Source organism: Epinephelus fuscoguttatus, linkage group LG4, assembly GCF_011397635.1.
Source record: "Epinephelus fuscoguttatus linkage group LG4, E.fuscoguttatus.final_Chr_v1".
Lineage (NCBI taxonomy): Eukaryota > Metazoa > Chordata > Actinopteri > Perciformes > Serranidae > Epinephelus > Epinephelus fuscoguttatus.
The window spans coordinates 24,859,830-24,931,918 of record NC_064755.1 but is presented as its reverse complement, the minus strand read 5'-3'; the positions used below and the strand labels follow the sequence as shown (position 1 = coordinate 24,931,918).

Below are 72,089 nucleotides of genomic sequence, written 5' to 3'. Positions count from 1 at the left end.
CGCCACACTCTAGTGTTATGTGTCCCCTTTTGGGGCCTATCTGAATTTCTGTCTTTGAGAGATATTATTTTGTAATATAACTGAATTTTCTATCCATACATATAAATTTTAAATATATTAAAATGATAAGGCATCTTTGAGTAAACTGCGAGTATCATTTAAGTAGGCTATGTCGTGGTCGGCCGAAAGTCCTCTTTTTTGGAAATCAAAATATGGTCACCCTAGCCAACAGTTAAAGAATAAGCTGAAACTTGCATGATGATGAAAATCTCCTGCAGATTCATCACTACAAACGACCTCTTTTACATTGCCATCAGGCCTGATGTGTCATGATCCAGGGTTTTTTAGTTTGTAGTCTTATCTCGAGGATTTTGTTTGTTGGGTTTTCTGCTTGTATTATTTCTTGTTTCATGTTTAAGCTGTTTCCTGTTTTATTTTGTAGATTCACTCCCTGTGTTATGTCTGCTTTTTTTCATCTTTGCGCATTAGTCTTTGTCAGCCCTGCCTTGATTAGTTTCATTCACCTGTTCTTAATCTCCCAGTTAGTGTCTTTCCCTCATTTTCATTCTGCACACCTGCCCTGCGTTCATCTCATTATCACTATCAGCTTCCCACCTGTTCTTCTGTCTCATCACTTTATTCCACTCACCTGAGCTCCACCACAAGACTAGTTTGTATTTAAGTCCTTGTTTTCAGTTCAGTCTTTGTTGGATCCTTGATTTGGTTGTGTGATGTGCAGTTTCTTGGAATAAAGAGTGTTTTTTTGTTTTGTTTTGTTTTTTGTTAGCTCCTGTGGTCTACTGTCTCCTGTGTTGGGTCCATCTTCTCCGCACCACATGACATGATGAAGGTGACAATGAAACAAAAGTGCATAAGATCCAGATAGTCAATTAAAAAACAAAGAAATGTCTCAGGCATAAACAGACAGACTTTCCCTCAACTGCTCAACAAAGCTGACAAATCAATGGACAACACTCCAATTAAAAACAAATCAATATATAAAACACAGTGCTTTGAGTTAAAATCATCTTGCAGCTCTCACCATGTACTCATCTGTGTTATCTACTAGAGTGTGTAATTCAGTATGTCATGTTGATATCATCAGCAAACAAAATGGGAAAAGAAAATTTACAAACTCAAAATCATTAATGTAAATCAGAAATCATAAGGGTCCCAGAGCTACAAGTGTTCATTCACTACCACCAGACTCATGATTACATGGGAAATAAGATGATTATTTTTAAACAAACATCACATAAAAACATATTGACTGTACATAAGTGTCCCTTTAGGACACACACAATGAGTCTGGTCTCAGCTGTAGAAAGAAAATGATCCAGAGACATGTGACTGCTGCTAATGTAAGGTTTTCTTTATCTTAAACTTCTTAACTCAGGATACAATAATTCTCATGATAAGCTGTTAAACCTCCTGAGTGTTAGTGTTCAAATCTGTTTGCCTTCAGCCTTGTGACACTTCAATTTGTACAGCAAACATGGGATTATCTGGCGACAGCACTTTGGGGTGTTTTCAGAGGATATCTGTACATGTCTGCTTCACATCATTATGAAGCTATAAAATAGGGTTGTTAAGGTCACAAAAGCTTGAACGTGAGTCAACAAAGTGCTCCAGGTTGCACATGTTAATGACATCACAGTGGCTCGGCTCTGTGTTTTCTCGCTTTGGGAGCAAGTTGTTCCTGTTTGCAAATATTATTTTGACAGACAAACGGAGGCTAAAGTAGAAAAAAAGCACGCAAACAATATCACAGTGACTAGTCGAAGTCTGACTGAAATGTCCTCCCCGGGGTGATCTATTCTGTCCTGCCATTGTTTCCATCTCACCCCACTTGTAACTCAAAACTTTGAGTATGTGCATTCCCATGCTCAGCTAGCCCACAGTGCTTCGCCTTTGCTCACCCCTTTGTTTGTGTGCCATCAGACTCGTCTTTCTGGTTTTAGCAGCTTTGCATTTTTACTCCCTATGATTGCATTCATGTGCCATTCCCATGAAGCAGGTTGGGCTGGTGTTTAAAATGGCGCAGACAAAAATGTAGCTGTGCTTTTGAGGATGCCACCTCTGCTGTGTGGAGTAACTTCTCTGTCAACCTGTTTTTAATATCACCTTCCAGGAAAGATCATTTGGATTAAAGCGGAGTGAACAGCAGCTTCATAAGGCAAAGTTGCATCTGGAAATAAACACACGTATCCCCCGGCTTTATTTACCCAGGGCGGAAACTGGACCATGTTGCTTTTACCGTGCTATGTTTAAAACCCTCTCCCCAGCAGCGCAGACGATATTAGTCTATTTTAAAACCACACACTGCCCTCTCTATTGATATTGGTGTAAAAATAGACGGCGGAGCAGCAGCATGAAATGGTTTAAAATGTGGAACAGACAGCAGCACGCTATATTTAGACAGGACACAATCAGGGAAAAAAAAGTGCCGCGTGACATTTTAGTAACTCCCCGTTGAAGCTGCAAATGCCATTTCAGTGTCCTTGCATTCATGCAGTATTTATGTGCCCCGAAGATCTCTGCTGATGTCTGAGGAGAAGATTGACTTTGAGGTGTTACTTCACTTCTGGTCACTTCCAAGTACGCAAATGGATTATGGCACTAAAGATTGGTAGGCAAATCTGCACTGTTGGAGTCTGACCTCTCAATTACTCTTCCTCTTGTCAGTGTCGTGAGCGATAAGGGATGAAAACTCTGATCTCTTATTGAGAAAAGAACAGTGGGGTATAAAGTCTGGGAAGTGCCACAATATGAATCCAGTTAAAAGTAAGAATCAAACATTTAACACAGATGGCTCCTTCATACAAGGTTTCATATCAGCAGCACAAGCAGTACTGTGTTGTTTTGCTTGGCACATGATGAAACTGAACACTACGTAAGTCCTCCTGTAAATCATCCGAGGGAGACTTGACACTGCAGGAGCCATGTCGGGAATTTTCCAACAAATATTTCCTCGCAGTATCTGTGAGTTTTAAGTAAGCGCTGTCCTCTGCAGAGGCTGCTCCCTCCAGGTGAAATTCCAGCTCAGCTGCGCTGCACGGCTGAGCGATGCAGCGCCTGAGGACACACTGGCTGGGCATCGGCCTCAATGAGACAGCTTTGGTGTCTGGATGAAGGAAGACGCTGTCGCTGTCTGAACATGCAGTGGAATTTATAGGGAGCTTCATATAGAGGTTTCAGTCTGAGGCTGTTAGAACTGAGAAAACTGTACAACACTTCTTGGATGAAAAAAAGTGAGGAGTGACTGCAGTCGTTTCAGTCAGAGTTGTGTCTTCAGGTTACATAACAGTGACAGAACTGGTGGTGGAGAATTAGACTGGCTGAAGTTAAAGGCCCAGTGTGTAGGATTTATGGCATGTAGCAGTGATTTGTCCATTCTGGGCTACTGTAGAACAACATAATGAACTCCATGGAAGAGGTCCTGCTCTGTATGTAGCTGTAAAGGGCTTATTCTAAGGTAACGAAAACACAATTCTTATTTTCAAGTCATAATAAACTAACAAAAACACATATAATATATCAACTCTACTTATAGATGCCCCCACATCCTACACACCTTTAATAAATAATCAAACAAAAGATTTGCACCTTGTGTTACAAGCTCCCAGCAATTTTAGGTTGTGCAACATTTCAAACTGTCAGATCTTCATCATATCACCATCACAAAGCAGGACAAACATTATATCATTCATCACTCTCTATCTATCTACTCTCAAGTTATATCCATACATCCATCTAAACACTCCCACAGGGGGGACAGATCATGCCTCTATGAAACAGAACCAGAATAATCAAGGTCAGTATATAATATAATAAATATCAATTACGTGTCTTTGTTTGTTGTTTCTTTTTAGGAATACAGGCAAGTTCAGCTCAGCTTTCGGAAAGAATTTGCATTAATGCCTACATATTAAAGAAGTTACCATATAGTCTTTACGTAACACATGTAATTTAGGTAGAAATAGACAACATAAGGCAACCATGAAAAGATCAGCACCACTGTCATATGATGACCATTATCATTACTGCAATTCCTTATGATCAGCTAACACTAACAAGTCTCTAAAGACCCTCCAGCTGATCCAGAATGCTGCGGCACGTGCACTGACGGGAACTAAGCAAACAGATTATATTATCCTGTTTTAGCTGCTCTGCACTGGCTCCCTGTACAATCCAGAATTCAATTTAAAATCCTTTTCCTAAATGGTCAGGCTCCATCATATCTTACAGAGCTCGGGGTATCTTATTATCCCACCAGATCACTGTGCTCTGCAAATGCAGGGTTATACCATAACCTACTCTGACGTGCATCTACCCAGAAATATAACTACACGTCGCAGCGATACAGACCTGGCTGTTTCTGTAAGCTGAAATCATTTCCCTCAGTGAAGCTTGTGTGTGATTTACCCTGGCTTCATATGAGCAAAGGAAATCTCCACTAGTTGCTAGGCTAATTTATGCAATGTAAAATGCCACAGGCTTGTGCTAATAACGTTAGCATGTCATATTTGTTTGGAAAACATGTTTAGTATAAGACAGTTGTTTTGTCAGTGAATCTTGTGAGCTGTAATGGAGCTGAATTTTGTAATGTCACCTTCGTTATGTTGCTGTTGTCCCTGGTTTCATATGAGTAGAGGAAAAGTCAGCTAACTGCTAAGCTAGTTTATACAATGTAAAGTGCCATAGGCTTGTGCTAAAAACATTAGCATGTTGTATTTGTGGGGAAAATGTGTCCAGCAGAAGACAAATTCTTTGTCTGTGAATGCTGCGAGTTATAGTGAAGCTGCATGATTTGCGTACTTGTGTTTGAAATATTATTAAGCCATATTTAATGCATGTGTCTTATCTCTTATCAGAACAGCTTTGGATTTTTTGGACTGTTAGTCAGGTAAAACATACCCTTTGTAGACTCCACCTTGAGCTCTGGAATATAACACAGGGCATGCTTCACTATTGAAGCCCTACACCTATGTGATCAATAACAGTCTTAGCTATAACTGGGTAAATAAATGTTGATCAAAAACCAGATCTTTTTGATGCAGACACAGCATCAACACTCACAGTGACCGTGTTTTTACAGTAACTCACACGATCCCATTCCCAATTAAAGCTGTTGAAAAGTTCACAACATAAGCAGGAAGTCGCTCTGCACTGCTCCCGCTGCCCAGTATCCTCCCGGAACCGTTTCCATGGCAACCGCTGTGGTGTAAGAGAAAGGCTGAAGATTTTTCGGGATGGATGCCGAGATCTAATGACAGACGAGGAGAGGACTGTGAAACAATAATTTGACTTTTCTTTGAAAAAGCGTGTTTGCTATGGAAGCCTCCTCAGTGAGTGAAAGACAGAGAGCTGCAGATGTTTCTGTTGCAGGTCATGTTTGAAGTTTGAGGTTTCAGTGTTAGAGACAGAGACAGAAACTACTCCTGACAGCTGCAGGTAACAGACAGACAGGGAGAGACTGTCCTGAGCCTTTTGACTGGAGGTGAACCCCTGTGTGGGACCAAACATGCAGTGAACCATGAGAAGTCAGAGACACTGTTGGTTTGTGAATGTGATGGTTTATGGCTCCTTTCTTACACTGAAGCTGTGCAGGAAAAATACTGGTCATAAAGGAAACAACTACACATTTCCAGTCAAAGTCTCCACAGTCCAAAGACTGTTCTTGCTGCAAACCTTAATATGTTCAAGTCACTGCTATGGAAAATCTGGGGTCTCAGGTTCCTTCCAACAGAGCTGATTAAATATGTATAAAAATAAAATCACACAAGTAAAAACAAAATGAGAAATTGTGTTCCAAAACATTTTCATGGAAACATTTCTAAACTTTTCCATGACTTTTCCAGGGGCGGGGGAGCCCCTCTGTGCAGATTTTGCATGTTCGCCCAGTGTCAGTGTGGGTTTTCTCCGGGTACTCCGGCTTCCTCCCACAGTCCAAAGACATGCAGGTTAATCGGTGACTCTAAATTGTCCGTAAGTGTGAATGTGAGTGTGAATGGTTGTCTGTCTCTATGTGTCAGCCCTGTGATAGTCTGGCGACCTGTCCTGGGTATACCCCGCCTCTCGCCCAATGTCAGCAGCCAACAGGATAAGCAGTTACGGACAAACGAATGAATAAATGATGAGAAGTATATTTATATATGAAATGTGCTTTTTACTCAAACAGGTGTATGAAGCAGGTTTGGTTATGACACTACAGTATCCTACTAAAGATTCTGCTGGGAGCAAGTAAAAAGGCCATTACAAAATACTGCCCCACTAGCCTCTATTAATACTGTTACACACTTACATCTTCTGGAACAGATGGCATACTTCATATTCCTTCAAAAAGAATTGGGAAAAAAAAACAGTGGAGAAAATGGTGTGTTTATTTAACCTATGACATTATCATTATCATATCATTAGTGTGTGTACCATTTATGACACTAGGAATTTAAACTAGGAAAATGTGTCATGTCTTTTATTTTGTTCCTATACTTACTGAATGTTAAAAAAAAAGTTCATAAATAAAAAGTATATAAAAAAGAAACTACAGTATATGTCCATATATTTCAGGATTCATTTAAGTATATTAATAGCAGTGTTCTGACTACAGATTGTCTATTTTATATTTTAGATAAAGGAAATATCTGTTATTGGAAGATTTGTCCTTTTTTCATTTCTAAGGAGGACCATAACAGAAATAAGCTTTCAGCCTGATTGTGTTTTTATCCTCAATAATTTAATGTCAGGCATGGATGGTAGCAGTCATGTATTTGACTTCATTATTGTCAAAAAAAATCTTCTTCCCTACCTACCTACTGAAGATTTAAACAAATGAAAATATATTGTACTATAAGCTCCACTGTTTTAAGAATCACAATTTAAATTTGTTTTGCTTGAATGATTTTACAAAACAAACCTCAGTGAATACTCAGTTATGTTTCTGAGGATAAATCTAGTTTCTTTCAGCGATCACAGATGCACAAACACCATACTGCTGTCAAAGTGATACTGTGAATGTTTTCTGCGTCAGATCTGAGTATGGACACAAGTGGAGGATTAATCCATTCATAATGTCTGCAGTGTAAATTTTATATACTTAATTAACTTAATATTAAAATACTGATCACACAACTTGGACTACAGCAGACAGTACACTTCACCTCATGTGCCCTATGCTGGGCTCTCCAGCAGTTGTTTACACTGTGTGTATGGGAAAAACGATGACAGCTATATATTTTCAGCAAAGCTGAACTTTTCTTTGTGAAATAACAGGTAGTGCAGACGTGTTTTCTTCAAAAGTTTAAACAGGAAAAGTTGCCTCATAGCTGTATTGTTTGTGCTCCCAGTTATTCCTCAGATTTCTCCCATTTCCCAGTGTCTCCCAGCAGACGGGCTGGCCTTCTTTTCCACAGTCCACCCTTTTCCAAATCCTATAAATAGCAGCTGTTTCAGAAGGCAGAACAATAGTCTGCAGGCTTTTCCATTCATACATTCCTGGCACCAGTCCGAGTCGTCTCCGCCCACTGCCTGTTACTACCTGACTCATGTCCCTGCACGTCTACTGTATGTAAACAGTGCTGCACACACACACACACACACACACACACACACACACACACACACACACACACACAAACTGGCAATTTTATAATCACAGACACACACATTTCTGCACTGTGTTTTTTCATCCAACTGTTCTTGTTAAACTCGGAGACTGATTCGAACAGAATGTAATAAGCGAACTGTATACATGTCTCTGTAACTAATGGGTGGTACACACAGTAGCTACACACATGCTGCAAACACTGAGCATAATTTTCATCTTTATATTGTTCTGTAACAGCTTTTAGATTTATTTTCAGCACAGCCTGATTTGAATGAACTGAATCTGCGGGGTTACAAGACAATTTTTCAAAATCATTGTTGCACTGTGTCGTTATTTTGTTGTGGAAACTGATACAGTAGAGAAACAGGATCAGGAAAAAATTATTTGTAAAGAGACAGGGGTGTAAAATATCCCAGACTGTGATCAACATGGGGATGCTGCAGATGTACTGGTATGCCTCTCAACCACTAGGGCCAACTCTAGAAAACATTTCAGTTTTCAGTTTTTTCTTGTGAAATACTGGCCTCTTAATGATCTATGATTATAAATCAAAGATCAATCAAATACATCAAGCTATAACATATGATGGAGAGTCTCAAGTTGAAACTGATTCATTCATGCAGTTGGGGAGGAGGCTTATGAACGCAAAAGCCTAGCATCTGATGCAGAACAACATGGCTGGCGTACCCAGGTGCTCCCTACAGAGGTTGGGTGTAGATACTTTGTAGCCACATCATCAACCAGGCTTCTGAGGAGTATGGGGGTTCAAGGACAGGCCTTCTGACAAGCCATCAAGTCATTATCAGAGGCTGCTAAGCAAAGCAGCAATTGGCTTTGGATGAAGAGGAAGTACCCTAACTGGTCTGCAAGATGCCCACAATGAGGGGTAAAAGCAGAGGGGGGCACACCTGGGACACAAGATGTCGCCGTTGAGCCCTCTGGAGGTGTCACGCCCACCTGATGACCCCAGTAAAGTGATTACCCTTCTCCCACTCAAGATACAAGACACCAGGCAAGTGCTGATTACCCTTAGGGATTGTAACAACAAGTCCAATCAGCTCAACTGATTTTAAAGCTCATACACACCTGTAGTCCACCCACACAGGTTTTTTTTTTTTACATGCCTGATTGGACCTCAATCTTCTCGGGACTTCCCTCATTTTATTTTTTGCTCTCGACCAGCAGCTTTTGAGCTTGCAATGCCGGTTGGTCGGTTGGTCTATAAAAATTTCCCCACCCTTGGTTGGCCATTGTTTTCACTCTATTAAGGCTGAAACTTGGCATGGAGGTCAAGTGCGTGTCAGTTGGCTAACGCGGATGTGGCAATGGGTGCAGCCTAAATGTGCATACGTGTCAAATACACTGAACAAAAAATTTAAGTTTAAGCTTAAGAGCTAAGATTTTTTTCATGCCCTCAGTTTATATTTGTCTCTCACGTTTTGGTCACAAATTTGTTAAAATCTGTGTTAGTGAGCACTTCTCCTTTTCCAAGATAATCCATCCACCTGACAGGTGTGGCATATTAAGATGCTGATTAAACAGTATAAAAGCCACATTGAAATATGCACTTCGATCACACAACACAATGCCACATTTGTCCCAAGTTATGAGGGAGTGTTCCGTTGGCATGCAAACTGCAGGTATGTCCACCAGACCTGTTGCCCATGAACTTCATGTTCATTTCACTACCATAAGCCATCTCCAATTTAGTTTCTGACAATTAGGCAGTACATCCAACCAACCTAAACACCACAAACCATATGTAACCGCACCAGCTCAGGACCTCCACACCCAGTATCTTCACCTGCAAGACCATCTGAGACCAGACACCTGAACAGTTGTTTGCACAACTCAAGAATCTCTGCACAAATGGTCAAAAACCCTGTCAGGTAAGCTCATCTGCTTGCTCGTCGTCATCACCTGGGTTTTAACCTGACAGCAGTTCATCATCGTAACCAACTTGTGCAGATTGGACAGTTGGATCTATTACTAATTTCACAGAAATAACATTATAGATGGCTATGGCAGTGATATGAACATTCAGTTCACGGGCAACAGCTCTTTGCACAAACTTGAATAAGCTTTTATATAAACATTGGTCATGAGCCAAAGGATAGCTGCATGCAAGTGGTTGCAGCTATTGCAAATTCATGCTTGTTGTATTTGTTAAACCCCAGCCACGCCAGAAAGTGGCAAAGTTCATCTGTGAGTTCTCACGGCAAAAAGCAGTGCTAGAAAAAATAGTTGGGTACATGCTAAAACTCGTCTGAAAGAATAACGTTCAGGATAGCTGTCTGAGGTCATTGGAAAAAAAATGCATTTTTTCTTACAGTTTTAAACACTGGTGTGACTGTCTGTATCAGATTATTGTTGTGAGTTTATGGAGTCGGCCCAGTTTCAAAATGACGAGAGATCTAGCCTGTGTAGGTGTGAAGGGCCTTCAGCACTCAAAGCATGCCTGTCCTTCAGGGGTCAGTGTCCTGAGCAGAAGCAGCTGTGCAGGTTACGGGGTCTTTGAATCATTAATCTTTGTCAGTTTAAAACAATTTGAAACTAACACGTGGTCCAAACCGCACTCCTTTAGATTTACATTTCTCATAACACTGTTCATTTAGCTTCCAATATTTACATACTTGTCTCAGCTTTGGCACATCAGCACTCGGTGGGATTTTAACACTAACTCAGAGATTCAGGCTCCTGGCTCTAAAACTGTCAGCTTGACAGTCAACGTTTCCCTTTTCCCAGCGGGCTGAATGTAGGCAGCAACATGCAGAAGCGTAGGAAGAATTTCTGTGTGGGAGTGTGCCTGGTCGAGGGAGAGGGAGCGTCTACGATTGATGACCATTTTGCATTGGACAGCTGCCAAAAAAGCCCAGTCTGAGAAGGAGGGGGCCGCCCTGAATCACAGTCGACTGTTAAATCACGCAGCGATCATTTATAGTTTTTATTGTGGGTTCATCTGTTGCTCTAAGGAAGTGAGACAGAGTTGGTTTCAGGTCCTCTGGGTTTACTATAACACTGAAACTGTGGGTCAAATGGACAATGTTAATATTTTGAACTTTTTGCAGGATCATCTTGATATCGATATGACATGTTTTACCACAGTGATCACTGTCACAGGGTTAAATCCACGTTTAATCTGTTGACACAGATGGGACTCACATGGATTTTTTTGTTTTACTAGAGCAAAATACTACAACTTTTTTCTCTTGTTCTCATGTGTTTAAGATTTCAAAAGGTATCTTTCCATTCTTTCCATTTTTTGTTTATGCATATGAACTAAAATGGTATCTTAATATGATTTAAGTTGTAGTGAATAACATTGATCATCTTGTTAAAATGCAATGTTCTGCTGGGAAACCTTGGGTCCTGGCATTCACCCGGTTGCCACTTGACAAGCATCACCCACCCAAACACTGCTGCAGTCCAACATCCCCTCATGGCAACGATGCTCCCCAACGGCAATGACCTTTCCAGGAGGACAATCTGCCATGCCACACCGCACACACTGCTCAGGAATGGCCCGAGGAACGTGACAGAGAGTTCAAGGTGTCGACCCGGCCTCCAAATTCCCCAGATCCCAATCCGATAGAGCATCTGTGTGACATGTCAGTGCCCCAGAGGTCCTGTGTCCATGCCTCAACAGGTCAGAGCCAAGTCCAGTCCATGGTGGGGGCTCTGACCTGTCGAGGCATGGACACAGGACCTCTGGGGGTGTCTTGTTGTGTCTTGCACCAGGACGCTGGTGGCGGATCCTTTGTGTCCTGTAGGTTGTGAGGTGGGGTATCAGCGCATCCCTCGGTAGCTTGATTGGATTGGGATCTGGGGAACTTAGAGGCCAGGCCGATGCCTTGAGCTTTTTATCACGTTTCTTGAGCCACACCTGAGCAGTTTTTGTGGTGTGGCATGGTCCTGCTGGAGGGGCACTGCCATCAGGGAGTGCTGTTGCCATGGGGGGTACTTGTTCTGCTATTGTGTGTGGGTGGGTGGCAAGTGGCATCCAAATGATACAGATTCAGATTCAGATTCAGAATACTTTATTAATATCTGGGGGGGAATTGTTTTTGTTCCAATGCTCCATGCAAAGCAGAAATAGAAATACAGCATGAATGGAAACAAGAGATAAAGATGAAGATATAAATAAGATACTAAAATAGACAATGAAATAAATAAAATAAAATATTAAAGTAGACATTAAAATAAAATAAAATATTAAAGTAGACAATAAAATAAAATAAATAATAAAATAGTAAAGTAGACAATCTGAAATATATATAATATACAATGAAATGGTTGTAGCGTTATAAATGAAATAAGAATGAGTAGTTATATTGTGTGTTTTGTTTTATAAATAGCCAAATGAGTCCGATCATCAGAGGGAAGAGTTGTACAGTTTAATGGCCACAGGTAAGAATGACTTCCTGTGGCGCTCAGTGGTGCATTTAGGAGCAATCAGTCTCTGGCTGGAGGTGCTCCTCTGTTCGACCAGAGCATTGTGGAGAGGGTGAGAGCCATGCTGAAGTATCGCCTGCACCTTCGACAGCATCCTCCTCTCTGACACTGCTGTCAAAGGGTCCAGCTCCACCCCCACAACGTCACTGGCCTTTCTGATCAGCTTGTTGAGTCTGCTGGCATTGGCTACTCTCAGTCTGCTGCCCCAGCACACCACAGCAAATGAATGCCAGGACCCACAGTTTCACAGTCACCTGTGAGTGGTTTTAATGTTGCAGCTGATCCGTGTACATTCTCAGTAATATTGTATTTAGTAACTACTAACTTTAGCATTTAGTATCTCATTTAACAGGTCAAACAAGACATGAAAGAAATGCTATTATGGGCTATTATTTAGGGTACTTAGGGCTGCAGGTAATGATTATTTTCATTATTAATTAATCTGCCATTAATTTTCTTGATTCATTGATTAGAAATATTAAGTCCAAGGTGACTTTTTTTGTCTGAGCAACAGTCCAAAATTAAAAAAAAAAAAGTGGTTTATAGAATATAAAATAAACAAAATAGCAAACCCTTACATTGGAGAAGCCACAGCTGGGGAAATATTTGGCATTTTTGCTTGTAAAATGAGTAATTACTTCTGGTCTAATAACAATAACCCTATAAACCATCTTGCATGTCACTGTGGTGTTTTGACCAGTCTTGAAATGTTCAGTTTGCATTCACATTTCACAGTTCAATTACCAGCTCATCCCCATAACCTTTACACGTCCTCATGCTGCTGCTGCCGTTTCCAAAACTGAGCAAACAGCTGTGCAGAAAACCTCCCAGCATTTACACAAGATCTGTTTATCACCCTGTGCAGTTCCACCCCATCATCACCACATTATGTGGTTATATTACATCATAACCGCCGCAGTACCTCATCCCAGACATGCTGACAACATGATAATCCAATAATAAAGGTTGGAAACATCCTGCGCAAACATCCCAGGCTCTGTTACAACTTCACCAAAGGGCTGGTAAAGAGCAAGAGCTGCAATGATAAGTCGATTCACTGATAATCTGAGCAACAGATTTGATCTGCAGCTATTTTGACAATTGATTAATTGTTTAAAGGGACATTTTTATGTGAATGTCCAAATGTAAACAACTAAAGCAAAATTCCTCAGCGCATGCTGTATTGAGCAAGAAAGCCGAGTTCTCCTGTTCGCGGAGCAAGTGACTACATTAACCAGGATGCATTGTGCACGAGCTTCTGACACATATCTCCTGCACAGTCAAGGCAGCCGCAGCCTCTACCTGCTGCACTTCCTCGGCTCAAATAAATACGGCTGAATATCCAAGTCAGCCAAACACTGTAAAATGTATCCTCATCTAAAACATCTTCTGCACTCATATTTTGGGACGGCATTTTTTGCTGTTGGAGATGTAGCTAGTTTGCAATACAAGCGAAGTGAACAAGGAAGTTCTGTTACTGAGCGTTAGTGGAGCTTGGCCCCAGACTAGAAATCCAGCCTGTAGTTCCTCCTGCATCCAACTACATCACTGTCACATCAAATGACGACACTGGATGGAGGAAGAAAAACAGAGTTTGCAGCTCAGCTTTCTCAGTCAATGTGTGCACATGAATTTACTGCTTCCAGGCTGGACATCAACATATATATATATATCCCTTTAGGGTATACACAAATTGCTTTGCCCATGGTCCACCTTTACAAAACGACACAGGGCAGGTTAATAAAAAAACATTAATGATATTTGGTATTTTTCGTTATTTACAGATATGCAATGATGATTGCTGGGTAAGAAGTATGTTGATGTTATCCAATGTCAAGTCACTGTTCATGTGATGAGATGATAGCCTGCACTAGGATCCATCATAATAGTGTGCACTGGGGCTCATCATAACTACCTTACATCATTGAGTGTCTGACAGAATTATGAAAAAAGTAACCCTGCAGAGAAATGAAACATTTTTCTTGACCTTTTGCTGATCCGGTCTGGTTTAGTCTTGCTCAAGGAGAAGTCTTGTATTACAGTAAAACCTCACCCACATTGGCAAAAATCTGCTAAATATTCAGCCATGATACTGAAAATCTTTTAGATAACACTAAGATACACTTTCTGTACTCCAACACAACAAACTCTTCCTGGCACTCCTCTCTCCAACTATAACCAACTTTTTTACTGTTTCCTGATCAAATGACCTCCTAAAAGATTTTGGAATGGGATTTCTACATGAGCGAGATTTGATCACAATGACACACAGACCAGCGGAAGGTTACAAAAAATGTTTCATTTCTCTGTAGGGTCCTTTCCATAATGTTGTCAGGCACCTCTAATAACAATGAGATCATGTCAGTGGCAAAAAAACCCAAGACGTTTTAATGGACGTAAATTGACGCTGCACCTAAGGATTACATTGCAGCCTGCTTTGCTCTGTCAATACTGGACCAATGTCAAAAACTGCTGTCTTCAGTAGCTACTTTGACACAAACCCATGGAAAAATAGGGCCCAGGTTGAACAAAAAAGCCTAAGTAATGGAGATACTCAGGGGTAATTTGATGTTCTTTAAAATACAATTCACAGCTAGACTTTATGGCTGGAGAATATCTAACAGATAATCCTAAATATTCATGTTGGCCATATTTCCCTGATGACGTAGCTCAGGGCTGTCCAACTCTTTTTAAGGGGGCCAAATTAGATACAAATACATACAATACAGATGGGTCAAATTCAACTGTTTTTCAAAGCCACTGTCTTTTAATGAAAAAATATTCAACTTTTTATTGCTGTCGACTGGACGATTCTTTGTTGTGGCCATGTAAACAAGTAAACAAATGGCTACTTAGCAGGATGTGTCTGCTGCTAGGTAACTGTTTGCTTGTTTACCGTCTGTTTATGACAACCCTACTTGGTGCATTTCTGCAAACTCTATGATACTCCTGCATTTGTGAGGTCAGTGGAAAAAAATATGAGGTGAACTTGTTTGATTATCTAGTATTGTGTGACGGGTGACATATAGTATATTTGGAGAGTTTAAAATCAAAGTCGCTGTTGTTTAAAATCAGTCCTATAGCCGATAAATTGATAATCAGAATAGCTGCCAAATCATTTTCTGTTGACTGAATTATTGGTTTATCCACGAACCTCAGCTAGTTTCAGTTCCAAAATAATCCTCAGCTGCAGTCCTGAGGCTCAACAAACATGCAAATCAGCACCACAGACATAATCCCTGCAGGTTTATTGTGAGGAAATTATACATCAGAAAATGGAACTGAGTCAGTTTAAAAACCACACACACTCACACACGGGGCCCCACAGGACTACTGTAGTGATTTCTCAAGTCAGAGGCAAGTTAAGCAGACTTGTGATGCTGCTACACAGCGCCTCTAGGGCCGTACATGTGCTGACAGAGGAGGAGAGTAGTAGAGAGGGAGGTGGGAGCGCAGAGACAGAGAGCAGTCATTGTGCGTGAAGGACCATGACAGTCCGGAGCGGCAGGAGTTAGAGGAGAAGAAGAAGAAGCAGGAGCAGACTGTAAACAGGACTCTCACCTGCAGCTGAAAGCCACAAAACCTCGCGACGGAAACATGCTATGTGACAGAGATTTGCGCGCGCATGGTTCACTTGTGCCTTTGCAAACACCTTCAGGGAGTTCACATGTTCCTGTGCGTCGACGACGAGGCAATGTTTAGGCGCAGACTACCGGCAGAGCCCCGCGGAGAGTTTGGACGTGTGTTTCGCAGCTTGTCACATGTATGAAGACAAATTACTCAGCACAGAGAAACAGCGACAAGGAGCACCGCGAATGTAGTCTTCAGAGAGGGGGGAAGCGAAACACTGTACCTGCCAGTGTCTCCCTGCGGTCATCCTCCTCCTCCTGCGCGCGTGTGTGTGTTTCGGTTTCTCGCAGTGCTGTGTGGGTAAAGTAAGGAGAGGATGCAGGTGAAGAAGCACCGGGACTCGGACCGGAGCGGCGGGAACATGCTGGAAGGAGATGGCCTCCGCAAAAACTCCTCATGCTTCTCAAATATCAAGATATTCTTGATATCGGAATGCGCCCTCATGTTGGCTCAGGGCACCGTCGGAGCATACCTGGTGAGTGCAACACAAGCCGAGCTCACACAGTTATGAGAGCCTGCTACTGTGGGTCACACTCACACTTGTGTTGTCTTTGCATTTTGGGGTTTATATGCTGCTCTTCATGCTTTAGACTGAATAACATGTAACAGAGCAATGACAGGATGTGGAAACCTCTCTGTCCTGCACGGTAAAGTCCAGCCTGCAGGACAGATTTCATGCTGCTCAACTGTTTGTTATTGTTGATGGAAACATAAAGCTGCATGTGTTTAATTTATCTTTAATGTATCACAAATCAAACTAAGCCCCTTTTCTTTATATCCAAACATGGATCAGTAACTACAGGGTGACCTGACAGCTCTGCTCAGCGTCAATAATGTTGTCTTATCATATTTAGGGAGTCTGTAATTGGCTAATTTTACCCAAAATGTCATTCAAGGTCAAGGATTCCCCCCTCCCATCCCTCTTCCTTCCTGTTCCTTTTTTTTTTTTTTTTAAAGTTTACTCACTCTTTCAGTTTTACTATTAATCATAACAACGGTGGTATAACTAATACGGTTTTAAATACGTCCTCTCTTCTTATAAAACCTCCAAATGTGTATTCTTGTGATGCGGTTGCAAAGGAAACATCAAAACACAGGCAGATCTGAACTCGTGCAGGCACTCTAATATAGATTTTGTGGGACAAAAGCTCCCTGAAGTGCTCCAAAATATTCCTCAAAGCGTCCCAGAGGAGCTCGGCAGCCTCAGGCAACCACTGTGAACATTTAGTTTTGACATCAGCTATGTTTATTCTCCCAGAATCGCACTGTTTCCTCGGCTCGCCGGCAATTAATAGACTAAACCCCGAATGCCTTGGCCATATTTGGAGTGGAACATCTTATCTTCTCTGTTAGTGGATCTGCTGGGCATCAAGCATCCCACAGCTCAGAGCAGCGACAGCAAGCGCGGTGGTGCAACTCAGAGTCAGTTAGGAGGATTTCCTAAAGAGGACTTCCTCTTTCGTTGTTCGTTTGTGATAAAAACGGGCATCACACGTGTTCTGCTTTCGGTGGCACATTGGTTTTAGACACCTGTCCAAACAGTTGGGACAATAAACCAGGTGAGGCTCGGAGTCATTAACTCACAAAAACACACAAGGCTCTCTGGCCTACTTTAGCCGATCAACACAATAGAGCTAATTTACATGGAGCTTTATTTACAAGCTGTAGGCAGGACATTAGGTAACTGGTTCCGTGACAATCTGGTGAATTGGTGTCGACCTGCATGAGCTCCTGTGGTATGTCTGATTGGATGATGGGACTTAAGAGCGCTCGCTGGCAGTGAAGGGACAAAACTCAACTATCATGGCCCCCTTTGCTTTCTGTGAGCTGCTTACTGTACAAGACACTTAGCAGCATGCTGGGTGTCCTGATTTAGCAGCACGACTGCAAGTGAGCACAGTCAACGTGCACAGGCTAATACCACAGACCTACAGATCTGAGTGTAGCTGTTTCTCAGTTGTCAGAAATTCACTTTTGTGTAAGTGACAGTCACTTAACAGCCTCTTGTGATTAAAAGTTTAGATCTGAGGTAAATTAATTAATGAGCAATTCCTTTCATTAGTGGGTGACTTGAACTGATGGACGTCAGAGCTGCTAATGGCAACTTTCATTCATGATTAATCTGGAGATTCTTTTGACTAATCGATTCGTCATTTTGTCTCTAAAAAAAGGGTGGGAAATTCCAATAGTACTTTCCAGAGCCAAGGTGATGTCTTCAAAAGGGCTGCAACTAACAAGTATTTCCATTATCGACTAAGGTGCCTACCTATGCCGATTACGGATCACTGATTAATCTTTTAGTCTTTTTTTTTTTTTTTTTTTTTAATTGCGATAAGTGCCCAAGTGACATCTTTAATTTAATTTTTCTGTCCAAACAACAGTCCAAAACCTAAAGACTCTTTTTTTACTATCATAAATGACAAAAAGCAGCGAATTCTCACATATAAGAAGCTTGCAACAGCATGTTTAACACTTTTGCTTGAATAATCACTTAAACTATCAATTGAACTTATCAGTGTAGTTGGCGGTTAGTTTTTTCCAATTATATAATCGATTAATTGGGTAATCGCTGCAGCTATAGTCTTAAAATGTCTTTTTTTGTCTGACCAAAAGTCCATAACCCAAAGTTATTCACTTTACTACATATATGACAAAGAGAGGCAGAAATATTGAGACAGTTTAGCATTTTTTCTTTAGTTTTACTTGACGAATTACTAAAATTATTGATCGACTATCACTCAATCAAGTGGTTGTTTTAGCTCTAATGGACACAGATTCGTCATCGTATTCACGGCAGGTCTAACACGAGAGCTCAGTACTATGATTGATGGGAACTTATCATGTAGTTATAAAGTTTTATAATTAAATAGTTGTATTTAGAGCTTAAAAGATTAGTCGAGGGAAAACTAATCTGCAGCTATTTTGATAATTGATTATTTGTTTTAGTAATTTTTCAAGCCAAAAGAGCCAAACGTTCCCTGGTTGTACCGTGGGCGTTTTTCACTAATTTCAGACATGTCAAATCATGCATCAGTAATAAAAATAGTCATTGGTTGGAGCTCTAGTTGTGCAGAGTTAGAGGTTTACTGATCCCAGAACCATCATTCAATTGATTCAATCAGGTTCTACACATTTACACAGTACCAAAGCTACAGTGACAGATGTATTGTTCCCACTTCTCCACAGTAGTGTCATCAGGTTTTAATTGCAGTTGATACTATTAAGCTCTTGGAAACTCCCATTTCCCACTTCCCACTTCTGTGTATGCAACACCTGAGGCTCTAAGCTCAGTTATAGTAACACCTCCCTGATAAGAAACAACTCTGACACTTCGGGGCTCGAGCTGCAAAGTGCAGCTAATACCTGAACCTGCACTGTGTTCATCTCAGCTGAGCAGACGTGTCAGACTGCGGTCACACTGAATCAGCTGAGCGCTGGAAGACGGTAGAAGCCCTCTGATTGTTTAACGGAACATTACTCTCATTTTAAAACCATATTACGTATCAGTGTTAACAGCTGTGTTCCTATAAAGCACATTTATTTGTGCATATATCACTCATTCATTCATTCATCTTCTAACCGCTTCATCCTCTTGAGGGTCGCGGGGGGGCTGGAGCCTATCCCAGCTACATCGGGCGAGAGGCAGGGTACACCCTGGACAGGTCGCCAGACTATCGCAGGGCTGACACATAGAGACAGACAACCATTCACGCTCACATTCACACCTACGGACAATTTAGAGTCACCAATTAACCTAGTCCCCAATCTGCATATATATCACTTATTTAACCATTTTATTTATTCATTGATCAGATTTATGCAGAGATGTCAAAAAAATTCAAGTTAATGTATGGACATAAATCAAAACATTCATCACCCAGGTAATTTATTAGCGCGCGGTCAGCCTTGGGGCCTTTTTCATTAAAGAGCACACAGGTGTAGCCATTAACAGAGTACCTGACGTCAGGTGCCCTTTAGAAGTAAGTTAAAGTTTAAAAATGCAAAGTGCTTTTAAAATGCAGACAGATTCTTGACTGTATGTGAGGCTTGTTTCCTGCACACACATGCATGAACTGAACAAAAGGTAAAAGTGTAAACTTTGCTCATTTGCTCAAAAAAAAAGGATGAAAGATAGCTTAAAAAGTATAAAGTACACTCTATAGATTGGGGCTGCACAATATGAGGACAATATGTGATAATGGTAAATATCATGATAATGATATTAGTGGCGATAAATTAAACAGATATTAAAGTGTACTCAGTTCTTTCATATATTCATATTTACTCGGTTCTTAAGGAGCTGCAATATTAATTCATGGACAAACTAAAACCTACTCTGTACTTTTTCTACCACTTGTAAACTTTACTGTTGAGTTCTTTAATCGCCAGCACCTATCTGCTCTAAGCATTCAGGAGCTACACTATTCTTACAACCCGAGGCGTCCTTCTCAAACCAGCTGGACATTTTTCTCTAAGAGGCAATTAACGTTCTTTTGCGTTTCAACTGGTATGTTGTTTACAGACTGACTGTCATGTCATCAGTGAAGTAAACAAACCTGCGTTCTACTTGTGCGAAGACAGACAGAGCAAGCACAGAGCAAAGTCTTAGAAAATAGAGCACACATAGTGAAGCTGCACTTTTAGAGCATGTAACTTTTTACTGGCCCTGGTCATTTGACCGTCCTCATCGTTGGACCCTGCTAATGGCGAGGGCTTTGACTGATAAGCCACAGAGTTGACAGAATGCCACTTACCAAACAAAAGTAGGGTTGTAAACTTCAGGTTGGTTGGTCGATTAGTTGGTCGTTATGCTATTAACCGACCAAATTCTCATTGGTCAGACAGTTGTTGATAAGGCCATGTGTCCACCACAGCCTTTCTTTTCCCAGTTGACGTTGTTCAGCACCTCTGTGACGGTTGGTCTTCAAGGTATTTGTCCCGCTCCTTTTCCACTGTTATTGGATTGCTAGTGATTGCGACGAGCGCAGCGTTTTACTCAAAGTTAAACGTTTTCCAACTTTCATTTTTAATCAGGAAAACGTATAAATAATTACAGAAAACAGTCAGTGTCAGATTTTATCACTATGGATTGATTTTACTAGGTCTCAAAAACAAAAATACCCATCACATTTCAAAGCTGGATTATAAAACTTCTGAAAGCAATAACATTACACCGAAGGCCCTGCTGGAGCAGAAGGATGGTAAACGTTAGCTTCTGGGCTAAAAATAGTACTTCTCTCTTGTATGTAGTGTGTGATATCTAATGTTTGTAACCTTATGTTGTATATGACATCATTAACCCTAGGGTTACCTTCAACCATGTCCAGTATGTTTAGTAACGAGACAGACTCACACGCACGGATAAAATTACAATGGAGATCACATTTATATTTCACTCGAGGCATTCCACTTTCCCGAACACAAGAGTTTACTTGCCCTGGAAAGGTGCTAATGTTGAGCTCTGTGACAGGAAAAAGAAAAACGTTTGGTGGACACAGCGTTACCAGGTAGAGTGCACTCTGGTGATTTAGTTAATCTAAAGATAACGTGCTGATCTTTTCCCCCATTGACCAATCGATTGGTTGAAGAGAAGGTCTAATATCGGTCGACCAAGATTTTCTTTGGTTCAGCACAGCCTTACAAAATAGTGCCTACAGAGAGAATGTAGTTTAATATGTCACTGTTACTATATTGAAAGTGCGATATCAGTCCTTGGCAATGTAAGTTGCAGCAGTATAACATCAAACTGTATACTGACAGTTATCATACCATGTACATTTTCTTATCTACAGTATTGGAAAAAAAAACATTTGGAGAGATGATCTCACCTGTGCACACGCAACTCCTTTCCTCCTTCACTGCCTGTCAGACTCATACTGTTGCAACCTTAGTGATGTGTTCATTGCACAAGTTGACACTGCAATGATGATAAAAAAAAGTTATGCAGCCCCACCACAGATGTAGCTTATTTTAGACACCAATAAAAGCGACTCTTTAGAATAGCTCATTCAGAGCAGTTAAAGTACCTTTAGTTAACCTTCAGTCAACCTCAGTAGGTCACACCTCATAAAACGGAATGTAAATGATTCTAAATAGCCGAGGCTTCTCTTATAAACAGCTGCTGTGCCTTCACAAATAGCACCATTTCAGCACTTTCACGTCACTGCTAAACCTGAATGTGTTGAAGCGAATGTCAGCATTTAGCTGCTTTTTGCTGCTTGCTGATAATACAGACTCTGTCAGTGCATCCCGAAGGAAAAAAAGTCTGTGGAAGTCAGGATTCCTCGTGCTCAGTCAAGACTCGTTCTTCTGTGAGGTCATGGGCTGTCGCACAACGTGATGAGGTTTGTTTTGTTGCCATGCAACAGATTAAACATTTCCACAGTTTGAGTAATCTGGAGAAAATGTGGCTGTAACCACTGACCAGTACGCAATCCACTCGATTTTTCCTATATAATTTATTCCGGCTGTAATCCTCCTGGAAGGCTGCCTGTTTAACTCAGAGTGGAGGTGCATAAACATGTTGAACCTGGAGATGAGGGCTTCACTCATCCAGAGTGTTTGAGCTGAGAGCAGGAGCTTTCAGTCACTCCGCTCGCTCAGGCCTTCTGTAACAGGATGGGATGTGACTGGATGATGGCTTTGCTCTTTCTGCTTAACTTTGTTGCAGCGTCACTGTCTGTGTAGAGCCAACGCTACAGTGTCAACAGGTTGTTGGGGCCTGGCATCCTTTCTAAGAGCTGGATGAGACAATGTTGTGATCACATAACAGCCGGGCGGAGCCAGCCAGGCGTAAAGGCAGCCTGTCCGGTATGTTTGCGTTCTGTGAGAAAGAGTCACCCGAGGGCCAGAGATGTCATGACTCAGTCTGAAGTTTTCTATCCACTCAACATCACCGAAAGGACTCCGGCACGAACCGCTCCCAACAATCATCCTCCCGGTGCTTTGATGTGTAGTGAAGGAGTCACTGCAGCTGTGTTCACAGCAGCTGCAAGAGCGACCTGCTGTCACTTCTGCTTCGTAAAAGTCACACAGGATGACTTTTTTCATCTCTAATGATGAAGCACACAGGCTGTATGGTGTGACATCTCCTCATCTACTGGCCTGTTAAATCAAGTCTCAAAGGGGACTGAGTGTAGAGGACGGTGATAAAAGCAAAGTGTGTGATCTGGGTGATAAATGTTTGGATAGCAAATGATCATATTTTACTAAAAGGTGTCAGTAGGTTTATTCAGCACAGATTTTAGTATCATAGGATAAAGTCAAGAACTGAAAACTCTACAGCATCTACTTCCTGTTCATTACTGATTGAGTGCCAGATTTGGTGCATAGATGGCAATGTGTCTGGTTGTTTAGGAGACGTATTGGAAACAAAAAGAAAACACAGAGTGTTTAAACTGTCTCTGACATCAATCATGAATGATACATGCTGAATGCATCAGAATGAGGGACCAAAAAAATTCCCACAAATATATTTTTGCTCTATATATTATATTTTACACTTTAAAGACAATCTATTACTTATTTTTGCCAATTTTCAACCAGCTTTGTATCATAACTGTGGGTAGTATGTGTAAATGAACTGTGATAAACTTCCCTCCATCTAACCATTGACAAGATCTGCCACCAGATCCAAGAACTAAAGATTGGACTTCCGCATTTTCAAATACCCACCACCTAGATCACAAAGAGTAGAAAACAGATCAAGAGAGACCCGCCAATCTCTTTCTGTCTCAAACAGGCCCCCAGGAAGTGCACCGGGCTTTGAAGCCAATTTTCATAGTGGCCAAACAGTGTAATTACATGTCACGTGATGTCCTGTGGCCAAAAAATACTTTCTCCCGTGGACATACATGGCGAAAGAGACGTCTGTAAATCAGTTGATAAATTCCATTGAGCATCACAACCCTGGTGAAATGACTCGTTTTACTATCGGGATTAGATCCTTTCGATCCGATAAGATTTGGAAAGTTTGGAAGAGTCGCACGATTAAATCATGTTATCCCCATTCAAGTTAGCGTGCTTGGCTACTTCTGATAGAAGTCTCTAGTGTGCCTGCTTTATGGGCCGGTGTCAGGAAGCGGTATAGGTCATCCAGGTAATTTTACATGTGGTGTCATGTGCCACTGAGCACTTTAGTGCAAATGAACTGGGCCTCGTCTTCAAAGCTCTTTTTACATTGATGGTCTCAAACTCAGATCAAACTGTAAAACCAGGCAATGCTGATCCAATATGTCATTGCGTCGCCTTTTTCTCACTTAAAATGTCTTCGGAAACATCTTTTAGTTTACTGCGAGTGTATTACGAGATCGTTTGTTACCAGCTGGCCACCATATTGTTTCTGAAGAAAACTGGCATTATGATACTACCAGTGGGAGCGTTTATTGCTACGTTGCAGCGCAGGGTAATCTGGTAGTTGTAGGGTTTCCACCTCTTTAGCAATAGCAAATCTAGCAGCCTTTTTTCTGTGGTCATGTAGCACCAATTTTAAAAGCATTCGTGTCAGCATAGTTTTACGAAATGACCATCTTTCCTGCAGTGAAATACATCTGCAATATGTAGCGTGATTCTCAATGTCTGAACTGTGTCTAAACGAAAGATAGAAGTCAAAAAGACAAAGAGAGTACTCACTGTTCACCTCCACATTCAGTCCTAAAGCACTAACCCTCCTGGAACTTTAAAGGTCATTCCCTTGTTCCACCATATTTTGGTCCAATCCAAATCAACTCTGTACATTAAATTGGCATAATGGAGCATTTCATGGAAACATTTTCCGACAGCAAAACCACAAGTTGATTCATCGTGCAGTGAAGTTTATTTCAGAAAGGGATGTTTGTGTTGGCAGGATCCTTTTTTCTTTTTCTTTTTTGTTTTTTAGAGCTCAGTCAAAACTCTTTAACCAGAGCCCGTTGGGGAAATGGAAAATTGTGATGCCCTTTCAAGGACAGTTTGGGACAGATCTGAAAATAGCTTCATAACTGTTTAAATGTGACGCTGTGGTTGACATGGCACAGAGAGGCTGTTCCCACATGAGCATACACAGCCATTCTCTGCTTTACAACACAATATCATGAAGTCTTTGACTTTGAAATACCATGAGAAACTTCACGTCCTCACTGACACAATGAAAATAAATATTGTCTTACATTACTGAAACTACTGTTAGCAAACAGAACTGGGCTTTACAACTGTTTTGCTGCGTTTGCTTCAGCTGGAAGTTGCTGGTAGGCTCCAGCTCTTGTGTGGATGACAGCTGGTGAAAGAGAGAGGGAAGCTTGTGATGAGCTGCTCTCGGTGAAGCTAATGTTGCTGTGCCCGGCTAATCAGAAACAGAGGCCTGTTTCCAGGGAGGAGCCACAGTGTGGAACATCTGAACAGCTTGTTATTCAGGATATTCCAGTGGAAGGGTGCAGTTTATAAGTGATGATGAAAAAATGAATGATTTCTACAAGATTACAGGCCCCATTTACATATGATCTGTATCTGGATGATGACATCTGATCCACAGGCCTTTGCATTTACACCTGGCTGAGATCTGATCAAATGTGAACTGGCCAGTTTGATCACAATGTATTCTGTGTGCATTTAGACCATGAGTTTTATTTCGTGCAGATGGTACATCCAGATACAGATTGCATGTTAATGCCAGGCGCAAGTGGAGTCATAGGCTACGTTCACATTACAAGCAACAGATCTGATTTTTTCAGAGTAGTGTGGATAAGACAAATCGATTGATTTGGTGGAATTTGGTGGTCAAAGGTCAAGGTCACTGTGACCTCACATAACATGTTTTTGGCCATAACTCAAAGATTAATCCGCTAATTGTGAAGAAATTTCACAAAAATGTCTAATAGGATAAAATGAAGATGTGATGACATTTTATATCCGAAAGGTCAAAGGTCAACTTCAGTGTGACATCATAATGTTCTGCAAAAACAGTTGTCTGGCTACTACACAAGGCGTTTCTCAATACCAAGTACGCCAGGTTCGGACTTGCACACTTGGGAGTTTGGACTTGGCAAGTTTGAAGGACAGCTGCCATTGCCCGCTGATCTGTAAGAAATGCATTCTGGGATACCTGACTATCAAAAGTCCACCTCCCGATGCATCCCCGATGAAATGGGCATAGCAAGTTCACATCCTGGCATTTGGACTGTACTTGGCTGGATGCGGACTTTGAATTGGAACAGTACTTGGGCTGCGACTGATGACGTTTCACAAGTCCACAAGAGCACAGTACAGGCAAGAACGCAGATTTAGAAACACCTTCAGTGTCATCACTCAGCAGCAGAAGGGGAAACATTGGATGAGATGCTGAACTATTGACTCTAAACTTGGGTGCCTACTTTGAAACTGTGCTGATTGTATAGATCTTATGTGCTGCCAGGAGGAGGATGTGTGTGAAGCATCAGTGTTTTCACAGACATGGATGTAAACTGTAACTGCAACTTGACTGGTGTGTAGAAGCATACAACCACGAGGGGGTAAATTTAGTTTTGCAGTGCGACCTCAGTCTGAACAGTCATATCAGAAGTCATGCAGTCATGCAACTTTAACGTCCTGACAGATGGGTCAAGTAAGACTAAGTGTCTTGTGGAGAAGTGCTGACCAATGTAGTTTAAAGTAGTGCTTGACATACTGGAATTTTTGATGTGTCTGTTTCAGTGAATCCATTCACGTCACATTCCCAACAGTCCTGTCTCTGACTCCACATCCACAGACACCTCTTTGTAGAATTAGCAGCCATGGCTCCACAAAAAAAACAAACACCATAATTAAAAATGTAGCCAACCACAATATCTGCATTGACCGCTGCAAGGAAACTACTGCTGCGCTAGTGTGAGCTTTGCACTGGGGACAGCTGTTGGAGTCCGCATGGCCGCATACACACAGTGGCAGAGCTAGTTGTTTGCATCACATTGGTAACGTTACCTAAGAGAACCGATTTTACAACAGATTCGAGCTGTTGTAGTGTCGGTGTGACTTTGTTGGGATGGTTTAACAGCTCGGTGTCTGATGTTAACTGCAGCTGCTGTGTTAGCTTGAAAGAAGAGCAGCTCTGGAGTTGGTCCCTGCGTCAAACCTGTTTAACAGCAGCAACAGAGCTTGCTGATCCAGCGAGCCAGTCAGCTACCACCACAAAAAGGATCTAATTCTGTGGGAAACACTGAACTGTAAACGCTGACATCAGTGGCTTCAATGTTTTCTTCCATACGACAGCGTGCTGTGTGTGATGTGTTTTTTTGTTTGTTTGTTTGTTTGTTTGTTTGTTTTGTATGCATGCTGGTCAGATCAGGACTGTGACCAGTTGACACTGGAATCTGACATTGGCCACATGTTAAAAATAATGCAAACAGACAAATAAAAAAGAGTTACTTTTAGAGTTAAAATGCTTATAATACACTGATTAATCATACAATGAATTTTCTCTTTCACTTGCTGACATTAAACTCCCAAATCCTTGGTTTTGTATTTGTGCTACATTTTTGCTCCACTCAGCATCATTCCCATCACCCTGGTTTGATTTTGTGTCTTGCTGTTTTCAGGTGAGTGTGCTGACCACCCTGGAGCGGCGGTTCAACCTGCAAAGTGCTGACGTAGGAGTGATAGCCAGCAGCTTTGAGATAGGCAACCTGGCTCTGATCCTGTTTGTCAGCTACTTTGGGGCCAAAGCACATCGGCCTCGACTTATCGGTTGTGGGGGCATCGTCATGGCGCTCGGCGCCCTTCTCTCAGCTCTGCCTGAGTTTCTAACTAATCAGTATGAGATTGGGGAAATGTGGAGGACTGATGCGGGTCGGGATGTTTGCTCCAATACCAGCAGCAAGGAAGCTGAGCAGGCTGAAAACGCAGTGTGCAACAACAGGGCCAACACCAACATGATGTACCTGCTGCTGATCGGAGCCCAGGTCCTGCTGGGGATTGGAGCCACACCAGTGCAGCCCCTGGGGGTGTCCTACATCGATGATCACGTGAAGAAGAAAGACTCATCTCTCTATATAGGTGAGCCGCATCAGAAAACTGTGTTAAAATGGAGATTGTATCTAATCTGCTGGGAAAAAAAGGGGTAAAAAATCTAAGGCAGATTGCCAGAGGTGCTGAAGGGAGAATTTTTGGCTGAATTAAATCACTGTTCAAGATAAGCAGTGTTCAAGGAAACAGATGATTATCACACTGGAAATTAAAAATCTATTTGCTGCAGCACACTGATTTCCCAAGGCAACTAAAGCCGGTACAGCGGAAAGACAGCCACGAACGTGTTTGTTCATCAGGTGCAATGTTTGCACTCTTTGAGTCAACACAGTATACGAGTGCGCTTTTGCTACACACCATATCCCTTTGTTGGAAGCACAGGCCTGCTCACGTGAGTGCCAGGTGAGCAGATCTTGGAGCTTTTTAATCTCCATTACAGCCGTTTCAGTGGCAAAGAGGCCAGATGCGGGTTAAATGTCTTTGCTTCGCTCAATCCTCTCTCAAAGGTAAGATGCTGCTGATGTGGCTCTTTGAGGTTTAAAGGTGCATTCAAAGTGCTTTCTGTGCAAAGTTCTGAATACACAATGGCTGTTTAGGGATATGTATTTGCTGTGATATGTATATTTTGCTATTTCAGTATGCAGAAGGTTGCTTTAATGCTTGGCTCATTAAGATATGGAGGATTTTCACTTCTGTAGCTTTTTTCTGCGGAGCCATGTCAGAGATTTACAGGAAGAACCACCCAATGAAATATGTTAGAGTGCTTATAAATTCTGCATATTATTGGAAACGGACTTATACGCTTTCTTGCCAAGAGTTAGATGAGAGGATTGATACCACCCTTATGTCTGTTCAGTAAATAAATAGCTGAAGTCACTGTTGGGTCATTGTTACCAACTCTTTTCCAATGACAGATGCTAGCACTAACTCCAGAAGTCGCTAAAAGTTGCCAGATGAAGCCATACACTCATTTGCATATTGGTAACTCCAGTGTCCATTAATTCAAGTTTTGCTTAGACTCAATAGAAAAATCTTCAACAAAATATTAGAATAGCATAAGATCAGTGGTGCTTATACTATAGTTAGCCACTGCCTTGTACAGCTGAACTCCCATGGCGAGCACCGCTACAGCTACTCTGAGCAGCTTGTGTGGCGATGAATTGATGGTCTGTATAAGTTGTTAAATTTGTTGCAGGTAGTTGTTTAAAAATAAAGTCGCTAAGGGGTTTGAATTGAGCAAGAAATCTGGCAAGTTGGCAACACTCGGTTAGCTTAGCTTAGCTTAGCAAAGACTGAAACAAAGTGAACAGTTAGCCTGATCTGTCCAAAGCTGCTAAAATCTGCTAACCAGCATCTCTACTGCTGGCTAATTAACACATTTGATCGTGTGTGTTTAATCTGTATAAAAAAAAACAAAGCATAATAATAACAAATAACAACTTTTACAAAGGTTATGTACTGGAATATTTCTTGGCTGGGAGCAGTCTTCATGCTAAGTTAAGCTAATTTGCTGCTGGCTCTACATATCTACCACACAGACGCTTGAAGATATCAATCTTCTCATCAAGCATTTTGCAAGAAAGCAGATAAGTGTTTAAAATGTCAAAGTGTTCCTGTAAAGTTAAAGAGTAACATTCACAACCTAACAAGAGCAGAGGTCTTGTTTTAACACTGGGGAGGACACATGAAATTAAGGGTTTGTGAGTCCTCTGCAAGAAAATTTAAGCATCAAACCCTTAATTTTCATTGTGGTCAATTTTTTATGCTTTTCTGGCTTTCATCAATTTATAATAGGGCTGCACAATATGCAAAATGGTCACTTTGTGATTATTTGTACAGATATTGCAATTGAGATGAATCGTGATTTTAATGATGATAATAATAATAATGATTTTAATTTTAATTTCATTTTCACCTAAATGAATACAAAAATGATGGATGATGTGATTTTTGATGGGCTCTGTACCAAACAAGCATGTTTCCTTACATCTGGAATATGATTTGTAGGCCGGAGCATCTCTGTAGCACCATCAAGCCTCATTTATAAGTATATGTTGTGACACATTTTACCTTTATAAAAAATTGCACCTCCTGGGATTTGGATATTGCACTTTGCCATACTGTGATTACAATAAATTTTGATTAATTATTCAGCCAAGTTCTCTGCTACTGCCATGCACATGTTCTAAATATTAAGGGGGGACTTGTCCCCTGCATCCCCCCCCCCCCCCCCCCCCCTCCCAAAATCTACACCTCTGCGTTCTTGCACAGTAAACCTTTTCGCTTTAGTTTTGCTGGTCAGCAGAGAAGTTAGTTGCGACACCACAGCCACAAATCCACGTAATAATAGTATGTTTCTTTGTTTTGACGGGGACCTGCCTGTTTGTTGTCCAGACTGCCACATCAGCCTTTGATGGAGTAGATGAGATGTGTCTGCATAGTGTGTGCTGTTTGTTATCAGCGTGGAGCAGAGACAATGAGAGCCTGAATAGAGGATGAGTTCAGGCTGGCACTCGCCCCGTTTTCTGATACAGCTGTGTGGCTGCCTTTTGTCACTCAAATACAGATGTGACCTGCGAACAAAGGCAGCAGTGTGCTCCCTGTAATCTCGAGCCCAAAGCTGATTTTCTTAATTGCCGGTCATTGTGTTTATTTGTCCCTGAACATGAGCTGTTTTTACAAAAAGCACCTTTCAGCTTTGTTTGAAACAATAAAGAGCCTGAAAGAAGTGCCACAAACGGCTTTGACATTTTGGCACCACGGCGGCGGCTTGTTCGCAGTCTACGGTGGGAAGTGGACTGCGAGTGATTGAAGTTTGGCAGGCGCATGGGAGGCGAGATTTGGTTCTGTCCTCCTCTGATAAGCTGCAAGGAGAGTTGGAGGAAAAACAAGCGGTGAGCAGCTAGGAACAATGTGGTATTGAGTCGCGCTCAGCTGATCGTCCTAATCCTTCTGCTGCAGGCATGTCATGTGCCCCCAGTTGCATGAATGGAGTAGATTGTCTGAAATTCTGTGACATTTCCTTTCACATACTCATAATGTATTTGGATTATTCATCAGTTTACGTCAACAAGTTCACATTGTTACAGCAGCGATAGAACGTTTTGTTACGAAACGCCAAATATTTGCTTATTTCCTGCAGTTCTGCAGTCTTTGGTTTCAGTCTCACATTTCATTTTTACTTCACTATGAGCACAACTGCTGAGCCCCACAGTGTCATGCAATTATCTAACATAAGATATCTAAATGTAACTTAATGTTACAGTTGGAGAATATTACACCATGCACGCACATAAATTCAGTGTCAGTAAATATGACAGTGACTATAACCATCGCTGGTGTTATTTTGTCTTTGCAGACAGATAGTACAGAAGGTTTTGAAGGGGAAGTTTCATGTGGTTTAAGGAAGCCACTGAAGAGAAATTAGAGAGAAAAACACCTTTTGAATCTGAGACCAGAAACCCTTACCTGATATGTGTTTCATGACAGCTGCAGACGGATGTACGAGCTGTACGAGCACATAAAGTAAAGATTCCTCTGGGCTCTCATTTCACATTACAAGTGTGTGTCTATGTACTGTGTGGTGTGTAAAATCTTTCACAGCTTTAAGTGTTGAAACTTTTTCACACACTCACTGGGAGAGAGTTGAAAGCAAAGCATTCACTTCACTTAAATTCTTTAATTCACTAAAATTATCTCATATCACATCATTTTAAATTCAGCAAAAGGCTTCTTGATTCATGATATGTGACACCAAGTGTAATTGAAACTGTTATTTTTCCCACCGCAACTGTCGTCTGCTGCTGTTGTCAGTACACATTTTCGCCTGGTGATGTGTTATTGTTAAAATTAGAGCTTGAGCCAAATGGCCAGGTGGAAAGTGTGTGCCTTCGGCAGAGGCAAGACCCGCCCTTTAAGAGTATGGCGGTGCAGGGAGAGCAGAGCTGAGAGGCCTGGAGAAGAGCCATAATTACAGAGTGAGGCAGGAATGCCAACCAGCCAGCCATGAGGTGGGTCTGAGTGGGCCGGGACGCACATGCATACCACACAGGCCTGTGAAAAACAACTCCTCCAGAGGCTCCGGCTGCCTGCTTTTACTGTGTATACTGCAGCAGACACGGCTTACTCCTGTTTAAACAGCTGTAAAACACACTCAGGCAAAGTTGGCTGTGACGACTTAGAGATTTTTGTCTCTGTCTGCTTCAGATATGTTCACTGTCATTGTTAAGATTCTTTTAGAAGCTTGTACTGCTATGTGCTGTATGTGTTCTTCTTAAAAGGAAGCACTTGGGGGTTCTTAGGTAACCAGATTGAATGCCGTCGCCAAGCGGAGTCGAAGATAAACTCTCGTATTTTATGGCATGGTGTTGTTTTGGTTTGTTTCCCGAGTCGAGACGTGGGCACTCATCTCTGGCCAAAGGAAATAAATATGATTGGACAGATTGCGTCAACAGGATCTCTATTCCCACTGCTCTATGACCTTTCAAATCCACTGCTAATTCTGGCTCTTCCCACAGGACCCCTGACTGCATAAATATACTGTACAGGACACACAGAGAAGAGTTTAGAGCCGACCTCGTCTATCCTACAGCACAAACTCCACCCAGAAGCTTTTAAACAGCCTCATGAAACTATAATGTACAGAGTGTGGTGCCTGTGGTGCAGAGCATATATGGGCAGACTGAAATTATTACATAATGAATTCATCAATGTCATGCGTTTTTATGCAAAATCCCACACATTTGGGCATGTGGTATCACTTGTTGCATAATAAATATAAGAAATGTATGATCAGATTCAAAAGCTGATGGAGGACGGGCTGAAAGTGCAGTTTTCTAATGCAGCTTCTTTTACTGATGTCTTGCTGAAGTTGTTAATGAAGAAGTTTGAAGTTGAAATTGCATGTTTTGCAGCTGAAACGTTTATTGTTACTGTTATCATTTAGCGTTAGCATGCTAATATGCTCACAAGTCCCTTTTACCCTCTGAGTTTAGCACGCTAATATGCCAACATTTGGTAGTTATCACTCCACAATGCCCTTGGGTCTCCATGTCTCCAATAGGGCTGTCACCATAACTGCAGTATTGCAATACTGCAACCACTACAACTACTATGTTCTTTGTTTTGTTTTTTTTCATGGCAGCGCCACATAGGTTACACTATACGACGCTATGCTATGATATGCTACCACTTGTCACTGCCACTTTTTACCAAGCCATCCAAATACAGTTGAGGAAGGGCAGGACAAATACCATAAATAACAACTGTCACATTGTTGAACAACATGAACCAGCGGGTCTGTTCTCTCTTCCTTCATGCATCAACCTTCCCTTCATCCCGAGCAGGTAGACCTTTCCAAAGCCAGACCCTGCTCACTCCCAATCTGTCTCTGAGTGTCACTCCGTTTGTAGTGACCTTCACAGGTGACTACAGGACCTACAAATTTCTGACTTAGTTTGAGCAGTTTACTTTTGTTAGGGTAGTCACAAAAGGAGTAGGGAGTAGGGAGTGGTTTGGGAAAAGCTCATACTCAACCTTGTGCTGACATTTTGCCCTCCGTGGATATTCTGTATCATAACAACCAGATGCAACCAAAGTGTCGTAGCTGAAGAAATGTTGCACTCGTCATTGCGCCTCATTGGTCCCCTGTTTTCTGGATTGACAAAGAACCAGTATTCTATGTTTTTAAACTTCATTTTCGTCACTTAAAAATCAACATTATCCCTAATAATAGCCAAACAATGAAGCTTGTTTATAAAGCACTAAACTCAGGATGAATGAGGCAGTTTGCAAGACAAAGAAAAATGGTGGTAACACCCCTGTCGAGCTGTTGAGCCACCCTTAATAACTGCAGGGGAAAGTCATTCACTGCAACAGCCCTATTCTCCAATGTCTTTGCACAGGCTTTACCCAATCACATTAGCTCATTTTAAACTGTATCAGCATAAAGTAGCAACGTCACTGCTCTGCCATTGACTGCCATTCACAGTACACAAAAAGAACCACTGACTTTGAACAAACCACATCAGCTTTTTAATGAATGTCTCCACCTTGTCTACAAATAAAGACACATCTTGTGACGCACTTTGGCTTGCTGGACGAGTGATCAAACAAACATCCCTTGGGAAAAAGTACAGAGCTAATGTGAGTGTAGCTGGCTAGTTAGCTGGTCAGTTGTGGCACCAGGCCCTCAGGAACGGTGCTCAGCCTTGCATCCAATTTTTCCCAGTGGCCACTTGAGGTACTGCAGCACAAAAAATTCCCTGCAACCCCAAAAGCTTCTTCCCCAGAGGCCAGCTTTGTAAAATAGATGTCTGTAAAACTGTTGACAGGATACCTCAAGTGGCAAACAAGGTCAGTTATGACTCTTTTTATTATGAGTTTCAATCCATGGAGGTTTTATATTTGTAAAACTTTCCTCAAGCCAAGTAAAGCACTCTAAAAATCCATGACATCATCACAATGTGTAGTCTTTTAGCCAAGCAGGAAGTCGCAGGCAGCAGGGGAGCAACTCCACTGGAATGATTGGCATCTGGTATCTAGGTATTATTATAAATCTATGTGTGGCACACTGAACAGCTCAGAAACATAGCTGCCACTGTCAGTCAGCGTCAGTTTGTTTAGATGCTAAACATTGTGGCCTTTGTTCTTCAATAGCACTGCTAACGAAACCTTTATGACTTTTAACTTTGACTTTGTGTGTTTACATTGTGTCTCGGTGTTTAGCTCTCAAGCTAATGTGTACACCAGCCCACCCAGTCAGAGGCTTGATGCTGAAGAGCATTTTGGATGTTTCCCCAAAGGACTTTTTTCTTCATTTCAATAATAGATACACATCAGCAGTAGAGTTTAAAACCACTTTCACATGGTTTTTGATTGCATAGAGCCAGGGGATGACTAATTGTGATTTCAGTTGACTTCATGCACCAATGTCAGATAGCAGTCACAGTGTGCAGCGGCACAACAGCCGAGAGTATTGAGTGCAAGCCTGTCAGAGCGACTGCAGCAGACATGCTCTCTCTTTCTCTCTCTCTCTCAGCCAGACTACCAAACTAGGACTGACAGACTGGCTGTGGGGAAACACAAAGGTCCTTTTTTCCCCGTTGTGGCCTGAGACAAGATAACCGCCTCTACCTGGAGAGCGACAGCATAAAATAATTTGCCTTTTATATCTCTGTATTTCTCTGCCAACCACTGGTTTGTACTTCATTTTCAGGCCTTTGCTCTTCTTCTCACCACAGCCATAGTTTATTCCTTTTCACATATTCTAGCAATTTTCTAATGGCGTATTTCAGCATTTTGTGTTCACTTCAGCTCTGCAGTGATAAATTTAGCTCCAGGTCTGTTAGGAAAAACCGATTGCAGTCGTCGCAGTGACAAAGGTCTCGCATGGATCCTCGAGAGACTTGTCAACATTCCTGCTAAAATGCTCTGACTCCAAACAGTTGCTGCAGTAGGGTGTTTATATAAGCTACTTAAACTCGGCGCATGTTAATGTCATCTTGAAGGATTAGATTCTAAATGGGTTTTTCCGTCCCTGCCATAAGCTGCGTGCTGAGTTTGCCTAGCAACACCAGTGTGTTTTATCTCAAGATGATAAACGGCGTCGCAGGAAACGTTCATCAGGCAGCCGCTGCTCCTCTGCATCACTGTAATGAACTGTGTGGGCCATGTGTGACAGGGCAGGCTGCTGTGCTACGAGCTAAACGACCCACAGACATTAACTCTGCGTTCTGCTGCAGGCCCGGGCACAGCAGCCGCCCCCCACTTGGTTATCTTGGGCTGGTCCTAGAGGGTAGAGAGGGCTCTAAACATGAGATTATCTCGTATCCAACTGGTCAACAACAGGCTGCTGCTGTCTGGGAGCTAATCAGTAATTATCCCAAATACTCTGAGTATCATGTAAAGAAGTCAGAAAGGAACAGGGCTGACGTAATGCAGAGCAGCAGGACACTGCAACACCTCACAATGCTCCCGTTTTGGTAAATAGAAAGTCATTGTGATTGATTAGTGGCTGCCCCAAGTTAAAGTTTCATTAAATCTGAGCAGAGAAAGTTATTTGATTTCAATCTGCTGTCCTTCCTTGAATCTAATGAGGTCATCGCTCAGTCCTGCCTGGTGATGAGGCTGAACGTACAGAGCAAATTTATCTGCTGTTAATAATTTCAGATTTTTCACCAGCCACTGTTTGCAGATGACAAGAGCTGTTTGTTTACATGTCGCTCTGATAGGAATCTGATGGGGCGGGCATGCACAGCTATCTCATAGTGTTAAATTAACCTCAGAGGGGCGTGGACTTGGTTGATTTTCACATCCCCACATTTCTGCTGTGTGTCAGCCCGTGTATTAGCCTCATAAGGGCTTGTCATCTGGCTGCTCCTCTGAAGTGAATTACCTCCCCCAGTCAATCTGCTGTTTTTGTGGGATAGTATGGCAGTGACACTGTAATTATGCCAGTGTATGTTTTGCCACAGTCTGTAGAGTCCTGTCTGTCGGACGTCTGGCTGGTCAGATCAGATCAGATAAACATCCCGAGGTTTTTACAAAATCCCCCATTTTGTTTCGTTTTTGACAGCTTACACACAACATAGAGGGAATCAGCTGAACATATGTGAAGTAATTTCCATTTAAACTGTTCCATGAAGCAGAGATACAGTAGATATGAGGGTTTAATCCTGGGAAACAGGATTCCCCGGAAAACTCATCCAAAATATGTCCTGTTTCCTGAGAAATGTTATGACAGGAAAACAGGAAATAGTAGTTATATACTAGGCGTTAACCAAAAAACAGATTCGTAGGAAATATATGCATCAGTATAGAAATATGTCAGTCCTTTACTGAAGTCCTTTGTCTCCTCCCACGTGGATGCAGTTCTCAGAATCGGCTGGGATGCAAAAGTCAGCAGCACAATTGTGACTTCCCTTTGGCTCTCCAAATTATTATTATCTCCTGTTATTTTGTTCTGATGCAAGAGCGCTGACTGTAGTAGGCCTGCCCTGTTCTCAAAATGATCTGCATTTTGCACATTAAACGTGCCGTGTTAGTAGGTAGTAGTTAGTTTATGTTTAACCAACTGTATTGGCTCACAATGTTATGCAACATATATGCACAATGTTTGAAAATGATGAGGTAAAAATACAGAAAAGTGTGAATTTACTTTATCCAGTGTTGCTAAACTATAACAGAAGGCCGGCACCATCAGCCTCTGAATGCTAACAGAATAAAGAAGCTGTCTCAGCTTAATGAAATGACTTTGGAAACACTGAATTACTTGCTTTAACACATTTTGTTTCCCCACTTACAGGAGGCTCTTATCAGCAGACAGATCATAGGCAATGAACTAGGCATTTCATATTACTCGCAGCTAAAGTAAAGTTCAGGCTGGAGGATCTATAATACGATATTATCACGATACTTAAATCATGATACAGTATTATCGCGACTTAAGTATGTTGCGATGTGCTGAGTATTGTGATGAAGTATATTGCGTTTTATCACATTTCTCCAACTGTGAATTATGACCTTAAAGGAAAACTGTGTCAACATCTGTTTTATCTAACAAGATAAAGATTTTTCAGTCCATTCATCTCACTTCAGCCATCTTTGCAGCAGCAAAATGTATTTAGTGGACTTAAAAAGCTATTGATTATATTATTCTAGTAGAATACCTAAAGTTTAATTTGTATTTGTCATATTAAGAATTTAAATGATTAAATAAAATCGATACTTGGCACTGTGTGACGATACGATATTGCTCAAAAATATCACGATACTATGCTGTATCAATTTTTTTCCCCCTTGAAGTTGTACCTTAAAACCAGTCAATTTTATGGAATCCATGCAGAAAAAGTTTAATTTTCGGGAAAATATTAATCCCCAGTTGATACTAACTAGCAGAATTAAGAAGAGTTAGCCTGAGGGTGAGGTGGATAACGTTTAGGCGATTGTTGTGAAACTTGCATTAGACTAATGTCAGAGGTCTAGCATGGCACACTAGTCAGAAATATTTTTATGAAACTGGCCGCAACGTGGCACATCTGGAGACCCTTTTAAGATCATTTTTAAAGTTCCACTGATGATGGGCCAACTTCTCTGGCCTGCTGCACCTTTCATCCCTCAGCTGGACCATGAGGAAACTGAGAAAGTGTCCATTTGGAAGCCAGTAAATAGGTCAGACCTCTGCAGGAAATGGATCAGTGTTGGATAACAGATATGAAACCCTCAGGCTGCCTCACCAGAGCCTGCAGAGCCGTATGTTGGAGCTTCTTGCTATTGCCATGAGCGTGTTTTTTTTTTTTTTTTTTTTCCTACCAGATCACCATCTGCAGCAGTGGAGACGAGGCTCCGCAGCCTGAGAGGTGCCTCATGTGGCTTCCTGCTGCATTGTGGCTAGGATTTTCGCCTAAACGTGCTCGTGGCACCTTTTCCTCTCCATCAGTGGCCTCAGTAAACCTCACCATGCCACCGTGCAGCCGTCTCGAGGCAATCTGGGTCAGGCTCTGTCACTGCTGATTAAAAAGGGGATTTTTTTTTGTCATCCACTGGGGGAGGAGCGTGGGGATAAGGGGTGGGAGGAGACAGATCATAAACACAGCAGCATCAGCAAGCCGTTGCCACAGAAACGGACGGTTGTTAGGCTGTATTTTTTTTTTTTTTTCACTATTGGATTGAGATGCTCAGTCCTGCTGTGTAGGATGCAGCTGTCACTCTGCTCTCCCTCATCTTCGAACCACTTTAAAAATCACACAAATGGTGGCTGGACTCTCAACACACGTAACTGCTCTGAAACATGAGCAGTTAAAGTGTGCGGCAAGACCTGACCTTGGACAAGGACTTTGCTCAGGAAATACAAATTCACGCTGCGCTCGTGGCTTCACCACAAATCCCAAGCCTCATTGATTGAGTGGTGTGTAAGTGGTTGCTCTCTGGGCTCCTAGGATTACTCAGAAGCATGTTCAGCACTTAATCCCCATATCACTGATGGCGGAGCATGAGGGATAACAGTGCCTAATTAAATGGGCTCTGATCAATAGGTGGCCAGTAATTATAATTAACTGTTTGATTCAGTCAACTTTTATTTAATCAACGTAAACAAAAGTGACGTTATTTCTTTCTTCTTGTGTTTGGTAACAGTTAAAAGTTTTTTCTGGTACAATGCAGCTTGATTTAGAGTGATATCAAACCTCAAATTGTAGGTCAGATTTTGGTTGTACAATATAAATGCTCAGTTTTTGATTGATGGTTCTGTGGGGCTCAGGGATAACTCAGTAATATTCATTAAATTTAAGTGGAATCACATTTGTATTACAATTTTTTTTTTGTCTCCAAAGCAAGTTCCAAAAGTATCTTTTCCATTTACATGTGTGGGGAGTTTTGTCTGATCTGCTGTCTTTGGGGTTCACGTGCTGGTTTCCATTTAAGATCTGATTCAATATGCTTTACAACTTGTTATTAGCTAAGATCGATGCACAAAACCTTCAGGTACAACATACAACAAGACAACATATTTTAGTGTACTGTTCAGCTGTAAAATGAGAACATTTGTGACTCGACTGCCATGTTGGAAAGGGTCCATGTCATTGGTCCGACAGCCCATTGGTTCGACATCCCATTAGTCCGACTGTCCACTGTGCTGAACGGCTCCCGGCGGGCGTATTTCTGCCTTGATGGTGCGCCGCGACCGGCTCTGGGTCAGCTGGGAAAGGCTTGAGGCGAAGCAGGCTCACGGCTTATGTGTTTGCCACTTTTTCATTTTAACCCACACCATGATCTTTTCCTGACCCTAACCAAGTGGTTTTTGTGCCTAAACCTAACCAGACCTTAACCTCAGGGCATCATGATGATTTCGGAACGGACTTCGGAACAATGGGTTCAATATAGTCGGAACAATGGGATGTCGGACCAATGGGCTGTCGGAACAATGGGCAGTTCCCTGTTGGAAAGGGTCTACAGCAGTACCAAGCAATGCCCACTGGCCAGACCAACTTTCTCTAAAATATGTTAATGAAAACATTTCAGGTGAGAAATAGACAATGCAGTCACAGGATTTTGCCGCTGCCTAGTTTGACCACAGTTCATGAGCAGTGATTGACAGCTGTGTAAGAGACTCCGTTCATGTGCCGTAAGGCCTCCTTGAAGCAATTTGAGGAGTATGACGAAGTTACTTAAAAGTTACCAACTACAGCTTTAACGATGAACCATTAATAAGTTGTCAAAGGATCTAAGTGAAAGTCTTGGCTGATGGCAGTTTGTTCTCTTTAAGCTGACATTTGTACTCATGTAATCATGATTATCTTAAGTGCTTTGTTGAGGCAGCTGGACTTGCTTGAGTTTCTTGAAGATGTTTCACCTCTCACCCAAGAGGCTTCTTCACTTTGGCCTTCACCCTCTTGGATGAGAGGTGAAACGTCTTCAAGAACCTGGATGACTGAGAATCTTCACCAACATAATCATGATTATTTAACATGACTGACTTTGGAAACATGCATTTATTGAGCTTCTTAAAATCTAAACATGCCACAGCCTGGCTGAGAGTGAGTTAGAGCTTTTAGGGAGGGGTGAAAAAGTGCTGTAAAAGAAAGAGAAAGAAAAGACAAAAAACAAGGCCATCATTGCGAAACAGAAAGTGGCCCAATAATTGTTTTATCTTTGGTTATCTTGTTTTCATAATCTTTGGAAACCAAAGTCATCATTGATAATTAAACTCGACGAATCACTTAGCCGCATCAGTGTGATTATTTTAGTGATTTTGCTTACTTGACATGTTGTGATACACACTCAAAAAAATATTCATCTGTTTTTTTAAGGTCATATCTTCCACTGCCATGGCTCTCTACTTCTCAGTCAACTTTTTTATTCCTCCCAACACCTCCCACATGTGTCCTCCCCCATCGAGTCTCCTCTTCCTCAGGATGCCACGCAATTAGTGGTCCATTATAATTGGTGGCGGACATGGCGTTGTACAATCGTCCATATATATTGTGCGCCTGCTTCTCACATGTGTCCTGGAGAAAGGAGGGAAACAGGCTGTTGGCATCTCTATCCTGATAATTAGGCCAAGCCACCTGCTGAAGAAGCTGTTACCAGCTGCTGTCGAAGAGTCCCAAACCTCTCCATGCTCCTCGTCTTCAATAGAGCAGCTGCGGCTCTCCATCAGAGAGACGTATACGCTCTGGTCTTTTGCCCTTTCTCCTCCGTGCCTTCATCCTACCACACGACTGCCCAACAATGGGAACTGTGGGTAGCTCCGTCTCGGCTCCGAGCAAACATCTGAGGCAGGATTACAAACAGATCACTGTAGCGGGGCAGAATGACAAGGCTTTGCTCTGTTACATTTACTCCTACCCACCGTCTCTCCGCCCTTCTTTCCCCCTCTGTCTCCGTCTCTGTCCCTCCTCTGCTGACCCGGTGCTCACAGAGCTGGCGGTTGGCTTCTAGCATCACATCACTGCCCCGTTTGAAAAAATGCCCAGTCGGTTTATGTAATCTTATGGCACAGAGAGACCGTCATTATTATTGTAACAGCAGTCACAGCTTGCAATTACTGTAATATTTGAAAAGCGCTAGCCTTGCACAGAACAGAGCCGTCAGCATTGATTCACATTAAAAAGCATTTTACTGTGTGGTTACTAACATTGAAGATCATGTCATTAATTAGGACTGTGGATTTAAGTGTCTGGGACGTGAAACAAAAAACAAATGGACTTTCAGTTTTAGAGCAAACTAATTCTGATGTCATTTAGGTTAATGAGGGCTTTTACTGCTTCCTGGAATAGTTAGTGTGAAGACACAAGGTTAATTGGACTCAAAGATTAAGTTACTGCATGTCAGGTTAAAGGAGCCTAATGCCTCCGACCTACAAGGGAGAACAAGAACCTGATTACAGGCACACAGAGCAGCACTACACAAATACATGTCGCATTTGTTTGACTTGAAAAGTAGGGTAAGCAACAATAAACCAACATTTTACAGCAGTGTATTCAATAAAAATATATATTTACCACTGGAAATATAAGCTACTATAAGCCTACAGTATCTATTTTATGAAATTACCATGTGTCTCAGCCCTTTATAGAGGCCCAAAGGTAAAGCCATGGTTCACCCACACAGGTGATTTTAATTATTTTTGGCCTTTTTCACAGCAGACATTTTGACACAGGTGTTACTAATAACATTAACGATGGCTCCAGTGTATTATATTGTGAGCATGCTGGCTCACCGTCAGCAGACACACTACTAGGACCCTTAAACTGAAGCAGCTAAATGAAATTCAACAATCAGTAATATTAATATGTTAATAATATGCACATGACAATATCATGTAAATAATTCAACATCTTTTAAATCATTTCCATTTCTTTCCATTCTCTCTTTGTCTCCCTCCCTCGATGCCATCTCATTGCCTTTTCTCTGTTAGTTGTAATCGCTCTTCTAATATGATTTTGTACAGTTATGGTCACAGACTCTCTCTCCACCTTCCTGCACTCGTATTTTGAGTGTCATTCATTTGCCATAAAAAGAGACAAAACAAACAGTAAACAAAGGTCAAGATGAATTTGACTGAAAGCAGTTTTTATCTCCATATTTTCCATAGATATTGTTATTGTATTGTTATCATGATCTTTTTGGGCCTCAATATTTGTTTAGTGAAAATCTGCTATCATGGCAACCCTAGTCTGATCTAGATTGTTAAAATTTCTTCTTTTTTTTACATGTTTAAAACAGATGGGAAAAAAAGTTTTGTCAGGTGATTTTTTTTGTTTTGTCCGGATCATTTTCTAAGTGTTGTTGTTGTTGTTGTTGTTGTTGTTGTTGTTGTAATACCTATTTCTGCCACAAGAGGCTGAAGTGCACCACTATGCCATGTTCTAAATAGGAGTTTTTCGTTTCTCCATGAAATCTAAACACAGGATACTGATACTGTGTTTTTGCATGTTATGCAAACATTACTGTCGTGTCTTTCTTTTGGCTAGAAATATATTTTAATCTGCCGTTAGTGCAAGCGATAGCTACTAACATTAACTGTTAGCCCACTAGCTAGCAAATGAAAAACATACTGTTCATGCCTAACCAACAGCTACAACCTAGCTTAAGTGGAATTGCATAGATAACATTACTTACTCATGATAACGAGGTCACTTCATTCTTTATAAATGGGATGTTGTACCAATAAAGATTTAAGGAAGAAAAAAAAGTCATGAATGTGATATTTGGACATTTGCTAATGGAGAAGGATAATTTTGTACATTTAATGAGAGCTATACACAACTGAATAGGCACTTTGGATGCATTTTAATTTTTAGGAATTTACGTTAATATGGTAATTATTCATTCGTTCATTAATTTTACGTAACCGCTTATTCTGTTGGGGGTCACAGAGGGGCTGGAGCCTATCCCAGCTGACACTGGGCGAGAGGCAGGGTACACACTGGACAGGTCACCAGACTATCACAGGGCTGACACATAGAGACAGACAACCATTCACGCTCACATTCACACCTACGGGCAATTTAGAGTCACCAGTTAACCTGCATGTTTTTGGACTGTGGGAGGAAGCTGGAGTATCCAGAGAAAACCCACACTTACACTGATATTTATGATATAGAAGTGGATGCTTTTTTTTGAATTATGCCTTTATAGTGCAGTGTTTATTCTTAATCCATCTTTCAGTTGACGTCATATTGTGTTTAGAGTGGACGGAGAAAATGGATTACCATAATTTTATTTTCTCAATATCCTCTCAAGGCTTCTGTACCTTTAAGACTCTTCTCAGGATGATGTGAGCTTGTACACATGATACGAGTGTTGATATAGACGAGATGCTTTTTAAACAGTCTTTCCAGTTTTTTAATTTCCCTCACGTCTTGTCTGTTGACTTTCTTTAGTGTTACCCTCTAATATTTACTCATAAGGAGACACACACAGGATATGAACACACACACACACACACACACACACACACTCACACACACATACAGAGTTTGCTCTTTTCCCAAAGTTTAATATGACGGATTCACTCTGTCTTATATAACGCAAGAGGACCGGATGTTGGTTTTTTTTCTAGATTAAAAAGAAAGCGCATTTATTTCCACGACAGGGCCTCACTGTTCCAGCTTTGCCGTGTATCTCGCTTGATAAAAACCTTTTTTTTTTCTTTTCCATCCCACTGCAGTGTGTTTTACTTAAGTGATTTTTCTCTGTATTGTCATCCAAAGAGTCATGGGATGTGGCAGCTCAGTTGTCGCAGTGCCTGAATTATAAAAGAGGACAGAGATATGTTGGGCACAGCAGATCTTCAGTCAGCATTTACTGTTTTTTACCTTTGATATAAAGCAGTGAGTATGAATATAATAAAACAATGTAATACACAAGCAAATATTTGCATTGTCAATTAATAAATGAAATAAAAGTCCAAGGCAGTGTCTTCAAAAGTCTGGTTTAGTATGACAGACAGTCTAGACCCAAAAATATTCAGTTATATGAAACAGAAAAAAACAGCAAATCCTCACTGGAAAGAGTAAATGTTTACAAAAAAATGTGTATTACTGAAACAATAATATAAAAAGCTGCTGATGAATTTTCTCTCAGTCGACTAATTTATTAACCAACTAATAATTTTAGCTCTAATAAACAGATGTTTGTTTAATTTTCGTATTTTAATGTGCTACTAAAATAATTATATTAGATATATATTACATTTTTTGTGGGGGGTTTTTTTTATCCATAAAATATATAGTGCATTTTTAAGGATATAACATATTCACACCAGTTAAAATAAATCTACAAAAGTGTTTTAGGACAGGTTTCTTATCTGTTTAAAAAAGTTTGATATTAAATGAAAAATTTGTGGTGTAGCGCTGCATTGAATGTTACCTGAAGTGGCATTTCCCAAATAATATTTATAGTCATAACAAGCTCCGTGTGTCTGACATTAGGAAGTGACAAAGTGGCGTCTGTTTAAAACAGTGGTGTGTTTTGTGTCAGATTACAGGAGATGTTGCAGTAAAACTCACACTGCATGTACAGGAGACTCAGTGAAAGTACCTGTAAATAAATCATCTTGGTTATCAGCAGTCTAGACTCACATCAGGAGTCTAAATATCAGGTAGTGAGGCCTTCAGCGAGGCCCCACGTTGACCTCCCATTTCAGGCTGTGACCTCTCTGAGGCTTAGATTGAGCCAGAGCTCAGCTTAACGTGACAGGGTGCCGAGGGTGAAGAGGGCCGCTGAGAAGCCGGTGTGCCGGCTGGACGCTGCCCGGTCAACGCTCTGCAGTAAACCCCGCTGCTTCATCCTCAGGGTCAAAATGCTAATAGTTTTAAACATGTCCTTAAGCTGCACTTTTTTTTATACAGCGTCCATTTGGCTTCAGTGGACGTGCTCTCACACTCGTGTGCTGAGGTGAAGGTTAGAGGTCGACAAGACGAGAAGGTTTTGTGTCGGATCGCAGCCGGACATGTGCCGAGGGATGGTTTCAAATTTTAGATGATTTGACGTAAGCGGAAGTTAAAGCAGGATGATCCTGATGTAATGGCATTTCAATGTGAGTTGAGAGCCTACTTTAAGCTTTGGCTTGTTATTTAGGTCATGGCTGTGTAGAGCCAACAGGGTTACTATAGGGTACAGCTGACCAACAAAACACCTCAGTGTTTATTTGTTTTCTTTTTCTTTATTTTTTTTTTTTAATAAATTTATAATCAAAAGTCAATCAGCAGAGAAATGTGGAACTATTTTTAGAAATTTATTTGTCATTTTTCAGCCACACAACTGTGAAGATTTAATAAATAATAAATAATGAAGCAATTTGAGTACATTGCTTTTGTCTGTGGGAAATTAAAGCAGATATTTTTCACATTTTTTTCCATTTTATAGACAAAATAACCGAGAAAAAAATCAGCAGACTCCATCGATAATCAGAAAAATATAAATTAAAAAAAACATTAAAAATCTGTTGGATTGACTGAAAAAAATAACTGTGGCACTGAAAACAGTGTGTTTCTGTTTGTCACAGGACAGAAAAGCTAAATTAAATTAACATTAATGCAGTTAAATGCAAAGTGGTTCAAACATTTAAGATTCTTAAGATATTTTTACCCAGTAAGACTTCCTCCTCTCACTGCGAACAATGTTTTCCATGACAACTGATGTTGACGCTGATACTAAAAGCCACTCAGGTGTCTAATGCCGTTAGTACTTACTTATGGATCACTGCAGATTTGGTAGCCGCTAATATCCTCCGTAACCTCATCAAAATAGACTTCACCTTAGAGGCGACTTTTGCAGGACTTTTATCTGTTTATGATTAATCCTGCAGGTGTGAGAGGGGGGCTGAGTTTACACAACAGCTATCTGCTGAAACCTGATGTCATGCTCTGATCATGTGTTTGGATATCGTATCACTCTGAATGTGTACAGAATTGAAAGTCAATCGTATATAATCTCAGTAAGGGGATTTATCCGTTTAGAGTAGCTCATTTCCTTTCGGCGAGTTTGTCTCTGCCTGTTGTTCACTGGTTCACATCATCAGGGAGTCACGGTGAGTCTGCAGGATTAGGGTGTCAGTAGTGTCGTCCAAAGATAGCGAGGGAAGGAGGAAGTGGCTCTTCAGTTAGATATTGTTTGAGAAATGGAAGATAAGAGTTTCATCAGTTCCTCTCAGAGTGCCTGAAGACAAATGACTTTGAGATTGAGATCAGATGTGACAGCGGAAAAAAGTAAAATAAAAAAGACATTTGAGTAGACAAAACTTTACACATACTGTACAACCAGTTCCTTGGTATTTATTGTTGAAGAACTGAATTAGATAAACTGATCACTATGATCATAGCTGATGATAACGTCACGCAGGGGCAGAGTTTCACTTTGTTATAAGCAGATAAAGTGGGCAGTTATTTGAGCAGCATCTTATTTATGAATGACCTGATATCTAAATGCACTTTTTCATGGCAGCAGGTTGTGAGTCATGGGAAATGGGACACATGCTGGTAAACAGGTAATACATAAAAAGTACTGACCTTTAAAATAAACCCACAGACCAACGTGTTCAACCACACACCCACACACAGCTGCACAGCACATATTTTTTTTTTTAGAGATGAAAAATTCATTCATATGTTCTAGTTCTAGTAGGGATGCACCAAAATGAAAATTTGTGGCCGAAGCCGAATAATATTAAACGCTTGGCCGAATACCAAGTACAGAATACCGAATATCATTGTTTAGTTTTTCATTAGTTTTTGCAGATGAACCCCCTCCAGATTAGTGTTGTCACGATACCAAAATTGGGACCCACGGTACGATATCAGTGAAAGTATCACGGTTCTGAGTAGTATCATGATACCACAGCGAAAATGAGGCAGATGTGCCTTTTGTCATTCATAAAAAGATAAATCACTTTTCTATAATACATCAATGATATTTCAATGGAATAAATTACTTACTGACTTACTCAACTGACTCAAAAACAGCATCTATGAGTGATGAACATAGGGGGGATCAAAATAAAATAAATAAATAAAATAAGAATCAACCAGCCACCCTCCTCCCCTTCATAAGTAAAGAACAGTCCCTAAAGTGCGGTGAGGTTCGTGGGCCGTGAACGGCTTGTTTCTCCTCTGACACGTCACATACCTGTGTTCAGCTGGCTCGGCTGTTCAGGTACTTCTGGGCAGTCCACACGCCAAGAAGAGGATATTATGGGAGCCGACTTCTCCGTCGCCAGTAAGCCGATGGCCGCCGTGTTTGACAGGAATACATACTGTCTGTGTCTGTGACCCCCGTTCAACCCACAATCGGTGGGATTCGCCTTTCGTTTCTGCTGCTGGTTGAAATCTGTAGGCTGCTTGCACAGCGTGCTGAATGATTTAAGCCTATTTTGCTCGCTCAAAACTATTTTTAGTCGCAAATGCGAGTGCGGTGACGGGCGGATCGCCACACTGCCGACATTTTACTCCGCCCATCATGGCATGCTGTTTGATTGCGTTATCAAAACATGCCACTATTATTTGGCCTTGCTTTTAACTTATTCCACCGAATACCGAATTTGTGTTTTTTTGCAATATTCGGCCGAATATATTCGGTTACCGAATATTCGGTGCATCCCTAAGTTCTAGTTTAGTCAGGTGATGTGCTTGTGTTATGTTAAAAAAATGACGCTACCACTTTTTGTTGTCAATACAACAGCTTAAATGCTTTAAAAAAAGTCATTTTGACATGAAAAAGGTTACCTGCAGCCTTACATGTAACACCAATGCTGATAACTTAACTGTGCCCTTCCCCTTACACAACAGAGCTCTGATTGACAAGTTCATGACCACCAATCACTCTGATTGCATGTGGACATTGTAAATCCTGGACGCCTGCACATGCAGACTCCGTGCATATTTACTGCCTTGGTCAGTAGCCTGGCTTAAGTGGTAGGGTATGAATGAGGCTGATGCATTTAAGGAACTCAGAACGGTGGGATTAAAGTGGAACTAGTTATCAGTACATGTGGTAAAATATGCACTCACTCAACACAGCCCTCTAAAGTAGTTACAGTATACTCTCGTCTGTATCTCACATCACCAGCTAGCATGTTAAGCTAACTAGCATGTTGCTATCACCGGCCGGTGTTGCAGCTCTTGTCAAAAAAAGTAGCTAGCACTAGCTAAAAGCTTCGAGATGACATTATATGCTCATTTGCATATTGGTGACATCATCTCACATTCATGGAAGCATTAAAAAATGCTGAATTAGATTCAATTGAAAATCCTCAACAAAACAACAAACCGTCTAGCTCCCCTCCTGCCAATGTCAAGGCAAATGTGTTGTTTACAGTGTAACATTATCAGGGAAACAGTAGGGGGCGTTTTTCCTGATGCCACAATGGTGAGTTTACTGTGTCCTTTTGTCCCGACAGCGTCCTGAGGAAGATCTGTGTTCAGATGCTGAAAGGCCATGGCAGTCAATAAGACGAATATCGAACAATACTGGTGTGCAGCCATTGAATAGGAGCTTCTTCCTCAGCTACTGCTTCTAAGCAACAAAGCATGTCCTTTTGTCTCTATAAGAATGCTAACAACATGCTAGCTAACAACAACCAGCTAAAAACCAAGGATGTATTATAAGAACTAGATCCTCATTTCAACATTTATCACAACAGAATGGCTTCAACCCCTCAGATAAGAAGTTGTAACAGCCTCTAACTTTTTAAACCCAGTCCAAAAACCATGTAGCCGTTATCGTGCAAAGCTGGAAACAGCTGCATGTGTCTGTGCAGTTGATGAGAGGAGAGGAAACATGTTGTCAGGAAAAAGGACGGATGGTTGTTTGGTGTGGGGTGTAAGTTTGAGGTGTGTCTCAATCTTTTGTGTAACTGTCAGTGTGAGTGATGCCACCTCACTTCAGACGACATGCAGGAAATGGCCTACGCTCAGCCTGACATCTCTGGCCTGTTTGAGTGCTCCTCCCGAGTCTCTTCAATCTTGAAAATGTCCTTACGCCTCTACACTGAGGATGTTATGACCTGATGTTCGGCAGAGGAGGAAGACGGGGCCTTTGTTTGAAAGCTCTTTAAATCGTGCGGTCTTAAATGTTTATAGTCACTCTAAATGTAATCTTGAAATAGTGTTCGCTTTATGCACTTCTTCCATCCAAAGACCGTTTTTGTTCCTGCTCTCAGTTGACCCTCCAACGTAAACAGATGTTCAGGCCCCAGAGACGGAGAGCTGAGAAACTGGCGCTTATCTTTAGTGATCATTTAGCTCGCTCTCAGTTTCAGTCTGGCCCCTTGTGAAAGTGGCACAAGCTGTTGTTTAGCCTCCAACATCGCACTGTCCCTCTGCTCTTATAGAGCTCAGGGGATTACTGAGCCAACTTGTGCAGGATTAATGGAGGAGGAGAAGGAATTCCCTTTGTACAGTGAGAGCATGAAATAAACGGAGGACGGTGCAGGCGTAATGCATCTGACATTTCGATTACCACGAGCTTTGCTGTTTAACCTTACACTGTGTTGGTTTATAATCTCAACTCCTCAGCTTGGATGGTCTAAAGAAACTGAACTTTGGAACAAGGGGTTTTTAAATGCCCATTATCTCTGTGGAGGTCCTCATATTTGTGTCAAATGGCATTACATCACTGGGTTTCACCTCCACGTTAATCTCAGGAGTGATTTTATAAAGGGGGCAGATTCCTGTCAAAGTTATCATCTCGTCTTTCATGGCTTAAAGGGACAGTTCACCCCTAAAATGAAAAATACATATTTTTTCCTCTTACCTGTAGTGCTATTTATCAATCTAGATTGTTTTGATGTGAGTTGCCGATGTTGGAAGTATCAGACATAGAGATATCTACCTTCTCTTGCAAGTAAGGGAACTAGATGGCACTGTTTGTGGTGCTCAAAGCACCAGAAAATAATAATAATAATTTGAAAAACTCAACAGCAATGTCTCTTTTCAGAAATCATGACCTGGTTACTCAAGATAATCCATAGACCTTGTTGTGAGCAGTTTAAGGTAGGAACTATTTTCTTTCTACACCCACCAACGATATCACAGCGCAAAGGAAGTGTGCATCTACTGCTAGCTCATTTAGCACCACTGAGCTAGGTAACATTTACATCTTGTGCTCTTGTTCCTGCCTAAAATCATGACCCGGTTACTCAAGATAATCCACAGACCTTAACAGATGGGCACTGAAATCCAGTAGTAAACTAGCCCCAGGGCTAAATTATCAAAGACCATGGTATTGATAAGCTCTGACGTTATCGGTTCTTTTATTGGTACTTTTTAACATTGTGCTCTAAGTGAGGGTTGACCTCCTCCACATACACACACCCATACGACATGGAATAAAGTCAGTCAACAGCATAGACACTGCAGTGGAAACAAAGTGAAAATAACTCAAAAATTTCTAAAGTTGACGGCAACTGTGCTCGTTACTGTAAGTGCAGTTAAACCTTAGCGAGTAAAGAGCTTATCACCATGCAGACGGCAGTGTGTATCTACTCATGGACGAGAGGCTTGTGACAGCAAAAAATGTAAACATTAATGGCATCCACTTTGGCTTAGCTGTAATGTTAGTTAGCTCAGTGGTGCTAGGTGAGCTAGCAGTAGATGCACGCTTTCTTTTGCCTGGTAATGTGCACGTGTAGCTCGGTAGAAAGAAAATAGTTTCTACATGAAACTGCTCACAACAAGTCTGTGGATTATCTTGAGTAACTGGATCATGATTTTAGTCATGGTTGTGACAACACCAGATGTAAACGTTAGCTAGCTTAGCGGTGCTAGGTGAGCCAGCAGTAGATGCACACTTCCTTTTGCACAGTGATATCGTCGGTGGGTGTAGAACGAAAGTAGTTCCTACAGCAGCTCCTACAGTCTCGGTGATTTTTACTGTTTCATAGTTTACCAATGAAATGGATTTGGCAAAAAAATGAAAAATAATGGATATAAATATAATTAAATCAAAGAGGTATATTATATGTATATTTTTATTTTGTTTGAACTGCCCCTTTAAGCTTTGCACAGTGTTTTTTGATGAGCCATTTCTAAAGTCAATAAGATTGAGATGCCTGTTTGTGGTCAGACATTTGTGAGAAAATTCTGTCCAAGTGTGAGGATGACGAGCATGACACAAAAAACCTCCCATTTTTACAACCACAAGTTCCACATGTGAGATGCTCTGATCTACAGTTTGCACAACTTTGTTCTTTAACTGGAATGTGTGGGCATTTGTATATTCAACACTTACATGAAGTCAGCTTTCCAAATGTAGTTCGCAGGATGTGGGATGCATCAGTGGCTTAATTAATATCCGGAAAAGGACAAGCGTCGTGGATAGTAGCTTTCCCAGCCTTTTCTATTGGCCTCTAAACAAATTAGAGGGAGACAAAAACACTAGAGCCGAGCTTTGTTATTGAATTACATCTGACATGCTCCCCTGAGAGTATAATTCACAGGATACTAAAAGGCTCAGGCGAACTACAACATGAACAAATTAGTTTGTTTTGTACTTATCTCGTAACAGGAGCGCTGGAAGGGAAAAGGGATTTCGAGGCAGTTTAGAAAAGTAGTGTGTTACAAAGATTACCCACGGCTGCGGTAGTGTATTGTCCTTCATGGAGATTTAATGTTCTTAACTTCGGTTTTGGTTGTTTTTCCTCTCTCTCTCTCTCTCTCTCTCTCTCTCTCTCTCTCTCTCTCTTCCTCTTTTCAGTTTAATCCTGTCGTGACAAACATGGAATGTGTCCTTTTACAGCTCATACAGGCACAATGGTGTTTTTATCTTCAACCTGAGAGCAAGGGTCGGCTATTTGAAATAAGAAAAGGAGAAAGAATAACTGCAGCACTGAGGTGGATGGGCAATAGATATTTTTAATAACATAACCAAGCTTGTCAGTTTGTGCCCAGGTGAATCATTCATGATTAAATCAGCTCTAATTTATGGTCACATGCTGTTTATCTCCTCTGCTCTGCTCCTCTCTGTACGCTGAAGAATTTCCCTGAAAGGAATCATTTGTGAGCAAGAAAAACATTATTTGTATTTCACCCTTTATTCCAAGTGGAAACACAATGTGTTGCACAACATGTAGGCTACCTTGGAAGCTGCTGTCTCAAACATGATGTGGATAGTGTAAAGCAGTGGTTCCCAACTGGTCCAGCCACAGGGTCCAGATTCCTCCTTAGTCTTTAGTTCTGGGTCCACACAGTTTAATATAATCGGCATCATACTTGTGTTTGGCCATGTTGTCGAGCTAGTTTGCTGTTGGTGTGAGTTAGTCACTCACTCTACAGCAGGAAACCTCACTTCAAAATAAAAGCTCTGTGCTAAAGATTCACTGAACTTAATAATAAAGTGTCTTTTTTCAAATTTGACACGTTGGTGAGTCCCTTGCGGTCCATTCTGAATGGACCTGCAGCCCACCAACTGGGAACCACAGGTGTAAAGCAGGGATACTCAACGTAAACTAACAGTAATGATTTTTAACAGTATATATGATAAATTGCTCTCCTGTTTTCAACCTTTCAGTGTTTGTTGTCATCACTCATCTTTGCTCAGTTGCAGCACCCCGCGCAGTTTAGGTGTACACGTTCCTAAGATGCCACGGGGGGGTCACTTAGACCACGCCACGGTGGTCCAGGTGCCTCCCCCCTGGCATTTTTCAAAATAAACGATCCCTATTTTTATGCCCTTTGGCACGCTATTTACCTTCAAAGTACAAAAAAATACCCAGCGTGAATCCATTTATTTTCACTGTGAATTAATAAATGGTCAGCAGGCCACCCAGCACCCAATAAGATAATATAATAATTAACTCATCCAGACTACTAAAAGGTGGCTAAAAAAGGAATGTATTCAGTTTAGTTTTTAAGGCCGATGGATGGTGTGGGATGTTCCAGCAGCTTGGAGCATAAGAGCTAAAGGCAATTCAACCAATTTTCAAATAAATATTTCCTTAGGACAAAGAGAAGAGCTCCTGCACACTGTCCCACTTATTGCTAGAATTTTTATTTTATTCTAGTAACCTTTCTGTCCTTCAGAACTTCACCAGACAAATGAGCAGCATTACCATAGTTTAATGTTTATATATACACACAAAAGAGCTGCCTCAGTAATCTAGTCATCAAATCTGAGGACCCTTAAAACATAGATGTCAATAACATTAGAAAAATACTCAATATAATTCCATTAATTTTGAGAAAATGTTCATGTCACCTCAATATTTTCAGAAGATCCAAAAATGTATATCAAAGGACAAAAAAATTCACACAAGCATTTCCCAAAATGTTGAACTATTCCTTTAAGTCAAACTGGAGAATTTAACAGACAGTTTATTATTTAACACGTTTCAATGTAATGGCTCCTAGAGAGGCACAAAGAAAGTTTTTATCAGGAGCACCTCACATTGAGCAGATTAGACTCCGGTTATTGGAGGGAGAAAATGAGGGGAACTCTGGACTTAATACTTTGCTTATGTTTTGACTACAAGACCCAGTTCATGTTCGTGCCAGCCTAATCCCATTGTGGGAGACTCAACTTGCTGCATGCTTTTCCTCTGCTGGCTTTGACCTTAAGAAAAAAAAACCTCCTATCAGAAATATTTTCAGTTAATCTTTCATGTGAAGATTATCACCAACTTCAAAATTGCGTTCGCCTTGTTTCTTGTGCAGAAGCAGCAGATTGATAAGAAGGCATGGTCCCTCGTAGATTAGTGATCTCTTCCACATGCGAGGCTCGCGCTGTGCCACAATGTTATCATCAAGGAGACAGCGTCTCTGAAAGCATCCGGGGGTAGGCACGGATCTCGATGGAAACATTTATCCTCTCAGCGGTTGCGGACTCGTGGGCTAGTTGAGCCCGTCGTCTCCTGCAAGGTGATTTCACTAACAGAATTTCCTCTTTGATGTTTCCTGTGGTGAAAGCAATTGTGATGTTGTTGCTATGAGAAGACAACACTTGGTTTCTAAGGAAACACTCGAAACAGAGGGTGCACACAGGCCTCATTTGCAGCACCACAGGCAAACTCGCTAGTCATGTAGCGACTGCAGCCCTCCTTCATGAAAGTGCTGTTAAACTGCACAGTTACGCTGGTGTGTAGTGAACACTCCCTGATGTGGCACAGCAGCTCTTTCCTGTGTGTTTGTGGGTGTGAATCCCGCTCGCTGTCTGAATATTGAGGTGGCTGTTTGAGCTTAATTGTTTAAAACTTAGATTTCAGTCTTGCATTGAGCAGAGGACATGAAATTTCTTTTCATATCAAAACCTCAGATGTTTGCTGAAGGAAGAGGTAGGAACCTGTCACGCTCTGGCACCTCATGGACTCACATCTGTATCTCTGTTCATTTCCGTGCTGGTCTGACTGTCAACCGCAAAGATGTTTCAGCTGTATGGTTATGAAAAAAAAACAAAACAAAACAGAATGTTCCCAGCCCAACATGAAAGCCCCTTCTCTTTTGTGTCACTCCTCGCTTTGCCTAAACGAGCCTGTTTACATGATGTTAAAGGTAGGGAGCCGCACCTAACGAATCTGCGAGCCATTTCCTCTCCGTGAAGAATAAACTATGATGTGAATGAGGCTACAATTATGTGAATGTGTTGACTCCCTTCCTATGTGGGTGGTCAAGGCGGGGAAGCAGAGTGTGCATTCACTCCCAGCACAGGCAGAGACGTACAGAGCTTAGTCACAGTTTCCACGCTTGTTCATTAAGTGGCTGCTTCTGGCATTCGGACAGCATCTTACTGGAGGCTCCGTGCTGATAGCAGCAATGTTCAGGCCAACCTGCAGCCTGTAAAAGAAAGGGGATGTTTTTAATGCTGCAGGGCAGGAGGAGGAGGAAGTGGGGTAGCAGAGATGATTTTGCTTAATTTGATGGTCATTTGCAGCACTTTTGCAAGTTGCAAACTGAGAACAAGATGCAGTTTGTCGCCTGTGTGCCTGATAGAGTCCAACAGTGCGGTCTAATAATACCACAGATCACAGGACATACAGTCAGGGAGAAATTTGTCTCCCAAATTGAGCTTTGAGTCTTCATTATCTGCCTGGAGTCTGAGTCACAGCGGCAGACTCTCACCCCGCTGACAGCGCTCTAATGAGGATTTTTGGATCAAGCTCCACATTTTTATCTCCAGCTGCCCGCCAGAGCAGATTGGGATGGAACAACTGGTTTCTGTTGTCAGGTGTCGTCCTCACAGTGTGTGTTTGTTCTGTGCGTTACCCAGCGAGGGCGAGAGGGCTGAGTCATGTGATCATAACGAGTCCAGTCACTGTGTGTGTGTTGCCGCTGCACTTGCCTTGTGGTTTTTAACTGGCTGGTTTGATCTTTCATGACAGCCAAAATGTTTCCCTGTTTGCTGTCGTGCTTCACACGGTACCTCCCAAACATAAAAGTGGAACTGAAATGAAGCAAAATTTAGAATTTACTTAGAATTTAGATTGAATATGTTATTATGTTATGTTTATTGCTTGTCAATAACACAGAAATGCAAAAAAAAAAAGTTTATGACAAAACCACTTGACAACACCGACTCCCGTGCGCACTGCAAGGGAGGAGAGGGAGAGACGCTGTGCTGCTGCCAGAGGAGCCGCTGAATGAGTTCCCTCTGAGCAGTAACTCGCTGAAAGAGTCCGGGGCTGTTCATAAAACATTCAGGACGCCACAATTTATTGCACTCTACTGAAGCTGCTCCTCTTTTTGCAGCCACCGCAGAGTCAGTAATACTTTCACTTTCAGCCATGCCCGTTGTTGCCGTAGGTAACAGTATGGCGTCAGTTTGTCAACAAGTCAAAATATTGCGAGTATCACAGTATTAGAGTTTTTCATGTGATATTAAAAATTATACCAGTATTGTGAACAAGATATTGTGGCACACCCCTATTACAGATTACTAGTTATGCTATTAAAAATGTAACGTAAGTATTTTAATTACTACATCAAAGTAATGTAACTTATTACATTTGATTACTTTTCTAAAAATGTTTTAATCTGGGCAATAAAGCTGAAAAGTCCTTGAAAATCATAGGTGCACAAACGCAGTGTCTGCCGGTCCGTAATTTTTTAAATAAATTTTAGGCCTTAAAAATCATTAAATGGTATTAAAGTTGAAGTTTTGAGATTTTAATTGCAAGAAACATTTTTATCTAATTTAATTATGTGTCTTTTAATTTCCTTTTGTCAAATGAGTCAAGCTCTTGCGCATAAATGTCAACATTTCTGATGTTACAAATCTTTAAACCTAAGACTCAACCTAATACTGTCTTGTTACTTTACATTTGTACTTACCTATATGCACGTCTATAACGATACGCCTACATGAAACGTACATCTGCACGGGACCACATATATACTTACCTTTATACTTATCTGCAATCCTTTAATAACAAAAAATGATTTGTACAAAAATCTGTCCTAAATCTGGTTAAAAATGATCTTAAAATGTCTTAAAAAGCATTAATTATCCCGTACCTGTAGACTCCCTGATAAATGTTGCACTCAGATTTGTCCCAACGTTTTTGCTGACCCGAACCTGTGTGGCAAAAAGTTGCAAAGCAACAAAATATATATGTTTTTTTTTTTTTTTTTACCAAAAACAAAATATTTGGATGTAACCCCTTTTGTAATAACCACTATTTTGTTCGTTAACTTTAATTTAATTACATGTTTTCTCTCAGTAACTTGTAACTAGTTATTCCCCAACACTGGATACAACTTCATGATCTCTTCTCCTGGCATGGGTACACTGACTGCACCTGGCACAAAGGGTCTCTTATACAGAGGGAGGTGTTTCCTTGTGTCACTCAGAAGGCATTAACAGTATTACACAGAGCTTCTCATGATTTCAGCTGTACAATGTTCATGGCTCTTTAAATGAAACTTCCCTTCTTGTTTTGCAGCTTGTCTCTGTCACTATAAATGTCTGCCTAAAAGTGTCAGGTGAATAAAATTGGACCAAACACACCAGTAAATCTGATCCTTGTCTCTGTGCAGGGATCCTCTTTTCTACTCTGGTGTTCGGGCCTGCCTGTGGCTTCATCCTCGGCTCCCTCTGCACCAAGTTCTATGTGGACGCTATCTTCATCGACACCAGTGAGTTAAATATTGTGTTTGCATTACATTTACATGCTCCTCTGTGTGTGTGTGTGTGTGTGTGTGTGTGCTTTATTGACCTCTGCCGTGCCTCTCCGCAGATAGGCTGGGCATCACTCCAGACGACCCGCGGTGGATCGGGGCTTGGTGGGCAGGCTTCCTCCTGTGCGGTGCCTTACTCTTTTTCTCAGCTCTCTTCATGTTTGGCTTCCCTCAGTCGCTGCCGACCAAGGAGAAAGAGGAGGGGGCTGACAGCGAGCAGGTTATGCTTCCTCCCTCTCTGAGTGCAGACTATGAGACTCCAAAGCCCAGCAATGGGGTTGTGCGCAACCACGAGCCTGCCAACAGCCCCACCTGCTGTCAGCAACTCAGGGGTGAGTGTGCAGCATCTAGCGTAGCACTGCAGTGTTGTCATGCAGGCAAAACACACACTCATTTAAAACACTTGACATAAAGTGATTTATTTTCTGTATTTGGGAAATGAGACACACTAAAAGTTATATTGTGAGTTTGGTCTGGAATGATAACAACTTAGATGAGTATTCAGCTGCTTTGAATAAGAACAAGTAGAGCTACCACAATGAGAAATACTCGATACGATGAAGACATGTTCTGATAACAGAGAGCTTAATGTACACACACTGATTGCTAAACAAATGTAATCAAATGAGATCAGAGCAAGCACCAGGACAAAGACAAAGGCTATGAGAGAATCCTGTCTGCCCTGCTAACCAACATCATATTAAAGACTATGCTTCTTTATCTCTTTAGTGATCCCCAAGGTGACCAAGCACCTCCTGTCCAACCCAGTGTTCACCTGCATCATCCTGGCGGCCTGTATGGAGATCGCGGTCGTCGCTGGCTTTGCAGCTTTTCTGGGGAAATACCTGGAGCAGCAGTTCAACCTCACCACCACCTCAGCGAACCAGCTGTTAGGTCTGTGTTCACAGCAAACACACATGACCACACACACGTATATACAGTCTACAGCTTTGTTATAAAGGTTTTGATCATTTTTGTTTTAGGTATGACAGCCATCCCGTGTGCGTGTCTGGGGATCTTCATGGGCGGGCTCTTGGTGAAGAAGCTGAACTTGTCGGCGCTGGGAGCCATCCGCATGGCCATGCTGGTCAACCTGATCTCCACCGCTTGCTACGTTTCCTTCCTGTTCCTGGGCTGCGACACCGGTTCCGTGGCAGGAGTGACGGTCAAATATGCCAACGAGTAAGAGAGATACTGGATACGTGGCAGCCATTTCTATCTAACGTTGTATACACGTTAAGGCAGGACGAGGATAAATTTGAGGCGTTGTGAGATGAGGAAAGCGGGAGAAAATGAGTTTCTGCTACACAAAAGTTTTTCTTCTTGTAATTTACTGTATTATCTACTTGGTAAATTACTTTTTCAGGACTTGTTTTATTATTCAGATAAAACAAGGAAAACGTCACACCTTGATTAAACTGGTTACAACTTGTAGACACACAGTTTACAATCAATGACGGGGAGCCGCAAGTAGACATTTCGTTGTTTTAAAGGGACAGTTCACTCCAAAATCAATACATGCTATCTCTTAATTGTGCATATTTCTTATGTTTATTCTTGTTTTATTGTATTAATGTATATATTGTACTTAAATTTTCACACTCACAGCCTCAGCACAGTAATTCTATATATTATTTTGAATATTTTAATATTTTAAGCACTAGTGTTAAATACTGTAGCATAATGCACATTTTACTACTTCACTACTTCACATTTAAATACCTTTATTTCATATCTTAGTATTCTCTATGCTTTGCATCGGAGTGACTGTAACAAATCATGATTTCCCCTCAGGGATCAATAAAATATTCTGATTCTGATTCTGATACTGATACTTTTCCTCTTACCTGTAGTGCTGTTTATTAATTCAGATTGTCTTACTGTGAGTTGCAGAGTGTTTGATATATCAGCCGTAGAGATGTCTGCCTTCCCTTGAGGTTCCAGCCTCTTAAATGTGACAATTTGTTGTTTGTCTTTGTCATGTATCAAATGATGATCTAGTTTCAATATACTGGAGAGAAGGCAGACATCTCTACAACCGATATCTCCAACACTCAGCAACTCACACCAAAACAATCTGAATTAATAAAAAGCACTACAGGTTAAGGGAAGAACATGTATTTTTGAATTTGGGGTGAGTGCTCTTTTTAAGGCTTTTACAAGGCAAAGCAGCTTTATTTGTATCGCACATTTCATACACCAGGGCAATTCAAAAGGCTTTTAAGAGCTATAAGATATAAAAAAATAATAAGGGATGCAGATTTACAATTAAAGAATAAAGATTAAAAAAAAGATACAAATGTAAAATTAAATTAATAAATAATAACATTAATTAAATTGCAATTTTAAAAAATAATTAAAAATAGATAATTAAAAATAGAAAAAGTGCAGACAAGAAGTCCAAAGATAAATATATTATTCATAATGATTTAAAATTGAGTTTAAAAATAAGTTTGCAGTCATTACAGGGTGGAGTAGGCAGTGTAAAAAAGTAATCTTTTTAACTTTGACTTAAAAGTGGTCAGAGTCGGGGCTTGTCTCACATCGTCTGGGAGGTTATTCCAGGTTTGTGCTGCATGATAACAAAACGCTGCTTCACCATGTTTTCTTCTAAGCCAAAAAAAGAGTTTGAACCACTGAGTCAGAGCAGCGTTACTCTGATGGAAGTAGTCAAAGTGAGTACAGCATGGTCACGCTGTCTTAAATTTATCTGGTCTCAATAACTTCCTGGGTAACTGGTCTCATGACGGCCTCTGTTCTTTCAAGATTTTCCAGTTTAGCTAAGAGTCAACTTTCATGACAAAGCTGGTTTTGTAAGAACTAACCAATCATGTGCAACTTCAGCAGATCAGGAACAGAATGTTGTATGATAAGATAAGATTAAAACGCCTCAACCCTCAGGAGGACGTTCAGTGTCATAACCAACTCCCCCTGCTAGAGTCAGCAGAGAAATAATAAGTAGTTACATCATCATATACTCTCTAATTTCAATGAGCTTTAACACAGTCAATTGTGAGAGAAATTAATTGTTTGTGTCCTATCATGACGACCCAGTGACTGTCATAAATAAACATGAGCAGTAAACAACATTATAGCGGCGGAAAGAAACACTGCTGCCAAGGTTAGACGACTTTATTGGAGGTGAACTGCAGAGGGTCTAAATGCGTGAATAAAAATTCATATCACTGCCGGTCATCGGGGCACAGTGGGCTTAGTCTTTATTCAAAACAACTTTATGTCATCTCATCGAGTCTATAAAAAGGTTTTCTATTCAGAAAGTGGCCTCGTGTTCCACGTGGATGCGCAGATGGAATACAAATGCAACAGACTTCACTGAATCGGTCAGCGGTCCCATGAAGGAGTTTTACAGCCATATTATTATGCAACGGGACATTTCATTCACTTTTGATGAGTCATAATGAATTACGCTCTGTCACTGTTAGCCTGTGTTTGTCTGGAGCTGGGAATCATTCGAAAACCTGATGCCAATAACAGAAACCCTTATACAGTTTCAAAAATATCACAGGTTCCAGTTTCCCAAATGTACATTTTTCTCTCCTCTGTGATAGCAAACTGGATATGCTAGGGTTTTGGACGGTTGCTCGAATGAAAAGGGAGAGTTAAGGACGTGAAAGTTAATGAAAATAATTGTTTGTTGCAGCTCTAATCACAGCGATGCTCGACACGACAGACGCTGTAGACCTGAGCTGTAGGAGGAAGGAGGGAAAGAAAGTCCAATCAATCAACAATATTTAATTTTTACACTGTAAATATCTTTAAAAGGACACATTGTACACACATGCGTACACTATCACTCAGTTACTACTGAGTTCAAGCAAATCCACTTGTGTTAATATTACATGGAAATGTCAGGAGCCCTCGAGGCCAGCGTGCCCCGTCCTCTTTGGATTAGATCACAGGGCGAGTGATGAATCAGACGATGTTATAGATCCATTAAGCTGTTGACATTTCCTTTTAATTTTTCAGTCACTCAATTAGGGAAGAAAATGTCTCCATACTACTGCGTTAGTACGAGGCCTTCATGGATCCAGGTTTAACGTTATGCATTTTTGTCGAGGTAGATGTGTGTCCAGGTTAGGTCTACATGAGCCCAAGGAAGGGAGGGGACGATATATGTTTTTATCTGGGATCATGATTAAACAATCTTCACAATAAGTTGATTGTGGTGAATTTTAGAAGTCGACCAATTTATTTGTTTTGGTGATTAATCAGCACCGATTGGATGTTTTTGTTTTTTTCCAGCAGTATCGTTATTGAAGACATACACATACACACATCCAGTATGTGTATTTTACACACACATAAACCACCCACTGCCCATCCAAAAATATGAATTTAAAGATAAAAATAAAATAAAATGAATGAACTTGATTTATATAGCACCTTTTATGCTTTCTAATTCAGCCGCAGAGACAAACAGCAAAGAAATAAAACCACACAATACATACATTTATCAAAAAACTAGTAAATCCCTGTGCACAGCAGCGCAGTGCTTCTTCTAGGTGCCAGCTGGTGCAGGATAAATCACAGTCAAAAGTTCAAAAACTTCCAGCGCACACTAGAATATCAGGATTGACACAGAGTTTATTCAAAAATGTTTAAAAACAAAAGGAGCGAACAACGCGTTTCGCATGTTGCTTCATCAGATTCGCTCTTGATTGTCATCAGGTGTGTGCTTAAATAGTCAGGGCAAGTAACAACCAGACAATCAATCAATGAGAAACAAATACAAAATACATAACCTAGCTGTAATATTAAAGGGAGATGTGCATACAATATAAATAGACATAGATATCAAAACAGTGATACAAGAAAATACTTTACAATTGCACAGTTCATCATCTGACAAGTCTCAACTCTAATTTTGAGGTAGAGTGTGAACCATATAAATAGTATAGATCAAAAAGGAAGAAATGTTTTTACATACTTGTTAAGACCCATTGCAATAATGAGATATAAATGCAAAATACATAATCTGGCTGTACCAACTCAGCCCATACATTTATCAATCAATAATTAATCAAGTAATAAAAAATACATATTAAGAATATTAAAACAGATAGCTGCAGGTTATAGGCTCTATTAAAAACATATGTTTTGAGTCGTCATTTAAAACTGTCCACTGAGCCAGCAAGTCTAATATTTAAAGGCAGGGTGTAAAATAAAATAATAATAAATGAATAAATGAGAGAGGAAAATAAATACATAAATAGAAATAAGAGAAGGAAGAAAATCATGAATTACAGGTTGAGGATCATGTTGGTGCAACACAATACACTTCAGTTTAAGTACATGTTATATTAATGTACACATTTTGACAACAATTAAATAGAAAAAAAACTTTGACAGATGTGGACGTTGCACTTAAAGCATATCTATGGGTACTTCCAACATGTGGGTTAAGTCTGTCCTCTCTGGATAACACATGGAGGGCCCCCAAATGTTGTGACAGAGTGATTGATTACCCCTGGACAGGAGGTTTTTCAAACTATTGTTATTAGTCACGCTAATAACCCAACTGAAGCTGAAGAGGGCAGGAGTGTGTTAAATGATCAGTGGGTACAGCTCCAGAGAAAGCAGCTTCTTCTTTTTTAACATGTATTTACATAAAGTTTTTGGCTAGACCGCAACTGTGGGTCCAGCGCTGTAATGCTCGAGCGATGATTAATCGGACAATTAAGCAGCTATCCACTATGAGTTGACCTCTAGTTAATTTCCATTATTGGGATAATCATGAATATCGTGTCCAGCTGCACCCAAAGAGACTGCTGGGCAACCAACAGTAAAAGAAAACACGAAAAGATCTTTACGCAGCTTTGGCAGATTTCACATCAAAAGATATGACGTCATTTCAAATAAAAGCCTTGCTTTTTAAGATTGTATCCTACAGTGTTTCCAGTATGTTTCAGTGCCGTATCAAAAGTTTTAAGCATGTGTTGATGATTATAAGGATGATATTGTGAATCAGGATAATCATGGCATGAAACTTTCATATCCTCCCATGCGCACTCCGAGGTATCTCTGTCAGATGGCTGCCCAGTGAAAACATACTTGACTTGTTTTGATCCTTGATACAGAAGCATTTTGTAAAAGTATTAAGTTTGATATCAAGCCGTAGCATCGCCTTTATTTCCTCTTATTTCAATATGAAAGCAGTGTTTCTGTCTGTGTGGAGGACCTGCAGAAATACAGACTTTAAGGCTTTATACTTTTCTATTTGGTAGCCTGAACCCAGCCTGCTCCGGAGCAGGTTAGTTGTGCAGTGCAGTTTCCATGGAGATGTTAAAAGTGGACCAAAGTATCACTCCGTCTTCGATTTTGTTTGTGCCACACACAGATATAGTTGGTACCTGCAGTGGGAAAGGATGCTTAGGTTTCTCTCTGTGTGTGTCTCTGTTCAGGACTCTGCGGGTGGGCGAGAAACCAGAAGCTCAGTGCATCAGTCACTGCAACTGCTTCACCTCCTCCATCAGCCCTGTGTGCGGCTCCAACGGCGTCACCTACCTCTCCGCCTGCTTGGCCGGCTGCACCGGGTCAGGAAGCTCTCGGACCACGTCGAGCATCTCCCAGGTCTTTACCCGGAGTCTTGTGACGGCAATCAGTGACAGTTATCATGTGATTGTGCCTCAGAGGGGGAAAAAAAAGCAGCAATTGAGTTACAGATGATGCAAACGTTTCTTTGAACCGCTTGTAAAGTTAAAGTAATAAAAAAGTCCCAGTATTTCACAGTTCTGTCGTCAGCTGGGCAGTCAAGTGCTGCTGTGGTTGTTACCAGATCAGATGCCGACTGCAGATTAGTGTCTTTTATATTCAAATCACATGCAGAGAGAATTTCTCTCAGCACAAAATATCTCTGTGACTGCTGTGGCAGTACTTTCATTTTTTTAAAGTGCAGATATAAAGTGCAAATCACATCATTCTACTGTGCTGATACCAGAGTTTCCGTGCACCAATTATAACACTTTTTCCCTGTAATTTCATTTACTCATTATTTTCTGAGTGGGTCTTAAATGCAGCTTCTCGTCCTCCTCTCTTCACAGAACCTGACGGGATGTTCATGTGTTTCCTCTGAGAGTGAATTCGCCACAGCCGTTCCGGGTAAATGTCCCACGCCGGGCTGCCAGGAGGCTTTCCTCATCTTCCTGTGTGTGATCTGTGCCTGCAGCCTGGTCGGAGCCATGGCCCAGACACCCTCCGTTATCATCCTGATCAGGTATGTTTGTGGATATAATCGTATGAGTGTTTGTGAGGAGAATTTAAATACTTGCTCCTGCAAAACAACACACTGTAATTTATTCTGTCTGCTTCTCTTGAAGGACCGTGAGCCCTGAGCTGAAGTCGTACGCACTTGGAGTGTTGTTTCTTCTGCTTCGACTTCTCGGTAAGAACTTTTATCAGATGACGCTTCAGTTTTAGATCCCACGGGTCTATCTCACACTCACTCACACTTGGAGCGTTCGCCACAGTGTCCTTAAGTGTGTGAAGGTTTACCAGAGCTCTGTGTGACTGGGACACACTCAGGGTTGTAAATTAACTTCCTCGTTCACCTGTCACTGTGGCTGCTGGATTCCAAAATCTACCAGCCACCGAACAGATGAGTGTTGTTTTTCTTGGCTGGTGAGTGAAGCAAATCTAGCAGCCACCTGCATATTTTACCAGCATTCGGCTGGTGGCTGGTGCTAAATTCCAACCCTGCTCGTCACTCACGTCAGCGCAGGCCTCGATCGACCTCAGATGCCTTGTTTGTTTTATGTATTTCCACATAGAGGCAAATCAGATCAAGCATACAGCTTTGGAGGTGATGTCTCTGGGAAAACAAATGCACATTCAGCAGATGGGAGGAGTAATAGAATTAAGAAAATCTGAATCAAGTTAGGCACACAGGTCTGCTTTCACTGTCATTACAGAGATATCAAATTATTCTATTTTGAATTATCTCTGTGTGTTTGAGAAGGGTTTAGGGAAGGAATTTATTTCCCAAATCATTAAAAAAAAAGGTTATTTAATATTTGTGTTAAATATAATATGATCCGACATATCATTAACTTCAACTTCTTCGTGCTGAGTGTTAGTTCTGGGACAGACAGTTTGAATCTGTTGCTTTTTTTCCCCCCAAGTTATTTTTGTGTTTATGAGAGGAATTGTTCAAGATTCAGGGAAAAATGTGTCATCTTTTTGAGAGTTTGATGAGAAGATTTACTTTGAGATAAAACAAGGGTCATTGTTTCCCCCTGTTTCCAGTTTTCATGCAAACTAAGTTAACCTGTTGCTGTCTGTAGGGTCAAATTAACCACATGCACATGAGAGTAGTGCCGATTTTATCATAAAAACCAGGGGTGTAGTCTACACCATATGCAGGTATACACCATATACCCACTAAGAGAGCTCCGGGATTTCCAAATAAGCACTCAAAAATGTGCAAAGATAGGCAATGGTAGACAGAGTTCACAACTCTGTTACTTGAGTCAAAGTATAGATGCTTCTGGTCAATTATTTATTTATTTATTTATTTGGATCCCCTTTAGTTACTATAAAGGGTACTATGAACTACTCCTCCTGGGGTCCGTACAAGCAAACATTACATCATAGTGTAAAACAAATGTATAATTAAAAATACAAGGCAAAAAGAAACAAAATACAGCTATAAAACAGGAAAACTATGAATTATATTATAATGAAATAATTTTACACCAATACAAGTGAAAGTTGCTGAGTCAAATTATTACTTGAGTTTAAGTACTGGAGCACTTAAAAAAAAAAAAAAAATTATTCAAAGTATTTTTTACAAATCTAAATGCATTGTTATACACACACAAATACATGCACACAACACCGAGTCCTACGTGAAACCACAGCTAAAGTGAAAAATATTAGTGTACGACAGCTTCGTGGGCAAATCCATAGACAGTTATTTGACCGAACCTGGCACAAAAACTAGTACAAGCACAGACAGCATTAGTTAAAATATTAATCTGGAATTAAGCAAATGTTTAAATACCTAGACATGCCTTCCCAGGTTGGAAGATGAATTCTTGTAGGCTGTGATGCACGGTAAACAGAGCAAACATTTAAAATGATACGAATCATTCTTCATTTAAAAAACTGCTTATGGTACAACCATGGGGAATCTTCATGTCCATCTACTGCTGTAGTCAGAGTAACACTGCATAACCAAAGTTTCCCCCCCAAAAAAATACTCAGGTAAAGTACAGATACTCAAAACTATACTTAAGTACAGTAGTTAAGTAAATGTACTTCGTTACGGTCCAGCAACTAGTTTTGTAACAGAACTTTTACAAACTATTTGTTTTGCAAGTAAAGACTTGAGAGATGTTGCAGCAAACTGGAAAAAGGCTGCAGAACATGCAGAGAGTCTCGTCTTTCCTTGCTCCTACCCCACTGAGCGCAGTGTGTAGTGTGTGTGTGTGTGTGTGTGTGTGTGTAAGAAGTTGTGTGATCGGAGCAGAGAGGAAATTAGTGGTAAAGCTGTCAAGTGGTGGTAAACGTACAGTGTAGGTTACAGTTTGTCCAGGAATAAACACTGCAGATCCTCAAGACTAATTTAAAGTTCCTGTTTCTTGCCTCTCAGCTGCTATGAAGCCTTGTGCAGCACAGTAGGAGGGGCTTTGAGTTTGAACGTGACCTCAACCTGACCTACCAATGAACAGTTTGCTGCAGTTTTTGCATACTTTTTTGTTTTTTCCAAGTCAGAGCAACATTGTAGGAAAAATTTCATATATCAGTTTATGCATACATCTATATGATTATGGAGGAGGCAGTAGCTCAGTCCATAGGGACCTGGCTTGAGAACCGGTGGGTTGCCAGCCTCAAGGTCTCTGTACTGAGCAAGTATGGAGTGTGGACTGGTAGCTGGAAACGTGCCGTCTCTCCAGTCAATGCATGTATAGGTCCTGCTTGTGCATGTGTGTGTATTTTGGGCCTGTGTGTATATGACAACAGAGTGAAAGAAAATTGAATTTCCCCTTAGGGATTAATAAAGTATATCTTCTTCTCATAACACAGCTAATATGACTGTCAAGATTCTAAGTCATCCTGGTCATGCTAATCTTAAGTGCCATATCATACGCAACTGGACTTGTTTGAGTTGGTTGAGGATGTTTCAGCTCTCATCCAAGAGCCTCAGTCCTGAAGTAGTATCAGTATCATTGTTAACACTGTGCTACATTACAGAGAAATACAAAACCGTACTAATGAACCTTCATTAATATAGGCCTATATTTTAGCTACAAGTGCACGTCACACACTGAGTGAGCCGCCTGTTAATGATGCTGTCGGCAAAGCAGTAATGATTGTGCTAAGTGGTTAATGGGCATGTAGCTACTTCCATGTTTCAGATGATGCGTCATGTTTGTAGTTGACCAATGAAGATGAGTTTACATATCACTTTGGGTTCGTCCTTCACCTTCTCAAAATGATCCCACACTTTGGATTTCCTGCCCGACATGTTATTAACTAGCCTGTGGAATAACTGCAGGTACCAGCCCTGGAAATTAGCACTGAGTGTGTGCTCACTGAGTGCTTCTGTTTTCCAGGTTTCATCCCCCCTCCTCTGATCTTCGGTGCTGGGATCGACTCCACCTGCCTTTTCTGGAGTTCAGACTGCGGTGACAGGGGTGCCTGCCTGCTGTACGACAACGTTGCGTACAGGCACCTCTACGTGAGCCTCGCCATCATCCTAAAGGGCGTCGCCTTCCTCCTCTACACCACCACGTGGTATTGCTTACGCAGGAACTACAAGAAGTACATCAAAAGTCACGAGGGCTTCCTGACGCCGACCGAGTTTTACCCCTCGCTATCGGACGGCCCCAAACTAGTGGACAGGACACAGTTTATATACAACCTCGAGGACCACGAGTTTTGTGAAAACATGGAGTCAGTTTTATAGTTTGTTACAGAAGAAAAGGACAATGTGGACAAAGGAATATTTTATTCTTCTTTTTCTTGAAAGGATAAAATGAAACTTTTTTTTTTGATAAAGGCAATCTATTTAACTGCCCGTTCAGGTCACAGGAGATGCCGCTCTCCACTGTGCTCCACGTCCTCGGTAAACTTTCAAGGGTCCATTTTAGTCGTTTACGTATCAGCGAGGTGTCGTCCATTGTTGCCGGTGAATTCCCGTGTTGACTCGGTGGTAGAAGACAACTACAGTACTGTCTGGCCTCAGTCCTAGTTGATTTTTTTTTAGTGAGTGGACATGATGCTATTATACAACTAGAGTTGCCATATTGTTTTTAGGTCTGTCATGATTCCAGTGGTGTGTGTGAAAAATGACAGCTTCCTTTCAGTCAGTGCACCGTGTGTTCTGTCTGTCACTCGCTCATAAAGGAGATGTTTATGATTATATCAAAAAAAAAAAGAAGTTTGGGTGGTTGTTCAGTTATTCATATTTAAAAGTTGCCAAGTGTTTACAAACTAATAGCTCATCCGTTCATGCATTTTGTTTCAATGCAGGAAGGTTTCTTTTAAAAAGAGAACAGAAGCACCCTGAGTGGGTCGTCATAGTGGCCTATTAGATGTTTTATCTGTCAGAAAAATGGAGTCTAATAACATGAAACAAGGTAGTGTTTTCACGTCATCATGCACTGTTCAGTTTCTCGTTCTCTTGCTGGATCACAGGCACTTGTTTTTGATACTGTTTAGACCAGACTGTGAGGTCTTGTCTCATACTGTAGGTGCAAATGTGCAATTCATATTTGATGCATCCATGTTTATGATGACTAGTTTGTGTCAGACTGCAGGATTTGTTTTTTCATTATAGCAGTTTGTTTCTTTCCATGTTTGTTTTTACATCCGCAGAGTTTATTCAGCCTAACGCATCTTAATAAGGGATTATTCAAATGAGAATGTTAATTATATTTTCTTTTGACTTTTGCACTTAGCAGAAGTGCAGAGAAGAATATAATAATTCTATGTGTTTGGACATTCGAGTCAAAGAGATAAGGAGTAATATATTAGTTTCATTAGGCCCAGAATGTTTATTATATTGTATTTGAAAGGACAGCAGTGTAAATTATATATAATCTAAATGTCTGAGATGTGTGTGCGTGTCTGATGTCACAGAAGATTGGGGACAATTCATAGCGATGAAAGTAGTATGATACAATATTGGAGCAAACAAAAACAAACTAGGCCTGTATTATCTGGGGATAAAAGTTACAGAAACGCTACAGGAGTCTGTGTGTGCGAGGTCAAAGTGAACAACACTGAATTTATTCCTGGACACGTATTTGAAGAACTCTTTAACGCAACTCGGCACATACTGTACGACCTGTTACTCTACTGATCTCTCTGCATTTACAGTTTTGACATTGTCCCTTTTCTTACACTTTTTGTATGGCAACATATTGTTTATTTTACTCTGGAAATAAATTATTTTTCAGAAAATAGATTCAAGTTTAAGTGGTTTTTCATTATTTTTAAAGATTTAGTTTTTTTAATTTTAAAGAGGGGTACTCTGTCTAGCACAAAGTTTGATTAGGTAGGATTAGATGTTACAGTCCCTTGATGCACATACTTGAGACGACGAGTGGGAGTAACAGCGACGTCTTGGGGTCCGAGGGGGTTAGATGGATAGAAAAGTAGGAAAAAGCAAAGGTATAGAAAGGTAAGTAGGCGCATCGGGAAGGCAGAGCCAAGAAGAGACGTCTGTGTGGCCTGAACTCTCCCCACTGGACCGGGCTGTACACTCTACCTCTCCCTGCTTCTTCATTTTGATGAGTGAACTGGAGAAAAAATTACCCAACTTCAATCAAGGTGGAGCTTGACTGGTCAATTGTTAGCAAAATTTCAATCAGGAAGACTTTACGGTCTCATATCATTCACAAATCTCTGCCTCACTCTCTGGCCTCTACTCTATCAGCTGACCGTGGGCATCACTTTAAGTGATGCTGCGTTCACGTGCTCATGGATGGTTCCGGCTGTTCTTCCAACATCGGTGGGTTCATTTAAGTCGGAATTTGGAAATTAATGTCCCAGTGAAGATTTATGTTGCTTTCCAAGTATGCTGGTACAAACTGAAGCTTTAAATGACAGCACATCCCCTAAAACTACTTCAATCAGGAGCGACTTGTTCTGAGAGAAAAGAATATTTACTTACATGTGCACATAAGTATGAGAAATGTGAAAAGTCTTCGGCAATTAGACCCCATCTATCGTGATGTCATCAGTTCCAGGAGGGTGGTAAAGACATAGAAGATTAGGGATCCCCCCCTATGGAGTCTAGACGCTGGTGGTGATGATGAGATGAAGAGGGAGCTGAGGAACTGGATGTGAAGAGAAATGGGCTTTTGATGAGCTTGTCCTGGGCGCTGGATAAGGTGACGGGAGGTGAATGGGGTGGAGGAGGGCGCAGCGACAGCTCACAGGAGCAGAGAGGAGAGCAGATTTAAAGTTTGGCTGCAGCAACATGAATGGCCGAAGGATATCACAGCAACGTTTGACTGGCTAACCGGGAAAGGGAACACCTATAGTCAGCTGATTGGTGGAAGTGGTGGGAGTGGAATAGAGAGAATTGTCTTCCTGATTGAACTTAGGCTCGAGCTTCATTCAAATATTGCTTTCACGACTTCTCTAACATATCTAAGTTACTCTACGTGGACAACAACTAACAGTTACAACCTAATATACCATATTACAAATAACGTATGAGCAAAAATTATTCTGAATCTATAAAAAAGTTTCTTTGAGACCTACCGACCACTCTGAGACCTGTCCCAGCCGACATACCTGTCTTTCAGAGGCTATAGAGGGCTGAGTTTTAAAATTAGAGTCGGGCAAAAACAGCATAGCCATTTTCAAAGAGGTCCTTGAATGAAAATAGGTTCTGTAGGTACCCATGAGTCTCCCTTTTACAGACATGCCCACTTTATGTTAGCTCCATACAGTTATGAGCACAAACTATGCACTTTGCATGTAGTATAAATGTGCTATTTTCGCCTATTCTATTTGAAAATGTCTACATACTGGGTCCCTAAACAGACTTGGAATTTCATAAATTGAGTATGACCGTAAAGCTGAGACTCAATGATTCAGTGAGCCCAATTGTATTAATGTGTGATGACATTAGCCCCCACAGTAACCATTTCATTATAGTGAGACCATTTTAAACGGTATAAAATGACCTGTGATAATCACAGCTTCATGAAACTTCAGAAACACAAACTGGAGACCTTGAGCATTCAGAGGATGGGTGGCTTTCATAGGTATTGACAATAAAGTTTTCTCAGCAGTTTCCAGAACAGAAGTGCTCGCCATCCAACTGCAGAAAAATGCAGTTCTTACAGCAATCTCCGCAAGTGTTTGATACCAAATCACAATGTGGATTTTTCTGTGCTGTAACTCAAGGTCTTGGAGTGTTAACGTAGTATTTTGTAAGGGTTTGGAGCCATTTTTATCAATTCTCAAGTGGTGAAACATGTTTAAATCCCTTTATACTGTGAAGCTTTCAAATTTGAATAGGCACCTAACCAAAGCACAACGTTTATTACAGATTTATAACTAGAAAAACTTGACACACAGTGCAGAGCTGTATCTCAAATTAATCTTCAGGTCCCCAGCTTCAGGTAACATATGACCTGCTATCTCCCCCAGCACCCAAACATTTACTTTCATCCACCATGTTTCTGCGTAATATGACATAAACTCGGCAAGTTGTGTACACAAAATTTTCTCCAACTTTCCGAGTTGTTCTAACTTGAGAGGCTGTTCACGTGAGGGAACCTTGTGGGGAACTAATTGTTCTGATTTTTCCGACACCGCATGAATGCAGGATTAATCCAACC

The 72,089-nt window shown here is 41.1% G+C and overlaps 1 protein-coding gene across 1 annotated transcript; it reads left to right on the top strand.

The window, feature by feature from the left end:
- The first annotated feature begins 15,500 nt into the window (after positions 1-15,500).
- On the top strand, positions 15,501-69,697 carry slco3a1a (solute carrier organic anion transporter family member 3A1a). The gene is made up of 10 exons (XM_049574740.1): positions 15,501-16,163; positions 27,235-27,691; positions 57,127-57,225; positions 57,327-57,599; positions 57,997-58,161; positions 58,251-58,449; positions 63,690-63,858; positions 64,329-64,501; positions 64,605-64,669; positions 67,842-69,697. Exons 1-10 carry the CDS (start codon positions 16,005-16,007, stop codon positions 68,192-68,194), a joined length of 2,112 nt encoding a protein of 703 aa, XP_049430697.1. The 5' UTR covers positions 15,501-16,004; the 3' UTR covers positions 68,195-69,697.
- Positions 69,698-72,089: the final 2,392 nt, after the last annotated feature.

Coding starts and splice junctions, on each gene's coding strand:
- slco3a1a (XM_049574740.1), top strand. CDS start 16,005: ATGCAGGTGAAGAAGCACCGGGACTCGGACCGGAGCGGCGGGAACATG. Junction 27,692..57,126: donor AGACTCATCTCTCTATATAG/GTGAGCCGCATC, acceptor GTCTCTGTGCAG/GGATCCTCTTTTCTACTCTG. Junction 58,162..58,250: donor CTCAGCGAACCAGCTGTTAG/GTCTGTGTTCAC, acceptor TTTTTGTTTTAG/GTATGACAGCCATCCCGTGT.